The sequence below is a fragment of the Pistacia vera genome, unplaced genomic scaffold (assembly GCF_008641045.1).
Source record: "Pistacia vera cultivar Batoury unplaced genomic scaffold, PisVer_v2 Contig723, whole genome shotgun sequence".
Taxonomy (NCBI): domain Eukaryota; kingdom Viridiplantae; phylum Streptophyta; class Magnoliopsida; order Sapindales; family Anacardiaceae; genus Pistacia; species Pistacia vera.
The window spans coordinates 835,148-907,236 of record NW_022196583.1 but is presented as its reverse complement, the minus strand read 5'-3'; the positions used below and the strand labels follow the sequence as shown (position 1 = coordinate 907,236).

General features: G+C 32.8%; 6 protein-coding genes across 8 annotated transcripts; 1 reads left to right on the top strand and 5 right to left on the bottom strand.

The window, feature by feature from the left end:
* Positions 1-167: 167 nt before the first annotated feature.
* Positions 168-1,888, bottom strand: LOC116114805. Of its 2 annotated transcripts, XM_031400955.1 has the most exons (4): positions 1,710-1,888; positions 1,240-1,545; positions 863-956; positions 168-326 (listed from the first exon to the last, which is right to left on the bottom strand). In XM_031400955.1, the coding sequence occupies exons 2-4, from the start codon at positions 1,543-1,545 to the stop codon at positions 175-177; spliced, it is 552 nt and encodes a 183-aa protein (XP_031256815.1). In that variant the 5' UTR covers positions 1,710-1,888; the 3' UTR covers positions 168-174. The 2 variants fall into 2 exon arrangements, with proteins under 2 accessions (XP_031256815.1, XP_031256814.1); XM_031400954.1 differs by having other exon boundaries at positions 1,240-1,888.
* A 17,066-nt stretch (positions 1,889-18,954) lies between these two features.
* LOC116114799 lies at positions 18,955-21,535 on the bottom strand. 2 transcript variants are annotated; one of them, XM_031400946.1, is made up of 7 exons: positions 21,329-21,535; positions 20,859-21,164; positions 20,482-20,575; positions 19,827-19,945; positions 19,646-19,744; positions 19,240-19,335; positions 18,955-19,158 (listed from the first exon to the last, which is right to left on the bottom strand). In XM_031400946.1, exons 2-7 carry the CDS (start codon positions 21,162-21,164, stop codon positions 19,102-19,104), a joined length of 771 nt encoding a protein of 256 aa, XP_031256806.1. In that variant the 5' UTR covers positions 21,329-21,535; the 3' UTR covers positions 18,955-19,101. The 2 variants fall into 2 exon arrangements, with proteins under 2 accessions (XP_031256806.1, XP_031256805.1); XM_031400945.1 differs by having other exon boundaries at positions 20,859-21,534.
* A 21,086-nt stretch (positions 21,536-42,621) lies between these two features.
* Positions 42,622-46,859, top strand: LOC116114833 (triosephosphate isomerase, cytosolic-like). The gene is made up of 9 exons (XM_031400975.1): positions 42,622-42,660; positions 42,810-42,885; positions 43,170-43,293; positions 43,660-43,744; positions 43,885-44,017; positions 44,865-44,959; positions 45,720-45,798; positions 46,509-46,591; positions 46,686-46,859. Exons 1-9 carry the CDS (start codon positions 42,622-42,624, stop codon positions 46,734-46,736), a joined length of 765 nt encoding a protein of 254 aa, XP_031256835.1. The 3' UTR covers positions 46,737-46,859.
* Positions 46,860-53,280: 6,421 nt separating this feature from the next.
* Positions 53,281-53,984, bottom strand: LOC116114838 (60S ribosomal protein L39). Its single transcript, XM_031400981.1, has 3 exons — positions 53,864-53,984; positions 53,661-53,764; positions 53,281-53,562 (listed from the first exon to the last, which is right to left on the bottom strand). The coding sequence occupies exons 1-3, from the start codon at positions 53,864-53,866 to the stop codon at positions 53,514-53,516; spliced, it is 156 nt and encodes a 51-aa protein (XP_031256841.1). The 5' UTR covers positions 53,867-53,984; the 3' UTR covers positions 53,281-53,513.
* Positions 53,985-55,820: 1,836 nt separating this feature from the next.
* On the bottom strand, positions 55,821-58,983 carry LOC116114832 (homogentisate geranylgeranyltransferase, chloroplastic-like). The gene is made up of 11 exons (XM_031400974.1): positions 58,885-58,983; positions 58,722-58,805; positions 57,431-57,505; positions 57,254-57,337; positions 56,910-56,999; positions 56,715-56,816; positions 56,541-56,636; positions 56,378-56,449; positions 56,172-56,270; positions 55,976-56,080; positions 55,821-55,862 (listed from the first exon to the last, which is right to left on the bottom strand). The coding sequence occupies exons 1-11, from the start codon at positions 58,981-58,983 to the stop codon at positions 55,821-55,823; spliced, it is 948 nt and encodes a 315-aa protein (XP_031256834.1).
* Positions 58,984-65,164: 6,181 nt separating this feature from the next.
* On the bottom strand, positions 65,165-68,801 carry LOC116114802 (homogentisate phytyltransferase 1, chloroplastic-like). Its single transcript, XM_031400951.1, has 12 exons — positions 67,831-68,801; positions 67,219-67,523; positions 67,056-67,139; positions 66,864-66,938; positions 66,686-66,769; positions 66,343-66,432; positions 66,148-66,249; positions 65,974-66,069; positions 65,810-65,881; positions 65,604-65,702; positions 65,413-65,517; positions 65,165-65,298 (listed from the first exon to the last, which is right to left on the bottom strand). Exons 1-12 carry the CDS (start codon positions 67,889-67,891, stop codon positions 65,257-65,259), a joined length of 1,215 nt encoding a protein of 404 aa, XP_031256811.1. The 5' UTR covers positions 67,892-68,801; the 3' UTR covers positions 65,165-65,256.
* Between the last annotated feature and the right edge of the window lie 3,288 nt (positions 68,802-72,089).

Here is a 72,089-nt window from a genome sequence, read left to right as displayed (position 1 = left end):
AGTAGCAAAACAAGGTTTAAATTCACTTGTAAGGCACAAAAATGATTGATGAGTTGTGGCCACCAAATCCAAATGAGTTAGACAAAGCCACCTTGACCTCTAATCTCTCTTTATTGGGGCCAACTAGCACTCTCGTATCCTGGATTGGTGGGATTGCATCAAGNTTCTTCAAAATTACCAATAATAATTATGATGACAACAGAGTACCTTTCTGAAAGCACTTGGATTTGCTATGCCTTGGATTTGAACATCATCACTTGGAGGCCTTCTTACACCAACATTTTCTATTCTAAGAGAGTATACACCAAAAAAAGACTGCAAATAGCCTGATGGCAATACAAGTATTTTAAAGTTTACTGAAATCAGCTGATATAAAATAGAGATAAACTCTAAACTATTGGTAAGACAAAAATATTTCAACATCAATGAGGAAATATCTTTACTCAACAAGACTTTAAACAAGAGCAAAAACAGGTGGGAGAGAACATCTCTAGATGGCCCAAATGTACCCAGTCTTAGCTTTTCTTGGCTTTGGTGAGAGGCAAGACAATGTTTCAACAACATTTTAGCGAACTTTGCTACAAGGTTGTTGTTTTGGACAAACTGAAGTACAATAGTGAATACAAGTACGATTGTTGTTAGGGTACTCAATCTCTAAGTATACTGTATTACTGAACTCGATAATAGCATATAACTACAGCAACGTAACTTATGCAACCGATCCTTCAGAATGTTTGATCTATCCTTGATATCAAATGGTAAAATTAAACCCTGGTCGAGCCCTTTATAAACTCAAAGAATAGCATAGCAACAATCACGCCACAAATATCGTAGATTAAAAAAATCACACCAAAGCTTTTACCTTGTTCAATCACAATGTCCCTAACTGAAGGCAACAAAACATGCTTCTCTTTCTTTAATTCACCAAAACATGGAAATGGCACCGGCCTGGTAACCTGAGCTAAAGAAAAAAAGTATTATCCAACAGAAGACATACATACATAACTTGGCATGACATCAAAGGAATTAACATACAATTGAACAATATGTTTACAGCTTCAAACTATTTTATAAATTCCCGTCCAAATTGTTAATTTATAAGTAACATACAGTCGGCCTCAAATTATAAAATGATTAGCAAACTACACCTTTGAATCATAGAACTTTAAATGCAACCCAAAATATCAGTAAAAGCAACAAATGAAAACATAAAAAGTGAAAGAAGTGTAGTGAATTTACTTTATATACAATGGCATTTGGAGTGAGATAGAGCTTTCTGGAGCGGATATCTTTCCGTAGTATATATCTCCTTACAGGTAAATACAACAGCATGAACAAACCAATACCCCAAGCCAATATCAAAAGCAATGAATATAATACCCATCGAGCAGTTTGATATTTCACAAAATTGTCTTCTTTCTCCCGAAACGACGCCGTATACAAGACAGTATCACTATTATCGTCCTCAGCTTTTTCTATGTCTTTATCAGATAACAAACCCCTCTCCAGATTCTCAATTTCTACGACTTCATCTCCAGATCCCATCTGGGTAATCACAAAATCCCACACCTCAAATTTAACCCAAATCAAATTTCACCAACTAAAGTCGAAAACTATCTCTGTAAGCTCCTCTTTTTTTTCAGGCGTCGTTATGAAGAAAACCCAGAAACTAACTCGAATGGGTACAAGAATTAACAACAGAAGCTTACCGGCTCATCAACTGGTGGTCTTTGAGTTTCGATGTTGAATCCGAATCGAACTTTGAGTGTGTTATCAAATGGAGCGACCGGGAAACGAAAATTGTGTTCTCTGCAATCTTGACCGTTGGTATTAATTGGAGACGTGAATGATGTTGACTTGGGAGCGTTGGATGGTGATTAGGAAGTGAAAAGAACTTTCTTTGGAATTGAATAAATAAGACCAGTAGGTGCGGACCGTGCGGTGTGGCGCTGTGCTGTGCCTCTGGTTTCTATTACATTTTTTACTGCTTTGGGACAGTCAGTCAATGTCAATCACGATAATCGTACTTACGCATTGTAGTTGCAAAAATCAAAATCCATTTCATCGATTAAATATAATAAAACATAAATTATTTCCTTTAATTCTACCCACAAAACAGTTGACTTTATACCTTAATTTCTCTATTTTCTCAGTTTCATTACAAACTTTGTTTAGTTAGTGGATTGTATAGGAGTGATGATGAAAATGAGGGGTGCGTTTGGTGTAGTATTTTGGATAGGATTTTGAGGATAGTATTGGATTGTTGGATAGGGGAGTATTACGAGGTAAATTTGAAAAATTTATGAAAAAGCCCTTAGGTTTACTAATTTAATTAAAGACCCTACTATATAAAATGACAAAAACACCCCTACCACCTGCAGTGTCAGATTCCGGCCGCCACCGCCGGAATCTGGCTGGAAAATTTTGTTACAGCACAGACCGATCGGATCTGTGCCGCAACGCATCATTATGGCCTTTTCCGGCCAAATCCACCATGGATCTGGCCGAAAATGCCAGATCTACGGCCTGTTATGGCCGTCGACGGTCGTAAAGGCCAAAACGACGGCCATCTTTGGCCGTCAGCGACGGCCAAAGATGTGGCCGTCGTTTTTGGTCAACGACGGCCATTTCTTTGGCCGTCGCTGACGGCTAGATTTGGCCTTTTCCAGCCAGATCCGTGGTGGATCTGGCCGAAAAAGGCCAGATCGGTGTAATTCCGGCCATTTATGGTCGGAATTTAGGTCGTTGTACAGATTCCGGCTATCACCGGCGGTGGTTGCCAGAATCTGACAAGTTGGGTTGATGGGGGGGTTTTTGTTAATTTTTTTAAAAAAAATTCAGGGGGCATTTAGTGAAATTAATAACCTTATGGGATCTAAAAGTAATTAAAAAAAATAGGGTAATATTTCTGGAATAGTGTGCCAAACATTATTTGGAGAATAGGATTGGGAATATGGATAAAAATAGGGAGCCAAACGCACCCGAGAATGTTTCCTTGTAATGATAAATAGTAATGAAATATATATAATCATGTATATTTGTTATTATTTTGCAGCAAACGACCCAAAGATTAACAAAATAGCAATTTACCCCTAGTTTCATTATTCTAGATTTCTACCTTTAAAGTAACACCGTAGTTAACATAGAGTTTTGACAAAGATACAAATAATGTTTTACCAAACCCTTGAACCTTTGAGAGATTTTGTGCCGTATTTTGAAATCAGTCTAGCCACCGACTTTCACCACTTTTCCCACTTTTTTTCCCCTAAAGCCATCACCATCTACCCTTGAACCTCCCACACCAAAACCCCAACCTTTCCTTAGCCGAAACCAACCATCCCCACTGTAAAACGTCAGCCACAATTGGGTTTTTTTTATAGCAGGATTCTGACGGCCTCAACCCCAAACGACATTTCCCTGAAATCAGCTGTTCCCACTTGGAAAACACCAACACACTGGGTTTTTGTTACGTGGCGCGCGACTACCCTAGTGGATTCTTATGATTTTAGCATTCTAAACCCCAAACAACACACCCTTGCACTCACAGGTATCTCCCTTCAAAACCCCAACCTTCACGACCACGATTGTCTGTGTTCATCGCCGCGACTCACCTTATGGTTTTGCAAAACCAGTTGAAATTGGTGTTGATTAGAGGCTGTTTTTTTGAATTGTAAATTAAAATTTGATGGGTGTGGAATTGAATTGATTGGGTTATTTTTCTGTCTTTTCCCCTGCTGCCAACCACCCTTCTCTCGACCTCTCCCACGCAGCCACACTGCCACTTGTGTTAATTGCCCCAACCAAATTACCAATGACCACCATTTCAAATACAATAAAAGACCATTTTAGCCTTCAACTGTTAAAAAAAAAAAAAAAAAAAACCTAACGGTGTCACTTAAGGGTGGAAATCTAGATAAATGAAACTAAAGGTTGAAATGTCATTTTGCTAATCTTGGGTGGGAACATGCCGTTTGCTCTTTATTTTATTTTAAAGGGTTAGTCACCTGAAATATCCAAAATATGAGGCTCATCAACTTCCAAAATAGCTACTTAAACCTTTTATTGATAAAATACATGAAAAAAAAAAAGTAAAATCGACATTTCAAGTATTAGTAGTTGAATTGGCACTAAAAAAACTTGAACACGTCCTTATAGATTAATTATTACACTTCCAAGGGCAAAAAAAAAAGAGTAGGGGGTCTAAGTGGCTATTGGGATTCGTGGAGGCTACTGTTTTCCAAATTTTCAAGGGGTGGGGGGTGTTATAAAATGGAAGGTTTGTTTGATGCAGAGGAAAAGCCAAGTACATTAATAAAGTACCGACACCTGAACTGAATATAAATTAATATTAGAAACCCAGTAGCCGATTAATACTCACACGGCACGTGACTGCTGCTTATCCTCCATATGTTATAATTTACTTATTTAATATTTAATATATCAACCCATACATCCGTATTCCTTCAGTAACCACCAGTTTTCAACGCATGCATTTATTACTCTTTATATTTTTAACTTCAGTTTTTCATTTCAAATCTTGACGTAATTACCCTATTTCTACCAAAATATCTCGAGGGTGACTCCAGGGTGCGGTTATTTTAATATTTGGATATTATTTAACAAAAAAAAAAGGTAAGAGTTGGAAATAATATGACGTAGAATTTCAATAAAGTGTGACTACTTTCCCCGTTCCGCTTACCTTTAGCTCTTTCTCCAGACATCACTTTATACACTAGAGTCCTTCTTATCTGCTTATTTTATTCTTCCTTTCGGTCGAGAACCTTACCAAGTAACTTCCTAAGTCCCTGGAATTGCCCAAATTAATTGATTAGGGTTTTATTTGTGCAAGTAATAAAAGAGGAATATAGTCTATTGATGCTCTCCCAAAAATTGATTATATTGTTTTTAATTTGAAGAATATAATATTGGGGATTGAAGATGCCCAATTTAATTATATTTAATCTTTGCGTAGGAAATAGAAGAGGTATGACATTTTGGGAATAAAAGGTTAATATGATATGTAATAGTGGGTAAATGTTTATATTAAGTTATAAGGATTTAATATAATGTTTTATATTTAAGTTGATTGATGATGTGAAAGTAATATTTGGATTATATAGGGGCATATTGACCTTCCATATGTAGAAATTCAACCGAAAAGAATTCAGAAAATTTTCAAAATCTTATAAATACTTATGGTATTTATTAGAATTGAAGTGATTAAAAGATTACAACAATCTCGAACATTCATTAATTGTGGATTCTAAATATAAATAAGAATTGAAAAAAAAAAGTATTGTGCCTTGTATATGAACATTTTACAAGTCATATATAGTATTTGATTATTGTCTATGTAATGTGTGGTATAATAGGGTAGGATGTTCTTTGTATCATATGACTAATATTAAATTAATATAATGCGAAAACGATCGTGTATAGGAGGAGCCGGATTGTTTCAACAATGGTTATCCAGTAATTATAATGGATATTTATGAGATTTTTTTTTCTTCATAACTTAAGTAAGAAAAACGTTATAAATATATATTCCCATTATTAACATTATTAATATGATATAATAAAAACAATTTGATGTCCCGTTATCGATGCAATATATGCATAATTAATAATTACACCCATAATCTTTTGTACAAACTTTCTCTCAAAATTTATGTGGTAAAAGATAATTGAGTGATTTAAATTAATATAAACTTTCACTCAATCATTTTGTCACATAAGTTGTTATAAAAAATTATGAGTGTAGTATTGTGCATATTAATATATGATTAAAGTTGTAGAGATGTGAAAAATAAGCCACTTAATGAGATTGTAATATTTTAACTAGAATAAATTAATTGAATTATGTAGTTGGACTTGGCGATTGGAATTGCAGTATGTAGATAGTTTTTATTTAAATATACGTGCCTTAATCATTTTTATAAGCACAATTAGAGCATGTTTTAAAATACAAGCAGGATGGTGGGGGTTTTTAAGTTGCAGGAAGACATGAAACAGTCAAAACGAAAAGCGAAATCCAAAATCAAATCTTTAAATTGTAATCAACTCAACCAAAACATGTTAACATCTTCTGGTATGGATGCTTGGTATAGGATTTGTTCATCCTAGTTTTTCTTTGTTGTATTATACCTATATATCTGTGGTTTTTTTGGGCGCGAGTTATGGTGTTCGAGGCCTTTGACTTTTAAGTATTATTCTTATTCTTTATAAAATACTACTTAAAAATATAATAATAATAATAATATAATGTTAACATGTTCCCTCTAGAACGTGACATGAATCCCAATAATTTTGGGTAGAAATATTTTTGAGCAAAATCAAAATTCCATGATTGATTTTAATTTTTGTTGACAAAATGAAAAAAGTTTCCAGATTTGGAGTTCATCTACTCTCCCAACCAACTAAACCATTATTGGATGAAATTATATCTGTTCTGTGTTGTGATTATACACTGGATCCAGATCAAGTTGGCCAACCATGAAAGCTATAATACGTGAACATTAATTAATCATTTTTGGTTTATCTGACGAAGACAACAACGTTAATATTATACTAATTAAGTAGCTTATAAATTGACTTACTTTGAATAAGGTTTAGCACCTTTTAAATATTAGTTTACACGCAATAAACATTTTAATTCCATTACAACGCAAAAAATAAAGATACAAAAGTCACAACCATCTTAAATGATTTGATGGTAAAAACGTATAAATTAACTTAAATATCTCGAATGAAAAAAAAAAAAAAAAAGAAACCCATTGCACGCAAAAAAAATAAGAATACAAAAGTTACAACCATCATTGATCATTGTAGTAAAATGCGTGCAAATTGACTTAGACATCTCCGATTAAAAAAAGAAAAAAAGACAACACGCAAAACATACAAAGGTGTAGATGATAGGGAGGGAGATGTATATATTGGATGAATAGGGGTAGAATGTACTATATTGAAATTCCATTCCACAAAGCATAAAATTTAGAATATTCGATATGAAATGTGAAATTCATTATTTAACCAAACTTGTTTCAGAAACCATGAACATATTAACTTCATAATCATTGGTTATTTCCGCAATAAAATCACTGTCTACTTAGATGTTTTCGAAATGGTTATTACCATCAATTCCTTGCAAAAATTATGATTGGAAATTGAAAGTGGTAACGTGGTGTGCTTATAATAATATATATATAATATATATATTATTATATATATATAATATATATATATAATATATATATATTATATATATATATATATATATATATTGAGGAAAATAAGCAACCCAAGAAACACAAGGAAAGCATTTGAGAAAGTCAATATGGGTATGCCTAATCCCTCATTTTTCCTTTTCACATTAACTACCCTCTACTATAAAACCTATTCTAACAACTCTCACATTCTTTCTACTCAAACCCTTATCTCTTTAATATATTATATAGTTTAATATGATATATGCTAATTAATTACTTGAATTTGACATATAGATTGTGCGGAAATAGTGTCCCTCTTTGTTAATTATATTGTAACAACAAAAGAATGAGAGAGAGCAGTAGGCTTTTAAAACAAACCAACCAACACCTAGTAACAGCCATTGGATATCTAATGCTCCAATTTGGGTTTGCCCCACCTATTTACACTTAATATTTTATTGAAAATCAAATCCGACATAAATGCCAACTTTTACCATTTTCGTATCATATAGCTTTAATACTGAAGACGTGTTGCTTAATACCCACATTAATCAAACACACTTGCTTCCTTCAACTCTCCATCAATCGCAACAATAAGGGTAGATTATCAACTCAGTTGTTCTTTATTTACATCAATAAAGCACCACTCATTTTTAAAACATTAACAAACTCAAATCGTATATATACCACTTATTAAATATCATATGTTAACAAAGCTTCTTTTATTGTATTGTCTTGTTTGTAAAGAGAAGAACAATATGTTTGAATATAGAATAATATATTAAATAAAGTTGGATGTTAATTGTTTTAAACAAATCTTAAGAAACACCACTCATACTTCCTATCAACCACAATTTCCATCACACTCTTTGACTTTGACTTAATCGACCAAAGGGTATTCCTGCAATCTGTTAATAAACATTTTCTTCTATAGTAATGCTTTATTCTTTCTCTGATTCATATTTTGGATTTCTTTTCTTTTGCATATCTCTTGAGAAAATCTACTATAGTTGTCATTAAATTTTGTAAACTTATAATCAATTTGCATCTTTCTCTCACTAGGTCATTTCATCACATTAACCCATTATTATGTTTATATCTAAAGGTTTACATTGATTGATGGTAAAAAAAAAAAAAAAATGTACATACATGCATATATACACAACTTTACTGCATTGAAATTGGAATGAAAAGGGGTTGTTCAGTTTCAGGTAAGGAAACTTTCTACAAATTTATTAATACGGAGAAGCTTGAGCTCATTGAATTTTCTGATAAAAACATTCATATCTAGGACCTTTGTTCCCCTTTCATTAATAACTACATGATTTTGAAACTTGTTTGGCCCTTAAACGTAAGACAGTTTTTCTTATGTATGTTGCGCTTGATCATGTGCAGCAGCATTTCCTTAATTTCACTTCCAAAAAGGTAATGTAATGCCATAAGTTAAGGTTCACTGGTTTTGCGATCACTGTGCTGCCTAAATTACATTTATAAGAATCATCAATATAAAGCCAGACAGTGTACATAATAAAATGGACAATAAAACTTATGTAAATTATGTTACGGAGTGACAGATAATATCGGACACTTAGATGGTTAGGAGTTAAAAAGTTGTATGCAGTTTGATTTAAAATTTCTATTTGAGAAACCTACCTGTTGACGGAAGTCCAGAGTGAGCAATACAGGTAACGGAGAACATCGAAATGAAGAAAAGAAATAAGTACCCAGAATTGTCACATGATGAATGAATTTGAAAAATTTACTAGAAAATATTACCTACTATTGTGCTGATTACATGTCCAAATAAATTACCACTTGGCACCAAAAGAGATGTACAATAAAACACACAGAACAGCCAGGAAATTAATACAGTAAAGTACAACATCACCTTAACTAACAGATTGTGAGTTTGACACTTGTGTTCCTCCATTAAGGTTGAACTCTGTACCAATCGCGAGACATGATTATGATTAGAGCGCAAAAAATCCAGAAAAACAAGATAAAACGCTGTCCGGTTTACCTTTACAGAACTTTCAACCTCCTCAAGTTTTTGTAGTAGTGCTACATCTCCGAATAAGGACTTACATCATGCCTTACAGATTTTGAAGGGGACATCTGCAATGGCAAAAGTAAACAAATTATACGCATGACAAGTGAGTGTATAAAAAGAAGAAACTTGAAGAAAACAAAATTCCCTATTGCCCGCATATTAAGAAGGTAATATTGGTAATATACAAAATGATCCTAGTGGACTGGCTACATTTACCCTTGTCCTACTGTGTGAACATTTGAAGGTGAACCTAAACTTACAATTACCAACTCAATTAGCTCCACAATAGTTAGTGCAACACAAGCGATGTCAGGCACATGAAAAACAGAAAAGGAAAATGCATGGGAGAAATGATATTTTGGCATACCCCTAACGATGAATAACTTGTCTTTGGAATGTCTTCAATTGCAGAAGCTTGCCTAGAGAACACTCACTCCTCATATTTGAAAGACGCGTCAAAACAGCCTAAATAGGATGGAGGAATACATAAATATTATTTTTCTTCTTCAAAATTACCAATATAATTATGATGACAACAGAGTACCTTTCTGAAAGCACTTGGATTTGCTATGCCTTGGATTTGAACATCATCACTTGGAGGCTTCTTACACCAACATTTCTATTCTAAGAGAGTATACACAAACAAGACTGCAAATAGCCTGAGGGTAATACAAGTATTTAAAGTTTACTGAAATCAGCTGATATAAAATAGAGATAAACTCTAAACTATTGGTAAGACGAAAATATTTCAACATCAATGAGGAAATATCTTTACTCACAAGACTTTAACAAGAGCAAAACAGGTGGGAGAGAACATCTCCAGATGGCCCAAATGTACCCGTCTTAGCTTTCTTGGCTGATTCAGACACTCTGTCATTAAAAAAAAAAAAAAAAATTACAGATTATGACCCTAAATTTTTTTCCAACAAGTGTAGTAACATGTATGACGTCAAAGTGATTAGAGGATTAGAGTGTGTAGGAAAATTACATTATTTTTGTGATGAATTTTTCTGCAAAACAAAAACTTGGAATGTATCCGATTGAATTCATAGCTTTAAATAATTAAAATGTGGAAGATACTCAGATGGGTCAGGAATAAAGTTGTTTACTTTTTGTGCCGACGGTATATAAAACCTACATCAAATCGATGAGAGTAAACGACATTTTCCCACCCAAGGTTTAGGAAATCTCCCGTTCCCACCCCTGGTTTCATAAATTGCAATTCCCACCTAATTAACACCACTACTTTTCTCTCAAAATAACCCTCACATCTCAAATTTCTCTCAAATAACCCCCAAAGGTGATCCCGGCCAAGCCAAAAATCAGGCCTTATTTCGACACCATTGGACCTCCCCGACACCACCATCAGCATCCTCTTATCCTCCTCACCAAAACCCCTAACTTTTCCACCCAATTGCACCTCGGCGAAATGCTAGAATTTGGTTAGAAATGGGCGACAAAACGCGAAAACCTAAGGGAGAGGTGAAGACGATCAGTGGGCGATTGCCGTCGACGATGTTGGGGGTTTTGGTGGGAGGAAGCCGGCGATGCTATTGATGGTCTTAGAGGTGGTTTTCGGTGCCGGGACTTGCCAAAATTTGGATGAAAGGTCGATTGACACTAAAAGTGATGGCCAGCGATTGGGGGGTTCAATCAGACGGGGAGGTTAGGGGTTTTGATGTGGGGGTTGAGGGGATTGTAATGGTAGTGTTGGGAGGGGTCAATTATGCCGGAATGGTCTAAAATCACCGGTGGGGTAAATTTGAGAAGTGAAGGGTTATTTTGAAATTTTTTGATGGGGTGAATTTGAGAAATGAAGGGTTATTTTGAAATTTTCATCTTTAAAACGACCATTTTACCCTTTTAATTTTTAGATTAAATAATTTTCTATTAATTTAATGACGGAAATCTGTAATTTATGAAACCAGGGGTGGGAAATTGGAGATTTGCCAAACCTTGGGTGGGACAATGTCATTCACTCAATTGATGACCAATTGCGAAAGAATGACACATTAACAACTTTTTCTTTTTAAATTTTTTTTATTAATATTATTTTAAATCAATAATTTATTTTAACATTTAAATTATTTTTTTAAATTAAATGATATGATTAAGATTTAAGGCGAAGTAAATGATATAATACATCTCTTAACTTGTTTTATTATTTGATATCAAATGCTATAATATATATACATTAAATGCTTGTACATTGTATTAATTAGTAGAGTAAAAAGTTACTAAATATGGCCTTGTATTGTTTGCTTTTTCAAAATTTACACTTTGAATTGTACTGGCGTTACCACACACCAAACTTCTGCCTAATATCATTAATTTCTCTATTTAATTAGTACTATATCAAACTTGGCGTACTATAATTACTATATCTTATATTTTCAGTTGAATATAGCATATACTAGATAATCATCATAATATCAAATAAAAAAATAAAAACAAAAATAAAAAAAATTATCACATCATTTATATTATAAGTCAATATTTTCATGTTAGATGTGATTTTTTTTTTTCTCATAAAGAATTTAAGTGATTTTAATTTTCTTCAATCAAAAGTAATTATAAAAAATAATAATAATAAATAACAAGACCGGTATTAAAGCTAATAAATATGAAGTTATATCTGACTAAATATTTATGGTGATTAGGGTTTGAATTAAGATGGATGTAGAGAGTACTGTTATTTTATTTAATCATAGTACTTGTTGTGTTTTAGCAGGAAATTGAATAATAATTAATGAAATAATTTGAAGTTTGTGGGCATCTGGAGCATTAATATAAGTGCAAACATCCCCACACGTATTTTAATTAATCTACCTTATTAATCAGTTTTTTCTTCTCTTAATTATATATATACAGTATATATTAAAACAAAAGCCAGAAATCCGATATCAAATCCTCCTTTTACGTCGCTTGGAGGCTAGGCTGCCGTGCGCCACGAACTGATGCCGCCACCATTGATGCTGTTTTCTAGCTTTCAGAATTAGGGTTTAAGAACGAAAAGTAAAGAGGGAGGGATAGGAAGAAGATATTAAAATAAATAAATTCTTTTTTTATTAAGGTAAGACCTAAGAGTTTTTATAAAATATAAATAAAACCAGTTTATAAAAATAACCTTTAATTGAATGATAAAATGTCTCACCAGAAATATAAATTTGGGTGGTTGTGTTATATGTAACGAAAAAATAATAGTTGAAATTGAGTGGGACATGGTGCCAAAGCTTGACTAACATAACCACTTCACCAACAATTCGCATTTGTTTCATTCACTGAATTGTAAATATTATTTTGTTATAAAGTCGCTGTTCGCTTTTGGTTACACGCAACGCAACGCAAGCAAGATTCATGTATATTTGTTTATTTATTTTGCAGCAAACGACCCAAAGATTAACAAAATAGCAACTTTTCACCCCTAGTTTCATTTATTCTAGATTTCTACCTTTAAAGTAACACCGTTAGTAACATAGAGTTTTGACAAAGATACAAATAATGTTATTACCAAACTACCCTTGAACCTTTGAGAGAGTTTTTGTGCCGTATTTTGAAATCAGTCTAGCCACCGACCTTTTCACCACTTTTCCCACTTTTTTTCCCCTAAAGCCATCACCATCTACCTCCTTGAACCTCCCACACCAAAACCCCAACCTTTCCTTAGCCGAAACCAACCATCCCCACCTGTAAAACGTCAGCCACAATTGGGTTTTTTTTATAGCAGGATTCTGACGGCCTCAACCCCAAACGACATTTCCCTGAAATCAGCTGTTCCCACTTGGAAAACACCAACCACAACTGGGTTTTTTGTTACGTGTCGCGCGACTACCCCTAGTGGATTCTTATTGATTTTAGCATTCTAAACCCCAAACAACACCACCCTTGCACTCACAGGTATCTCCCCTTCAAAACCCCCAACCTTCACGACCACGATTGTCTGCTGTTCATCGCCGCGACTCACCTTATGGTTTTGCAAAACCAGTTGAAATTGGGTTTGATTAGAGGCTGTTTTTTTGAATTGTTAAATTAAAATTTGATTGGGTTGTGGAATTGAATTGATTGGGTTATTTTTCTGTCTTTTCCCCTGCTGCCAACCACCCTTTCTCTCGACCTCTTCCCACGCAGCCACACCTGCCACTTGCTTGATTAATTGCCCCAACCAAATTACCTAATGACCACCATTTCAAATTACAATAAAAGACCATTTTAGCCTTCAACTGTTAAAAAAAAAAAAAAAAAAAACCTAACGGTGTCACTTTAAGGGTGGAAATCTAGAATAAATGAAACTAAAGGTTGAAATGTCATTTTGCTAATCTTTGGGTGGGAACATGCCGTTTGCTCTTTTTTTTTTTATTTTAAAGGGCTAGAACCACTCGCACCTGAAATATCCAAAATTATGAGGCTCATCAACTTCCAAAATAGCTACTTAAACCTTTTATTGTTGATTAAAATACATGAAAAAAAAAAAGTAAAATCGACATTTCAAGTTATTAGTAGTTGAATTGGCACTAAAACAACTTGAACCACGTCCTTATAGATTAATTATTTACACTTCCAAGGTCAAAAAAAAAAGAGTAGGGGGTCTAAGTGGCTATCTTGGGATTTCGTGGGGGCCACTGGTTTTTCAACATTTTCAAGGGGTCTAGGGGTTATTATAAAACGGAAGTGTTTGTTNTGTCATTTTGCTAATCTTTGGGTGGGAACATGCCGTTTGCTCTTTTTTTTTTTATTTTAAAGGGCTAGAACCACTCGCACCTGAAAGATCCAAAATTATGAGGCTCATCAACTTCCAAAATAGCTACTTAAACCTTTTATTGTTGATTAAAATACATGAAAAAAAAAAAAGTAAAATCGACATTTCAAGTTATTAGTAGTTGAATTGGCACTAAAACAACCCGAACCACGTCCTTATAGATTAATTATTTACACTTCCAAGGTCAAAAAAAAAAGAGTAGGGGGTCTAAGTGGCTATCTTGGGATTTCGTGGGGGCCACTGGTTTTTCAACATTTTCAAGGGGTCTAGGGGTTATTATAAAACGGAAGTGTTTGTTTGATGCAGAGGAAAAGTAAAGTAACATTAACGAAGTACCGACACCTGAACAGAAATATAAATTTAAATATTAGAAACCCAGTAGCCGATTAATTACTCACACGGCACGTGACTGCTGCTTATTCCCTCCATATGTTATATATTTACTTATTTAATATTTTAATATATCAACCCTATACTCCGTATTCCTTCAGTAACCACCAGTTTTCAACGCATGCATTTATTACTCTTTTATATTTTTAACTTCAGTTTTTCATTTCAAATCTTGACACGTAATTACCCTATTTCTACCAAAATATCTCGAGGGTGACTCCAAGGGTGCGGTTATTTTAATATTTTGGATATTATTTAAAACAAAAAAAAAAAGGTAAGAGTTGGATAATAATAATGACGTAGAATTTCAATTAAAGTGTGACTACTTTCCCTCGTTCCGCTCTACCTTTAGCTCTTTCTCCAGACTCACTTTATACACTAGAGTCCTTCTTTATCTCGCTTATTTTTATTCTTCCTTTCGGTCGAGAACCTTACCAAGTAAACTTCCTAAGTCCCTTGAAATTGCCCCAAATTAATTGATTAGGGTATTTATTTGTGCAAGTAATAAAAGAGGAATATAGTCTATTGATGCTCTCCCAAAAATTGATTATATTTGTTTTTTAATTTGAAGAATATAATATTGGGGATTGAAGATGCCCAAATTTAATTATACTTTTAATCCTTTGCGTAGGAAATAGAAGAGGTATGACATTTTTGGGAATAAAAGGTTAATATGATATGTAATAGTGGGTAAATGTTTAATATTAAAGTTTATAAGGATTTAATTATAATGTTTATATATTTAAGTTGATTGATGATGTGAAAGTAATATTTGTATTCATATATAAGGGCATATTTGACATTCCATATGTAGAAATTCAACTCGAAAAGAATTCAGAAAATTTTCAAAATCTTTTTATAAATACTTATGGTATTTTATTAGAATTGAAGTGATTAAATAGATTACAACAATCTCGAACATTCACTTAATTGTGGATTCTAAATATAAATAAGAATTGAAAAAAAAAAGTATTGTGCCTTGTATATGAACATTTTAACATGTTCTATATATAAGATATTTGATTAATTGTCTATGTAATGTGTGGTATAATAGGGTAGGATGTATATCTTGTATCATATGACTTAATATTAAATTAAATATAATGCGAAAACAATTGTGTATAGGAGGAGCCGGATTGTTTCAACAATGGTTTATCCAGTAATTATAATGGATATTTATGAAGATTTTTTTTTCTTCCATAACTTTTAAGTAAGAAAAACGTTATATATATATATATTCCCATTATTAACATTATTAATATGATATAATAAAAAACAATTTGATGTCACGTTATCGATGCAATATATGCATAATTAATAATATTACACCCATAATCTTTTTGTACAAACTTTCTCTCATAAATTTATGTGGTAAAAGATAATTGAGTGATTTTAAATTTAATATAAACTTTCACTCAATCATCTTTTGTCACATAAGTTTGTATAAAAAAATTATGAGTGTAGTATTGATCATATATAATATATGATTAAAAGTTGTAGAGATGTGAAAAATAAGCCACTCTAATGAGATTGTAATATTTTAACTAGAATTAAATTAATTGAATTATGTAGTTGGACTTGGCGATTGGAATTGCAGTATGTAGATAGTTTTTATTTAAATATACGTGCCTTAATCATTTTTATTAAGCAACAATTAGATGCATGTTTTTAAAATACAAGCAGGATGGTGGGGGTTTTTTAAGTTGCAGGAAGATCATGAAACAGTCAAAACGAAAAGCGAAATCCAAAATCAAATCTTTAAATTGTAATCAACTCAACCAAAACATGTTAACATCTTCTGGTATGGATGCTTGGTATAGGATTTGTTCATCCTAGTTTTTCTTTGTTGTATTTATACCTATATATCTTGTGTGTTTTTGTGCGCGAGTTATGGTGTTCGAGGCCTTTGACTTTTAAGTATTATTCTTTATTCTTTATAAAATTACTACTTAAAAATAATAATAATAATAATAATAATAATGTTAACATGTTCCCTCTAGAACGTTGACATGAATCCCAATAATTTTGGAGTAGAAATATTTTTGAGCAAAATCAAAATTCCATGATTGATATTCATTTTTGTTGACAAAATGAAAAAGGTTTCCAGATTTGGAGTTCATCTACTCTCCCAACCAACTTAAACCATTATTGGATGAAATTATAATTTGTTCTTGTTTGTAATCATACACTGTGGATCCAGATCAAGTTGGCCAACCATGAAATGCATAATACGTGAACATTAATTTAATTATTTTTTGGTTTACTTGACAAAGACAACAACGTTAATACTTATAATATAATATTTATACTATATTAAGTAGCTTATAAATTGACTTACTTTGAATAAGGTTTAGCACCTTTTTAAGTATTAGTTTACATGGAAAAAAATAAAGAATACAAAAGTCACAACCATTATTGGATGATTTGATGATAAAATACGTACAAATTGACCTATATATCTCCGATTAAAAAAAAGAAAAAAAAGGCACACCCAAGCAAACATACAAAGGTGTAGATGATAGGGAGAGAGAGATGTATATATTGGATTGAATAGGGGTAGAATGTACTATATTGAAATTCCATTCCATAAAGCATAAACTTTGGAATATTCGATATGAAATGTTGAAATTCATTATTTTAACCAAACTTGTTTCAGAAACCATGAACATATTAACTTCATAATCATTGGTTATTTCAGCAATAAAATCACTGTCTACTTAGATGTTTTCGAAATGGTTATTACCATCAGATTCCTTGCAAAAATTATGATTGGAAATTGAAAGTGGTAACGTGGTGTGCTTCATATATATATATATATATTGAGGAAAATAAGCAACCAAAGAAACACAAGGAAAGCATTTGAGAAAGTCAATATGGGTATGCCTAATCCCTCATTTTTCCTTTTCACATTAACTACACCTCTCTACTATAAAACCTATTCTAACAACTCTCACATTTCTTTCTACTCAAACCCTTATTCTCTTTAATATATTATATAGTTTAATTATGATAATATGCTAATTAATTACTTGAATTTGACATATAGATTGTGCGGAAATAGTGTCCCTCTTTTGTTTAATTATATTGTAACAACAAAAGAATGACTGAGAGAGCAGTAGGCTTTTAAAACAACCCAACCAACACCTAGTAACAGCCATTGGATCATCTAATGCTCCAATTTGGGTTTGCCCCACCTATTTACACTTAATATTTTATTTGAAAATCAAATCCGCTAATTAAATGCCAACTTTTACCATTTTCGTATTCATATAAGCTTTAATACTGAAGACTTGGTGCTTTTAATACCCACATTAATCAAACACACTTGCTTCCTTCAACCTCTCCATCAATCGCAACAATAAGGTTAGATTATCAACTCAGTTGTTTCTTATCTTTATCCATCAATAAAGCACCACCTCATTTTTTAAACACATTAACAAAACTCAAATCGTATATATACCACTTAATTAAATATCATATGTTAACAAAGCTTCTTTTATTGTATTGTCTTGTCTTGTAAAAGAGAAGAACAATATGTTTGAATATAGAATAATTTATTAAATAAAGTTGGATGTTAATTGTTTTAAACAAATCTTAAGAACCACCACTCATACTTTTCCTATCAACCACAATTTCCATCACACTCTTTGACTTTGACTTAATCGACCAAAGGGTATTCCTGCAATCTGTTTAATAAACATTTTCTTCTATAGTTAATGCTTTATTTCTTTCTCTGATTCATATTTTGTATTTCTTTTTCTTTTTGCATATCTCTTGAGAAAATTCCTACTATAGTTTGTCATTAAATTTTGTAAACTTATAATCAATTTGCATCATTTCTCTCACTAGTTCATTTCATCACATCTAACACATTTATTATGTTTATATCTAAAGGTTTACATTTGATTGATGGTAAAAAAAAAAAAAAAAAATGTACATACATGCATATATACACAACTTTACTGCATTGAAATTGGAATGAAAAGGGGTTGTTCAGTCTCAGGTAAGGAAACTTTCTTTAACAAATTTATTAATACGGAGAAGCTTGAGCTCATTGAATTTTCTGATAAAACATTCATATTCTAGGACCTTTGTTCCCCCTTTCATTAATAACTACATGATTTTGAAACTTGTTTGGCTCTTAAACGTAAGACAGTTTTTCTCTTATGTATGTGCGCTTGATCATGTGCAGCAGCATTTCCTTAATTTCACTTCCAAAAAGGTAATGTTAAATGCCATAAGTTAAGGTTCACTGGTTTTGCAGATCACTGTGCTGCCTAAATTACATTTTATAAGAATCATCAATATAATAGCCAGACAGTGTACATAATAAAATGGACAATAAAACTTATGTAAATTATTTGTTACGGAGTGACAGATAATATCGGACACATTAGATGGTTAGGAGTTAAAAAGTTGTATGCAGTTTGATTTAAAATTTCTAATTTGAGAAACCTGCCTGTTGATCGGAAAGTCCAGAGTGAACAATACAGGTAACGGAGACATCGAAATGAAGAAAAGAAACAAGAACCCAGAATTGTTCACATGGTGAATGAATTTGAAAAATTATACTAGAAAAAATTAGTTAATATTTGTGCTGATTACATGTCCAGATAAATTACCACTTGGCACCAAAAGAGATGTACAATAAAACACACAGAACAAGCCAGGAAATTAATACAGTAAAGTACACACTCACCTTAACTAACAGATTGTGATGTTTGACATTGTTGTTCCTCCATTAAGGTTTGAACTCTCTGTACCAATCACCAGACATGAATATGATTAAGAGTGCAACAAATCCAGAAAAAAAAGATAAAACTGCTGTCCTGGTTTACCTTTACAGAACTTTCAACCTCCTCAAGTTTTTGTAGTAGTGCTACATCTCCTGAATAAGGACTTACATCATGCCTTACAGATTTTGATGGGGACTTCTGCAATGGCAAAAGTAAACAAATTATACGCATGACAAGTGAGTGTACAAAAAGAAAGAACTTGAAGAAAACAAAATTCCCTATTGCACCGCATATTAAGAAGGCTAAATATTGGTAATATACAAAATGATCCTAGTGGACTGGCTACATTTACCCTTGTCCTACTTGTGCAGAACATTTTGAAGTGAACCTAAACTTACAATATACAAACTCAAATTAGCTCCACTAATAGTTAGTGCCAACAAAGCGATGTCAGGCACATGAAAAACAGAAAAGGAAAATGCATGGGAGAAATGATATTTTGGCATACCCCTAACGATGAATAACTTGTCTTTGGAATGTCTTCAATTGCAGAAGCTTGCCTAGAGAACACCTCACTCCTCATATTTGAAAGACGCGTCAAAACAGCCTAAATAGGCATGGAGGAATACATAAATATTATTTTTTCTTCTTCAAAATTACCAATAATAATTATGATGACAACAGAGTACCTTTCTGAAAGCACTTGGATTTGCTATGCCTTGGATTTGAACATCATCACTTGGAGGCCTTCTTACACCAACATTTTCTATTCTAAGAGAGTATACACCAAACAAAGACTGCAAATAGCCTGAGGGTAATACAAGTATTTTAAAGTTTACTGAAATCAGCTGATATAAAATAGAGATAAACTCTAAACTATTGGTAAGACGAAAATATTTCAACATCAATGAGGAAATATCTTTACTCAACAAGACTTTAAACAAGAGCAAAAACAGGTGGGAGAGAACATCTCCAGATGGCCCAAATGTACCCAGTCTTAGCTTTTCTTGGCTTTGGTGAGAGGCAAGACAATGTTTCAACAACATTTTAGCGAACTTTGCTACAAGGTTGTTGTTTTGGACAAACTGAAGTACAATAGTGAATACAAGTACGATTGTTGTTAGGGTACTCAATCTCTAAGTATACTGTATTACTGAACTCGATAATAGCATATAACTACAGCAACGTAACTTATGCAACCGATCCTTCAGAATGTTTGATCTATCCTTGATATCAAATGGTAAAATTAAACCCTGGTCGAGCCCTTTATAAACTCAAAGAATAGCATAGCAACAATCACGCCACAAATATCGTAGATTAAAAAAATCACACCAAAGCTTTTACCTTGTTCAATCACAATGTCCCTAACTGAAGGCAACAAAACATGCTTCTCTTTCTTTAATTCACCAAAACATGGAAATGGCACCGGCCTGGTAACCTGAGCTAAAGAAAAAAAGTATTATCCAACAGAAGACATACATACATAACTTGGCATGACATCAAAGGAATTAACATACAATTGAACAATATGTTTACAGCTTCAAACTATTTTATAAATTCCCGTCCAAATTGTTAATTTATAAGTAACATACAGTCGGCCTCAAATTATAAAATGATTAGCAAACTACACCTTTGAATCATAGAACTTTAAATGCAACCCAAAATATCAGTAAAAGCAACAAATGAAAACATAAAAAGTGAAAGAAGTGTAGTGAATTTACTTTATATACAATGGCATTTGGAGTGAGATAGAGCTTTCTGGAGCGGATATCTTTCCGTAGTATATATCTCCTTACAGGTAAATACAACAGCATGAACAAACCAATACCCCAAGCCAATATCAAAAGCAATGAATATAATACCCATCGAGCAGTTTGATATTTCACAAAATTGTCTTCTTTCTCCCGAAACGACGCCGTATACAAGACAGTATCACTATTATCGTCCTCAGCTTTTTCTATGTCTTTATCAGATAACAAACCCCTCTCCAGATTCTCAATTTCTACGACTTCATCTCCAGATCCCATCTGGGTAATCACAAAATCCCACACCTCAAATTTAACCCAAATCAAATTTCACCAACTAAAGTCGAAAACTATCTCTGTAAGCTCCTCTTTTTTTTCAGGCGTCGTTATGAAGAAAACCCAGAAACTAACTCGAATGGGTACAAGAATTAACAACAGAAGCTTACCGGCTCATCAACTGGTGGTCTTTGAGTTTCGATGTTGAATCCGAATCGAACTTTGAGTGTGTTATCAAATGGAGCGACCGGGAAACGAAAATTGTGTTCTCTGCAATCTTGACCGTTGGTATTAATTGGAGACGTGAATGATGTTGACTTGGGAGCGTTGGATGGTGATTAGGAAGTGAAAAGAACTCTATTTGGAATTGAATAAATAAGACCAGTAGGTGCGGACCGTGCGGTGTGGCGCTGTGCTGTGCCTCTGGTTTCTATTACATTTTTTACTGCTTTGGGACAGTCAGTCAATGTCAATCACGATAATCGTACTTACGCATTGTAGTTGCAAAAATCAAAATCCATTTCATCGATTAAATATAATAAAACAGAAATTATTTCCTTTAATTCTACCCACAAAACAGTTGACCTTTATACCTTAATTTCTCATTTTCTCAGTTTCATTACAACTATTGTTTGTTTAGTGGATTTTAAGGAGTGATGTGAAAATGAGGGTGCGTTTGGTGTAGTATTTTGGATAGGATTTTGAGGATAGTATTGGATTGTTGGATAGGGGAGTATACGAGGTAAATTTGAAAAATTTATGAAAAAGCCCTTAGGTTTACTAATTTAATTAAAGACCTACTATATAAATGACAAAACCCCCTACCACCTCAGTGTCAGATTCCGGCCGCCACCGCCGGAATCTGGCTGAAAATTTTGTTACAGCACAGACCGATCGGATCGTGCCGCAACGCATCATTATGGCTTCCGGCCAAATCCACCATGGATCTGGCCGAAAATGCCAATCTACGGCCTGTTATGGCCGTCGACGGTCGTAAAGGCCAAACACGGCCATCTTTGGCCGTCAGCGACGGCCAAGATGTGGCCGTCGTTTTTGGTCAACGACGGCCATTTCTTTGGCCTCGCTGACGGCTAGATTTGCCTTTTCCAGCCAGATCCGTGGTGGATCTGGCCGAAAAAGGCCAGATCGGTGTAATTCCGCCATTTATGGTCGAATTTAGGTCGTTGTACAGATTCCGGCTATCACCGCGTGGTTGCCAGAATCTGACAAGTTGGGTTGATGGGGGGGTTTTTGTTAATTTTTTAAAAAAATTCAGGGGCATTTAGTGAAATTAATAACCTTATGGGATCTAAAAGTAATTAAAAAAAAATGGGTAATATTTCTGGAATAGTGTGCCAAACATTATTTGGAGAATAGGATTGGGAATATGGATAAAAATGGGAGCCAAACGCACCCAGAATGTTTCCTTGTAATGATAATAGTAATGAATATATATATATTTATATATATATATTTTTTTTTTTTTTGGCTTAATTTAACAAAAATATCCTCGAGTCTAAATTTTATATTACAGTAAAACCTTTCTATAGTCTAATAGTGAGACTAACTAATTTATTCTATAAGGAGGTTATAACTTAATGAATGAGTAGTTACGAAAATTGTAGTTTTGATTTCTTATTTTTTAATTCATGTTTTGTAGTACAGTATTAGTATTCAATTCATATTTAGTAGTTTAAGATTTCAATTCAGCACTTTAATTGCCTACTTTTGAAATAGATAGAAGACCGTGTCTTGGAATCAGCAAAGATAAGTGCCTTGATGGAACTATAATGCAGTTGATGTATGGTCAATTGATGTAAGCTAACAACAATTGTCAATGGTTTTAGCATTACAAAATTAGGACCCCTGATTTCGATGAATTGCAGTTACAAATGAAGAGACAAGAAAATAAGAGTCATTGCAAAATTGAGTGATCTATTCGACAAGAAATAAAAGAGTCATTGCAAATTGAGTGATCAGATTCGACAATTTCACTACACTAATCTATGGATTTAATGTCTTCCTCGATCATTCAAATGAGAAATAAATCGTGTATGCTTTAACTGTAGAAGAAATCATTACTACAATTAGACAAGAAGATAAATGAAATAATCCTAAAGATATAGTACGAAATAAAAAAAGTTTCGTACCATGAAGTTTTAACATGCTTGAGAAACTAAAAATATTTTAGCTTCACAAGAAGGTGTCTATGCTAGCAAGTTATTACATACTAGCAATGTAAAAGATGTGGTACAACTCTAAAATATAAATCACTGTCTCAAGACAACTTTAGATAAATATTTTATTTCATCTTAAACCTTTAATGTAACATAACATATATTTTTTGGTAATATACAAATAATTATTACTATGTGGAGACAACTTTCCTTAAGACGAGAATTAGAAAAATTATAACTTATTACAATATGAAGTTTATTCTTATTTATAACTATCCTAAATTGGGACTAGAATTTTTTATGACTATGTAGAGTTTATTCCTATACAGAGTATCACTATATAGATGTTTTACTGCATATATATAACACCTATCTTGGTTAATCAACACATGTCACATTTTGAAAGCTCTAAAATTGTTCTATTTTGACACATTGGATTGACAACTAAGAATTATGGTTTAATGAGTCCAATCAAATTGTTTCATCTTGACAAATTGGATTTGTATTTATTGCTCCACCTTGACATGTTGAATTTGTATTAATAATTAATAATTAATAATTTTTTTATTAATAATTAACAATAATATTAATCATCATATAGGTGCATTGCATTGACATTCCAAAGGTTTAACCATAATAACATTTTGGATTTATGATTGCCATGTGATTGAATTTTATTAGTGATGATGTAGACAATATTAATTGCTGCATTGGTATTCCAAAGTTGGATGTGTGGTTTAATGAAAAATTAATGCACTGTATTGATATTCCAATAATAATAATATAGGTGCATTGCATTGGCATTCCAAAGCTGTAACTATTTTGACACGTTGGATGTGCATTAATAACAAGTATACAGATGCATTGGATTGCTATTAATAATTGTGGTTTAATGATATCATTCTAGGATTGCTATTAATAATTATATAGGTACATTGTATTGATATTGCAAACCTTTATTCGTATTCAATTCGTATTTAATTGTGTTGGCATTTGAAAGGTCTAAATAAGGGGTTATAAAAGGGGCGTATATTTAGTTGTGTATTATTGCAATATGTTAGTTAGTGTCAACAATACATATGGTCTTTTATTAATTGTTTATATGTTATGTTAGTTTGTGTCAATAATACGTTTGTTCTTCGTGATTTTGTTAATTGATGATTTTTTATTTATTTATGTTTTTGTTGTTGTTTACCGATAAAAGATTCATGAATTGGCATGGAATAAAGGTAGGATGTCCGATTGACATTGTCAAATGAGTTGTTATTTTAATTCGTTCTTCTGAACTATAAGTATATCTTTTAACTATTTTAATACGAAATCGTAAGTATATCTCCTAATTATTTTAACGGTTATTATTTAATTGAATGATTGTTTTTGTTCGGTCAATCTATTTGAATGATAATTGTGTTAGTCCTGCTGAACGGTAAGTGTATTCCTTAACAATTTTTATATGAAGATTAATGAATAATTGTTCCTTAACAATCTTAACATGAAGATCCATTAAATTTTGTTATGTTTGTTTTCAAGGAAATATTCATGTACATTACTAAGATCAAATCGAGGATGATCTTATTGTCAGCCAAACTGTGAGTATGTATCATATCTATATTAGTAGAAACAGTTCATTTGTGTTGAATATGTTTTCTGTAAAAACATTCATGTATTTTAATTTGTTATATGAATAATTAATTGTTTATATCCTATTGATGTACGAGTATATATGTTAAATGAATTAATTTTGGCTGATTCCGTTTTTTAATTAATAGGTGTTATTTAAAATATTTCTTATCAGTCCTAATATGATAATCTCTTAAATTTGGGTTAAGTAAACCATTCATTTTATCATCACACGTATTTCAGTTTCCATTGAATAATTAATAGTAAATTAACCATAACTTGCTCAATAAAAATCCAATTGATGAGAGGATTAAATATTTAGAAACTAGACAGACAGAGCTTTAATTTGATATATTACACACTTAATTTGGATAATTGTAGCCCCACTGCTGAACCATTCCTTTTATCATCACACACATTTTGATTTCCCCTGTTTCTCGATTTCCACTAAACAGTAAATAGTAAATTAGCCATAACTTTCTTAATAAAACTCCAATTGATAATTGATTTGAATCTTTGAAAACTAGAAAGACATGGCTTTAATTTGATATATTATATGCTTAATTTGGATAACTGTAGCCTCACTTCCGAACCATTCTTTTTATCATTACACATATTTTGGTTTCTACTGAACAGTTAGTAGTAAATTGACCATAACTTGCTCAATAAAACTCCAATTGATGAGAGGTTTGAATCTTTAAGAGACAGACAGAGATTTAATTTGGTATATTATACGCTTAATTTGGATAACTTTAGACCCACTTCCAAACCATTCCTTTTATCATCACACATTTCAGTTTCCACTGAACAATCAGTAGTAAATTGACCATAACTTGCTGAATAAAACTTCAATTGATTAGAGTTTTAAATCTTTAAAAACTAGACAGATAGGGCTTTAATTTGATATATTATATGCTTAATTTGGATAGATTTAGCCCCACTTCCGACCATTCCTTTTATCATCACACACATTTCGGTTTCTCTTGTTTCTCGATTTCCACTGAACAATCAATAGTAAATTGGTCATAATGTACTCAATACAAATCCAATTGATGAGCGGTTTGAATCTTTGAAAACTAGAAAGATAGAGCTTTAATTTGATATATTATATGATGAATTTTGATAACTATATACTTGCAGCCGAACCATTCATTTTATCATCACACATATAAAACCAATTCAATTTTAGTGATGACAAAAGAAAACAAATTTTGATATGTAGTTTTAATTGTATTTGTTCTATTTTTTTTTGTTGATATTTTTTTATGTTACATATATATATCGAAAACAGGTTGTTGTTGAATATAACAAATTTTATTTGTATCACAAATATCATCTGATGTTTGTTGTTGAACCATGTAGCTTTAGTAAACTATTTGTAATATGTAATATTCTTTCTAGCTAGTAGTTCTTAGAAAAAATATAAGTAAAACTCACTAAACATATTATATATATATATAGAGTATGAAATAGAGGGTCCATAACTAATTTTTCTTTATATACAAATCTCTACATCAAGTAATAAGTCACAAAAATAACTTAAAAATACAGTCAGACAGTGTTGCCTTTCTCCTCCACTGTTTGACGTTCCATCCGACCGCATCTCATCTACTACTTGCAAAAACAATGAAATCAACAGAGTGAGCACTAATTGCTCAGTAAGTAAACACACAATACTTCTATTCTTTCTCTGTTACTCAGATCTTGGATTTTTCTTTCCTTACACCAAACTTCTCAATTCTTCTATGCTCATTCTAAGATTCTAGTTTCTCACTTACCGATATGTAAGCACAAACAGGGAAACTAACTCGGGATAGTAGAAATGGCCTGATGCATATGCACAAATGCATAAACTTTTTCTATGCAATACATTTTCTTTTCTGTTTTCTATTTCTCATTTGTTTTATGTTTTCTTTCTTTTTCTGCATTTCTTTCTTTTTCTGTTTTTTCTTCTTCTATTTCAATTCTCTCTTTTCTGTTTCTCTTCTTTCTTTTATGTTTCTCTTATTTCTTTTCTTTCTTGCTTTTCTATTCTTTCTTTTTCTTTTCTAATCTTTCTTTGCCGATCGGACTCGGTTGAGGCATGGATTTGGAACCTCGGTCGTGTGAGTGTATTCTCAAATTCTTTCTTGGGTACAGTCCTCATCCACATGCACTTCTTACGGATTGTACAAATTCTTCTTTCTTATTCTTAGGCCACTCACTAAAGGCGGCGTGCATGCGAGGCTCTTCTTCTTCTCTGTCACTCATGGGCTCCCTATCGCAACAACCTTCTCTTCTCTTCTCTTTTTATATTTCTTTAAGTAAAATTTCAGTTTTGAAGTATTCTTTAATTATATTCTTAAGATAATGATTCTACAATTAATTTCTTTTCTTTCTTTCTCTTTATTCTTTAATGTTCTCATACATGTATATGTGCATGTAAATATGCTCATTCTTTGCTATTCTTTCTAAATGCAAATGTAAGAATGTAAGAATGCATTATGACATATAAAGATATCATTATGGAACTAGTATTCTCTACCAACAACATTTCCATAACAAAGTAATAATCTAACATACTCATATATATGCACTATCTTTGACATTTCATCAAACACCTTACATGCACATACAAACCCTAAATTGGTTATACTTCCACATATTTCTCAAGCCACCAAAATTGGAGTAAAAACTCCCTAAGGCCAACAACCACCCTAGCCGAATTTCATCCTCCACCATGCCATATCCATTCTTTCATATTTCACCCAAAATTTCATCAACTCAACACATACTAATACATCCCTTCTCATGGCCATGAGATTCACATATCAAACAATCTCAATTTCAATCTATAATTCTCATCATCCAAACACATACAACATATAAGAAATTTCTCTACACAAGTATTTATCCAATCAAAGTTAAAGTTGGATTTACTTACCTTAAATTTGAGCAATTCCAACACCATAATCTCTCTTTGGTAGAATTCTCCTTACTTCTTAAACCTTAAGCATATGAAACCATAAGAATTCAAACTTTAAAATTAAATCTCACATCTTGGTGCAAGAATCTTACCTTTGGATGCTTAGGATTGAAAATCTATCAAAATCTAGCTAAAATTCTATGAATTTCCTTGGAATTAGTGGAAGAAAAATTGAGAGAATTTGGGATGAAGGTGGCGTGAATAATGGGTAGAGTGGCTAGGGTTTCAATCCTTGAACTCTTATTACTACATAATAATATATATAGTTTCCCATTTTACCCTTGCACTTTCTAAAAATTTCATCTATGTCCCTTAGTCAATTACAAGAATGCCCTCATTTTTATTATCTTCTCCATGTTATTCTATTTCTTTTCACTTCCCACTTTTTCAACTAATTATGAGTGAAAATACCATTTTAGCCCTAATGAAGTTTTAAGGAATTTTCTTCACACTTGTTCAAGATAACTTCAATAAAATTCAACTAAGGGTATTATGACATGAATAAAGCTACGTACCTTGATGTGGGCGTTACATATTATGCCAAACCATTATTATTATCCTTAAAGAAAAACAAATATTGATATGTAATTTTAGTTGTAATTGTTATATCTCTTTTTGTTGATATCTTTTTATTTTACATACATATATCATGAAACGAGGCTGTTGCTGAATATAACTAATTTCATTTACTTAACAAATATCAACTGATGTTTGATGCTGAACCATGTAGCTTTAGTAAACCATTCATTTTACAATAATACTAGCCTTACAAATATCTCTCACCAACACCTCTTACTAACCCCATGTGGCAATTTGCAATTGGCTGGTCATGCAGGACCCATTGTTGGACAGGCAGGACCCATGCAAACTGATTAATTGTGAGCCAACACGTGGCATTTGTGAGAGAAAGTTAGTGAGAAGTGTTTGTGAGTGTAGTATTATTCTTCATTTAATCATCATGCACATTTAGGTTTCCACTAAACAATCAATAGTTAATTGACCATAACTTGCTAAATAAAACTCTAATTGATGAGAGGATTAAATCTTTATAAACTAGACATATAGAGCTTTAATTTGATATATTATATGCTTAATTTAGATAACTATAGCCCCACTATCGAACCATGTGTTTTATCATCATACACATTTCGGTTTCCACTGAACAATCAGTAGTAAATTGACCATAACTTTCTCAATAAAAATTCAATTGATGGGAAGTTTGAATCTTTAGAAACTAGATAGATAGGAATTTAATTTGATATATTATATGCTTGATTTGGATAATTGTAGCCCCACTACCAAACCATTCCTTTTATAATCACACACATTTCGGTTTCCACTAAACAGTTAGTAGTAAATTAGTCATAACTTGCTCAATAAAAATCCAATTAATGAGAGATTTAAATCTTTAGAAACTAGACAGACAGAGCTTTAATTTGATATATTATATGCATAATTTAAATAATTGTAGCCCTACTATCGAACCATTCATTTTATCATCCCACACATTTTGGTTTCCCTCTTTCTCGATTTCCACTGAACAGTCAGTAGTAAATTAGTCATAACTTTCTCAATAAAAATATAATTGATGAGCGGGTTGAATCTTTGGAAACTAGAAAGATAGAGCTTTAATTTGATATAATATACGATGAATTTGGATAATTATATACCTGCTTCCAAACCATTCATTTTATCATCACACACATAAAACAAATTCAATTTTAGTGATGACAAAGGAAAACAAATATTGATATGTAGTTTTAATTGTATTTGTTCTATCTCTTTTTGTTGATTTTGGATTGATTTTGTTGTTTGATTTGTGGGTTTTACAATTATTGTCTTTCTTAAGGATGCTATCATCAAATGTTTTTTTTGCTATAGGTGGTGGTCAATTCTATTTGCAGCAAATGGATTTGTGTCACATGATTTTTATCTTTATGGCTTCTTCAATACTTCAATTAAGTTGCCTTCAAATTATATTGTTGGAGTTGTTGTTGCTTTCTATGCGAGTTTTCTTCTCAACATTCTTAATTTTTTTTTTTATTTCTAAAATAATAATAATAAAAATAATTCATTTTTTCTTCTCACCAATCAAAATCATTTTTTTCCTTTGGCTCTGCAAGTCTCTTGCTTAAAAGTTCACATTTTTCAACAAGGTTTCTCTTTCTATGATTGATTAATAGACTTATCAATAATACCCAGTGGGTTATCCTGTAAATTTTTTTGCTTTTCTTGACAAAGTTTTAAACTTTGGTTGCAGATGTCAAATGGCGACATATTTGAGAAGAACCATGATGATATAGACTTTGAGTTCAATTTGTGGATATTTTATTTATTGATTTTTTAATTATCAATTCAATATAAAATGAACTTCAATATAGAAAATATATATTTAAAACACAAAAAAACCAATAATAATGTAAAAAATATATAATAAACATACCCGCGCAACGCAACTGGAAAATGAATATAAGTTACAAAAATTGCCGAAGGTTAATATAAATTTTAAGTTTAAATAGTTGATCTTGATAATATTTAGGTGATATTAAATATCATACACAATTCACTACAAAATACTGATATCGAATATCAATGACATGTCTGTAAAAATAATATCAATTGTACAAGGTGATGATCTTGAAAATATAATTAGACCATATAATATTTAGTTGATCTTCTCAAGTTGGATGAATGATTTAAGGACATCTACCTATAATTGATATTAATAATTATACAGGCACAATTATTAATTTTATCTTAACACAACTTTGTATATATATACAATTTATATTTACTTTAAAATTTGTATAATTTAACATTAATTATTATGTCTTAATCAAATTAGTTTCGTTTGTTAGAATAAATTTGATTACAATCTATTTCAAAAACATTGAATAAACATACTTGCGTAACGGCGGGCCCCATGTCTAGTTATATGTATTATAGAATTATTTATATAGATCTTTTACTAAGGTTTTAACATTTAATAGTCGCATAAAAAAGATAATTAGGTTAACACAAACGTTGCACTCCTTTAACTTTCATTAAAGTTATTTCTATTACATCCTCTTTAACACAAACAAATTGACAACTTGCCCTGATAAGTTGCATAATTTGTGTGTTTTTAGGATTGTTTTAATGTTAATTTAGTTAATTTTTCACTTGTTTTCTTTGTTTTTATGTTAGTTTTTCAATAAGTTTCAGATGTGAATGATGAGCTATTGATTTGGATAGTTTTTGTGTTTTTAAGGCTTTGAATTGAGCAGATTGGAGTATTGGAATGAAATTAGGATTTAAAGTTTGAAGAAGTTGAGATTACCGAACATTTTTTTAGGTCATGGCCATGCCTTGGTGGTTCACCACAACAATGGTGGTGGAATTGGAATGCAGATACAACTAAGAGGATAGAGAAAACCACAACCTAAGTCGTGGTGACTTAAATTTGGCCACAACCAGGGTCATGGCAGAAACTATTAGGGCATTTTTGTCAGTTTTTCTTTCATTTTTCACTTAGGATTCCTTTGGGTATTTAAGTATGATTGAGATTAACTGAAAATGTTGAATTTTGCATATTTTGGAGAGAAGAAGACGCATTCTTGGGGCTTGAAGACTAAAGATTAGATTTAAAAGTTTGATTTTTGTTTCTTTTCAAGTCTGAATATGTTTTCTTTCTTCTCTATCTATTTCTTTGTCCCTAGGATGGAGTAAATCTCTTTTGTTAGGGGAGGATGAAACCCTAATTATGTTTTGAACAATTTTTATTTTTAATACCAGATTTATGTTTACGAATTTGTGCAAGAGTTTAGGTTTGATACTTTATGAATTTTGGATTGATTTAATTACCTTGATGATGTTTCGAATAGAGAAGTTAAGGTTTATTGCTTAATTCATATTCATAATTGCTTTATTGGAATATCATTGCACAACATATTAAAACTAGAAGTAATCATATAGAGATTCTATGATTAATTTGTGGTCTACCTAATTCTTAACCGAATAGGGTGAATTAGTCGTAAGGGATTAATGAATTTATGCTTCTTAATTTCAAAGTAACCGAAGTTGAGTATTATGCCTGAATAAGGATAAATGACCTTTGAAAAATCCTACTAATTCATAGCACAAACGGGTATTAAGAGTAGTTGTCAAACATAGTTAGGGGGAAATCTGTACCTTAATTTGTTTATTAATATTGCAAAGTTTTTCACATTGTTTATTTGTTTAATTTAGTTATTTTTAATCCGTTAGTTTTACATTCTAAAATTTTGTTTTCTCAAATAATGTGTTGGTAATTTTATGTAATTACGAATGATTGCTTTGATCTCTGTGGGACGATATTCAAACTCATCACTTTATTACTTGAACATAACTAGTGCAGTTGCTAGGGTTAATTTAGTCGCATCATGCCTTATATAATTAGCCATTTACATCTCTTACTATTAATTTTTTATGTTAAATTAACTGGAAGGAGGACAAAATAGACCTTTATATTAAAATACTCAATTATAAATTGAATATCTCAAAATAATAAAAAATTTAGATTTTTTTTAATACGATATATTCTAGATTCATTAAAACAATTACTTGTATTTCTTTTAATATTTTATATGTAAACTATTTTTTTTTTTAAATTGAAACATGACTTTAATACTCTTTTTTTTTTTTTTTTTTGTAAATCAATAAATAAAAAATAAAAATTTTTAATATTTTGCTAAGTAAGATTATTAAAACTGAAAAAAGAAATACACTTTTTAATTTTTTAAAATAAAAAATTCAATAATTAAACTTTTTTTAAAAAGATTGTCTGTTTCGGCACTAAGAACATATTTGGCCGAGCTTATGAAAATTAGCTTATAAGCAGTTAATGCTTATAAGGTAATTTCAGCTTATAAGCATTTGAAATTCAAACAGTTACGTGTTTAGCTAAAATACTTATAAGTAACTGATAAGTAGTTGACGTGTTTGATAAAAAGTGGCATATAAGTACATTTTATTATTAAAATGACTAAAAAATATATTATATTATTTTATCAAATAATAAATTATGTTAACTCAATTTTTTACTATAATATTATTAAAATATATTTTGATCATATTACAATATAATTTAATTTTTGAATTAAATAAACAAATACTTTATAGACAAATATTTTATTAAAAATTTATATGAATAATTTTTAGATTCTTTTATACAAAATAAACTAATGAACAAATATAATGAATTAAATAAGGGTAATGTGAAAATATATTTGGTCAAAATAGTTTATAAGGAGAGTGTTTATAAGCTAAACAAAAAAAATAGGTTTCCCCAACTTTTTTTTTTCTTTGGCTTATATATTCAAAAAAGTTATAAAAAAATATGTCAACTTGATTTTAAAGCTTACAAGACAACCGCCTAAGAATAGTGATTTTGATAATCTGTAATCATTACCTTTTTAATTTAATAATATTAAATTTAATTTTAATTTTAAAAAAATCGAAATTTTTTTTTTATCTTGAAGTATTTAATATATAATTCGGTATTTTAACATAAAACATCCATTTTTACCCTTCCATCAATTAACTTTATCATAAAAAATTGATGGCGAGGGTGTAACTTGAAATTGACTAATTATGGGGCAACTTGTCATTTTTTTTTTTTAAATGTTGGAGAGGGTATAAGGGAAATAATCGTAACAGTAGGGGTGGGAAAAAACCCAGAAACTGGACCGAGAAATCAGACCGAAACCAAACTAAAAAACCGATTTTTTAAACCAATTCGGTTTCAATTTTTAATAATTGGAAAACCGGTTCTCAGTTAGATTATTGGTTCACAATTTTCTGGAAACCGGTTTTAGAAGCAGGTTTTAGTTAATTATGTTTTGGTAGCTTTAATTAAAATCTTCATGATAATTGCATTTCAACAATTAAATGTAGATAATATCATGATTTTGACAAGAGGTTGTAAATGCACTTTCGGTGGCATTTTCATAATATAACTACTTTCAGAACAATTTACTTGATTGAAAATTGATGGAATGTAGTAATCACATGAGTGATTCTTGTGATGAAATCATGCCTTGATTGATCACGCTGATATTATGCCTTGACTCTAGTTATCAGTTAGCTGAATTTGTGTAATTGTACATTCATTACAATGATTCTTTCCATTCTTACACTTAAATATTTTTGTATGAATTGGACAGAATACATGTAAGAAATATAATACATAATACATAAATTATTTTTCTCTTGTTTTTTCTCTCTCGACATACTCAGGCTTAAAGGTGGGCATTTGGGACTGGGTTAAAAAACCCGATCCTAGGACCGGTCCTCTCAAGGAGGAGGGCCTAGTCCCTCCATTGGGCCTTCCTCCAAGGCCCGGGCCTGGGCCCAATTTTTTAAACAATTTCGTTTTAGTCCCTTGTACAATTATGTAAAACCATTTATAAATTTTGAAATAAACATAAATTATAGGGGTTAAAAATAAATTTTACAAAATTTATAAAAAAATATATATATATTTTTTTTTTACTTTTCTTTATAACCCTTGGCTGCCAGCCAACGGGCCCCCCCCCCACCCCCCACAATTACACTATAAATAACCCTAAAATCTTTCATTTTTTCTACACTACTCAATCTCTCTACTCCAAATCTCCAATCAAATTCTCATTCAATTTATATTTATATTTATAATTTATTCATATAGTTTATTTATTTATATTATTCAATTTTTTCTATTTTTCAATATCATCTCTTATTCATATTATTATTTAATTTCTTTTCATTTTAATTATTCATTATTTTATCATAAATTCATAATGGATTCTCGAAATGATGCATTCGGAGGATCATCCCCAAATGAGTTTTATGTTCCATCCACCGAAGAAATGGAAGGGTTCAATCCATTTTCACCATTTCCTCCAAAGGCAGCAACTGCAATTCCACAACTACATTCGATCGGGACGAGGTGTAGCTAAACACATGCGAGCTGCGAGTTAACGGGCACAGGCATAGCTCGACCCCCCCGACCGTCAAAGAGGGTCGTGTCTGATGTATGGCGACACTTCACCAAATCAAAATGGCCAAAGACAAATGGGGAGGGGGAAGAATCGTGTGGGGTATGTAATTTCTGTGGAACCATTATTGGTGCTGAGAAGGGGACTTCGACGATGTGACGACATGTGGAGAAAAAACACCCCCAAATAATGCAGTTGCCAAGTACATCTTCAACCGAATCAGGTAGACAAATTCAAACTCAACTTAATTTTAATCCACAATTCTCAACTCTCTCAACATGGCAATATAATGCAGATGTTGCACGAGAGGAAATAACAAGATTCATAGTTGCTACAAACTCTCCCATTTGTTTTTCTGAAAATCCTTATTTTATTCATATGATTAAAACTGTCTTTTGTCCAATATATACCCCTGTTAGTAGAAGTACAATTAGAAGAGATATACGAAAACTTATAACAAAATAAATAATAAACTTAAAAACGAATTTCAAAATTTTAGGAATATATCTATTGCACTTCATTAGACATATGGGCTTGTAGATCAAAAACCAATTTTTTAACTGTCACAGTACATTTCTTAGATCATAATTGGGGTTTACAACAAAAATTGATAGGTTTTAAACCATTATATAAAAAACATAGTGCTGAAACTATTTATTTTACAATTCTTGAAGTTTTGCAAGAATATTTATTAACTGATAGAGTTGTAGCGCTAACGCTTGATAATGCAACTGCTAACACCGCGGCAATCTCTTTATTTGAAAAGAGATTGAATTCATGTGGTGAAGGAAATTTTTTTCTCCAGAGATGTGCTTGCCACATCATCAATTTGATAGCTAAAGCAGGTTTAGATACTATACATTCGAAGATGGAGAGGGTGCGTACGGCTATCAGATTTATCGTCGGTGGTAGCAATAAAAGGTGGCAAGAGTACGTCAAATATTGTAAGCAAAAGGACCCACCGGTTCGACCTTTGAAGTTATGTACGGACATGCCTATCCATTGGAATTCCACCTACTTGATGTTGGAAAAAGCTTTGCCAACCGCAAAACAAATTACAGATTTCGTCAATTGAAAGCACTATCCAGAAGAAATTGTCAGCTATGATGATTGGGCGGTTTGTGAACTTTTTTATTCATTTCTTAAATTTTTTTATGATTCTACTAATACATTAAGTGGTATTTATTATCCGATTACTAATTTAGTGTTAGATATTTTACTTCAAATTGCTAAAACTTTTGCTAAATATAGATATAATAACGTTTTAAGGGAAATTGTTTTAAAGATGGAAGAAAAATATGAGAAATAATGGTTAGATATTCCATTCTTATATGAATTAGGCCTTGTTATAGATCCTAGGTTTAAATTACACGTAGTTAACTGTATAATTACTGAGTTAGGCCAACATTTAGGACATGATTATACATCTTATTTGACTGACTTTAAACAAAAATTGGATAGCCTTTTTTCTTTATATGAAAATAGGTACAATGGAAGCGGAAGTGGAACGTTCAGGAGAGACGATCAGGACCCTGATGCAGACCTCTGTCAAGGATCGAGTAAGTGGACGTATATGAAACATGGTGGAAGTAGCAGCTCCAGCTCGTACATACATGGATCAAATGAGCTGAATCGCTATCTACAAGTGAACCTGTCCTTTATGACGATGAAGGAGAAACGTGACATGGATATTCTTCAATGGTATAACCAACATGAAAGTCGATTCCCTATTGTAGCCCAAATGGCATGTGACATTTTATCTGTGCCGGTTTCTACAATTGCATCCGAGTCAACATTTTCAACGAGTGACCGGATTGTTGAAGACATAAGATGTTCTTTAACCGATGAGATGATTGAAGTGATAACGTGTTTACGAGATTGGATTCATGCAAAAAGAATACTACAACAGCACCCTGAAGATCCCGAACTACTCGAACTCTTTAGGAATACAGATTTGAATGATGTAAATATTGTTGACGATGAAGATGAATAATTTAATAAAAAAAAAATTATTTAATTGTTTATTTGTGAAGCGTGAATGTGTGAAATGTGAATATTACATTTATGTTAAAATTAACTATTAATTTATTTATTATTTTTTAAAATTAATTAAACTTTTAGAAACTTCCTAATCTACCCCTGAAAAATACTAAAAACCCCCTACAAAATTTCGTTTCGCCCCTAAAATATAAAAAAAAAATCAGGGGGAAAATAAATTTTCCAGGCCCATAGGACTGGTCCGGGCCCTAAAATTGCTCATGGGCCTGGGATTGCTTTACTCAGGCTTTTCCTTTTGTCTCTGCCACTCTTGCCACTTTATCACACTCTGACATGATATTGGAGCCTCTTTAGCTTCCACTCTTCTAATTATTTTCTGTCCCTACAAAGTCAAACAGATACTTAATTAGAATTTTTTTTTTCTCCTTTCGATTATGTCCTTGCAAAACCAAATAGATACACATTAGAAATAAAATTCTTTTTTGATCATATTATCTCTGTAGATCAATCATACACAATAAAATCAAACCATCCAGATGGCAAACCTAAGCACTATTGACCGAGCTTAGCGTTACAACCCCATAATGAGCCCCCACCTAGTGGCCCAAACCCACCTACTAGAAATACAAGCCCAACTCCCACAATGGATCAAATTCACACAATAGCAATACCGGCCCAAACCCAACCATTAACAGTACAGACCCAAATCCACACAATGACCCAAACCCAAATCTTGGCCTACACACATCAAACACAACAACAGGCCCAAACACACACAATGGCCCATACCCACATCCCATTCCCATACCTCAATATGCCCGGTTATAACCCAGATCCATCACAACAAACGAGTATGAATCCCTACTTGTTTACTTTTCAAATGATTCCAACCACCGACCATAGCCTTGAACCAGGCAACGTTTTGTTTTTACCGGCGTCAATGGGCTAGAAATCACCCTCATCAAGCAACCATTAATCGGGTCTGACAATTATTCCACATGGGCTCGTGATTTCCTTTGAGCAATCACCAAGGTCAAGGAAGGATTCATAGACGAGACTACCAACCACCACCCCTCGATTCACCTTTTCACCATTGCTGGAAGAGGTGTAACATGCTGGTAAGATCGTGGCTAAGCAACTACCTGTTTACGGAGATGGAGGCCGGACTACATCTGCCTGAAATCGCCATTGAAATGTGGAACACAATCAAGGATATGTATGACAAACTAGATCTCGCAAAAAATTACACTCTCTGGTAGCAATTTGCCGAAATAACACAATGTAACTCAACAGTCACCGTATATTTCAATAAACTTCTACCATACAACATGAGCTTGATGTCACCGAAGAGAAGCTTGAGGGACCACTGGCAACCCTTTAACAGTTTCACTGAATTCAGGAACAAGAACGGCAAAGTCGTTTCCTTCTCGGCCTCAATGAGGCGTTTCTTTCCTTCAGAACACAAATCTTTGTCGCATTTTTCAGTTGGTCGTACAAGACAATAGCCAATGATACATACTGATTCCTTGATCTAGGGATGTCGTAGCCTTCGTCGGCACATGAATGGAGCAATCACCTTCTCTGAATTTAGAGATTTTTTAGGGAAATTTTGGAACTGAGCAGCTAGGGTTTGCTAACCCTAAAAATGTTCCCTTTTTATATGAGGGAACAAAGGGCTCAGATGGAATGTAGCAATCCAACGACTAACAGCTACTATCTCTCTTGCAAGGATCCAACGGCTCTTGTGCTACCATGTCATTGATGGCATCAACTGGGTCAAACAGGCCAAATGGGCCAAATTTTGCAAATGGACCAAATTGGACAAATGGATCAAATGGGGCAACTTGGTCAAATGGGCCTGGATCCAATAAAACCGGGAAAAACATGGCATACTGTGATTACTACAAGAGGATTAATCACACTCGAAAAAATTGCTGGAAACTACATGAGCATCCGAATACGACCAAAAAATATGGTAATTCTGTAGCACATCAGGTTACCACTATCTCTACTAGAAATTAGATATTTGCACCAATGATTAGCACAAACCAGTACAATCAATTGCTTCAAATGATGAACCAAATTCCACAAACGCCTACGACATCATATGCATGCACATCTTTTTGCCTGAATTTTATTAAAGATAATACCTGGATTATTGATTCAAGGGCTAGTGATCATATTATTTGTGACCCAAAATATTTCATGCACGAATCCACCACATCATCTATTTCCGTTCGTATGCTAAATTGAAATGTTGCCCCAACCACCCATATAAGAATCGTTTGTCTCAGTGACAAATTAGTACAGTCAACAATGTCCTTTTTGTCCCTGCTTTCCATATAATGAAATGGTACAGCCTGAAATGTACCTTCATTTTCTCGTTCTCCCTTAAGTACCTTCGTAAAATTACAACGCAGCATAGCAACGACAACTAAAAAATAAATGTGATAAGATTCATGAGAATTAGAAACATTATAAACTAAAGCTCATTTTTAATTTCTTATATAGTCTATCCCTCCTATTGTAAATCCTTATACAACCTTTCTAAGTCCTCTTCTTCCTTGTCTAAAACCTTTAAAGCTCTTGTTAGACCTTCCAGGAAGCCAGTAAAAGAGTATGTCTAGACTAGTACTTTTGTTAAATGTCAAATTCCAGCCACAACTCGAGAACAATATGTTACTCTGGAAATCCCTCAAGAATCCATTGCCCAATGGATCCATGAATGATACTCTCATGTGCACTTTAGTGCTATCAGACTTGATTTATCTTACCATGGCAGAAAAAGACTCCTAGTCTCTGTCCGAATTGCTCTGTCAGACACTAATTTGTTCATTATCAGCATGCTTGCATAGGAATAGCACAGACAACTTTGAATGCTGGGACTGTCATCATGACACTATTTCCTAATTTCAATATGTCTCTCTCCGACGTTCATTGCTCCAAAGCTCTCAAAGTTCAACTATAGATTGTTGGTGCAGATTTGAATCCAGGAAGTATTGCAGCTCCTTTGCATTACCAGGTGATTTGGCGAATTCAAGACCATGCTCTTGATCTTGCTATTCCTACGACTACTGATGCGCTGCTTCTTACTGTTGACTCTCAGAATACTCCTCACTATATCAACATCCCCAGGCATATCTCTAGAGATGACTTGATTAAAATGTTATTAGACTCTTGGGTGACAAGTTATTAGTCTCTTAATAAAAAAGAAACTCTAGTAGTTTCTACAGACTCTGCTATGCATGATAACAATGACGGTACAATAACCATCAGATTTAGATCTTTCGTCTCCAAAGCCTCATCGTCCTTTATCTATAGATAAGTCTCCAATGCAAATGATGATAATGAAAGATTGCCAAATTTCTACTAATCTTGTCTTTCCAAAAAGTCTTGTTTCTTCCAATTATATGAGTTCTTTTCTGAAAGACGTGGCAGAAAGACAACGTCTTACAGCCTCTGGTATTACTCATGCTTCATCTTTCTTCCAAACAGAATCAGAAGCTGATATGCTTTCTAATAACAAATCGTTTGATAGTAGCTTTGATTCTACCACTGATACTTCTGATTAACATTTTAATGTTTATCCACAATTAATGACCCATCAACCCAAACCCCTTAAGACAACCTGTTGTCTTTGAAGTTGATGATGAAATGCCTAAAGGTTGTAATTCCATTTTGGATTCTCCGCCTATGTATCGACAATCTCGTCATACTACAATTGAGCATGACTCTCATACAGCTTCAGCCAAGCTTCACACTTTTACTGTTGATGATTTGCCTCCACGTAAATGGAGAAATCGCATGTATGAATTTCAAGCCTGGTTACAAGCTGAGATGCTTAAACCTAATGCCCAAGTCTCTACTGTTCTTACACAATTTTCAGCTAGATTTGGTGGAATTCTTCGTGATTTGTGGATTAGTGTTGGGGAATACAGACAAGCTTTGTTTATCCAAATGCTAGATATTAATCAAGCTCTGTATCTCCTTTATGATTAATTTTGCAAATTACCTCACCTATATCAAGACCAGGTCAGAGAAGCATATTTTAAGATGCGATGTTTTTCTCTCAAAAAGAAAGATCTTGACAGACATTATCAAGAAATGTTGAAACGATATCATGTACTTAGAAGGATGAATGATCCTAATATGAAGCAACTCTTTTTAGCCTCCATTCCAAAATCTTTAAGTCATGAAGCAACCAAGCTCACGCAGCCTCAAAACAAACAACTTGGTTCCACTTCTCTTGAAGAAATTTATCAGTTTGTCATTCTTGCTCTCAAAAAAGTTTTGTTCTCAGAAACAATTTTTTGATGATTATCTGAAGCACTCTAAACAGTTGACAAAGGTTTGTCATAGACCAGACTTGCAGATCAAGTGCAAATCAGATTGTCAGTATTTCCATCATTAGCCTTCTCATGTCATATATCTACAACGAAAATCCAGATCTTCCCCACTAAGTATTCCACTCCCATTTTTGTTATAGTATTTTTTTGATACGGGTACTACTCGTACTATTATCAATCCTAAGATCCTCCCAGTGGAAACCTCATCAAGAAGTTTTGTACACTGCTAATAGTGACACTTTCATTACTCATTTGATCAGCAAACCCATTGAAATCCAATTTTTTTCTAGAATGTTTCACTTTTCACAAAGTTCTTGGTTCCGATTTACCTGGCAAAGATATGGTTCTAGGTTTTGATGTTTATTCCAAACTCAATAAACTTATAATCATCCCTGATGGTATTCGGTACAAGATGTTTTGAACCATTTGAGAAAAGTCATTAAAGAGTGTAGTTCAGAGGTTGAGGATGACTGATACTGGAAAATTATTTTCAACATATAATGGACCGGGAATTGGACTACAATGTGGTGTTGGTGTAACATATACCAAAAAAACCATAATAATTCTTCTAGAAATATGATATATGGACTAGGAGGTAAACAGAAGATTTTTGAAAATGGGTAATCTGGATGAACACCTAACATATCGTATATGGATTGTCCACATTTAGCTCTTCTTTTTGAACAGTATCTGACTGAGAATCTGGATACTACAATTCTGGATAGTCTTTTATATTTGAAGTGGCATTTAATTGAGCAGTGATGGAACTTACGTATGTTTGTTTAGTCTAGAATAATTTATCAGTGTAAGTTGAAGGAAAGAGTTCTTATAAAGAATCATCACAAAAAGATGATTATATCTCATTTGGAATCGTGTGATTTTTCTCTAATCATATGGATTCAGGATCAATTCGGGTGAATCGAGTCCAGTTGGGTCTTGGTTACTATGGATGCACGACTCACGGTTGGCGCTAGCGCACATAGAAATAAGATGACGTGGCTTTAACTAATTATGAAGGTCCTCACGTTATCTGTCACCAGTCACCAGTCACCATTCACCATCTACTCATTCTGCGATTCATGAATCCGCGGACCATAACTCAGTGAGCCACAAAACCGTTTGCCAACTCACAAACACCGAACACTCTTTACTTGACAAAATTACCCTTAATTCGTCTTCCCTGTCTCCAAAAGCATACGCTCAGATTATAGGCTATAACAGTAAATTCAACTAAACTTTCTAGCACAGAATAACAGCCTTGAAAATACACATCAATATAGTCGCTCAACAGAACAAAAGCCAAAACAAAACCAAACAAAATAAAACATCCTTGTGTTATTTTGTTATCATCGCCAAACAACAATGGGCAGGAAGTTCTTCGTCGGCGGTAACTGGAAATGCGTGAGTTTCTGATTCAGCTTATTCAAGCGTTGATTAAGTTTCGCTCAGTTTGATTGATCAAATCACGAGATCTTCTCATTTTGGTTTAAATGCTTAATACTAGTACGATGAATTAGTTATTTATGAGTTTGTTTTGAATTTGAGTGTAGAATGGAACCACTGAAGAAGTGAAGAAGATAGTGAATGTACTCAATGAAGGTCAAGTTCCATCTCAAGATGTCGTTGGTAAGTACATGTCGTTTTCCATTTATTTGATTATTATCTCAGATCAATACTCATTAATCTGTCTTGAAATGTAGATGAGTTTACTTACTACAATTTTTGGTTAAGCTTAAATATCAATTAAATTTATTCGAATTTGACTGAGAGTTTGGTTAATTCTACTTAAGAGTTTTATGTTACAATTTAAATATAATCTATCGAGTTAACTGCCGAAAAAGAAACTGCTATTGTTGTTTTGTGTGGGTGATCAGAAGTGTTGACGTGGTGGAATTTTGATTATATTACAGAGGTTGTGATTAGCCCACCGTTTGTGTTTCTTCCGGTGGTGAAGGATTTGTTGCGGCCTGATTTTCATGTTGCGGCCCAAAACTGTTGGGTCAAAAAGGGGGGTGCTTTCACCGGTGAGGTTAGGTATGTGCAAATTCGCTATCAATACATGCTATTCTACCACTTCTATTAATTTGACTTGCGTGCTTGTCTAATTGAAACTAGAGTTTATAGACAAAAAAGTTTTATTGGATCACCAAACAGTAAGGAGCAACTGAACCGACTAGTTCTGACGGGATATGGTTTATTCCCGTCTAAGTTATGGCTTAGGCATGAATGATCTATGTTTGACTCAACTCTTATGGCAATTAGCCATTTTGTTGAGTCTTTTGATTACATAATTTCATTGGAACGTCTTTTGCATTGATGAACTGAGTATCGAGAAATTATTTGCATACAGAGACTTTTTATTTATTGAAAATTTGAAGTCGATGTCTCATGTTTGTGCAGTGCGGAGATGCTTCTCAATTTGGGTATTCCTTGGGTTATCCTTGGGCATTCTGAGAGGAGACTTATCTTAAATGAATCAAATGAGGTAAGTAGTGTTTTATGGCACAATGTCAGACTTTTCATTTGGTTTTGATATGTCTACAATCCTGGCTTCACATTTGTATATCTTTTTCTTCTTATCGTGCACAAAAATAACATTGAGGCTCCCCTGTATATTTTGTTCAGTTTGTTGGGGATAAGGTTAAATATGCACTTTCTCAAGGATTAAAGGTGATAGCTTGTGTTGGTGAGACTCTTGAACAACGTGAAGCAGGATCTACTATGGATGTTGTTGCTTCACAAACTAAAGCAATTGCAGGTACATAATTTGCTGCCATGTACAAAACTTCTGCAGTTTTAAGGGTGTTCTGTATTAATGCTATTAAATTTCTATGTTTTATTTAGAAACTATGACCTTCATCAGGGTCTGGTAATTGATGATTAATTAAACTTAGATTTATGTTGAATACATGTTGTAGCTGGTATGTGGTAAAACTATATTGCTTGATATTTTAATTAAATTTGCATGCTATTCAAATTTTATTGTAGTGGTGGATTCCCCTTATGCACTAATGAAAATTATGTTTGCATTTTCTTGGAACTCAGAAGATCATTGATTCTTTCTACTGTTCCCATAATTCATCACCTAGCATTACTCAGATTTTAAAGATGAAGGTTGACATATTCTTGAGGGACAGTTATCACAATGAGTAATTGTGAATTCTTGTGTTACATTAATACTTTGACATTGCATTTTATTTATTGTATATTCACACAGTTCTAACATATCGAGGTGCTTTTAGTTTGTGTTTATCTTACATCAATGGTTTAATGTTCTTGCTTTAAGTATATAATCTTGTTATAACTTAATGAAAAATCATGAATTTATATTGGCTATGACAGTGCTGTTTTTGAATTTTATTACATTCTAACTATCTTCTGCTTCAGCTTCTTTTTTTGGCTGTAACAAATTTCAAGAGTTGTACTTGCTATATTTAATTAATTGTTTTTTCATTTTTTTTTAAATATATGTGAAGGATGTTGAATAGTTGTATTATGCTTCAATTTATGTGCTAACTGTAAATTCAAAGGTTGTGTTGATAGTTGGTAATGATTGGTTTATTCCTGGGTCATCCTTTGATCGTCGTTTCTTTTTCTGATGGCAGAGCGAGTCTCAGACTGGTCAAATATTGTTTTGGCCTATGAACCTGTGTGGGCTATTGGAAGTGGGAAAGTTGCTACTCCAGCTCAAGCTCAGGAAGTGAGTCAGACCTTCACCTTATTTGTTGAAGTTATCATCTTTTTTAAATTGAATACACTCTCACTTCCTTTGCTTTACTTTGGATGAAGCATTGTTTCTGTTGCCTTTTTACTCTGTGTTTGGGTAACCTAGAGAACTCCTGGGAGATTGTTCAGGGAAACAATTTTGAGCTTTTGTGTTTTAGGAAACTGAGGTTGCAGAATGGAACGGAGCAACTTATTATGAAATTAACATTGCAGAATATTGTTACACTAGGAGCATGAGGGGGGGTGGGTTCAGTGACGGATCCAGGAATTTCATTCGATGGGGGCAAAAAATAAATAAAAAAATTTGTGGGGGCAAAATGTCAAAGTCTTATAGGGGGTAAAATGCAACTAAATATAAATATGTATACAATCTAAAGTTTTTTAAAGTTTGAGTGGGGACCGTGGTCCCCACTCGTCATTAAGTAAATCCGCCACTGGGTGGGTTAAGGGTAAAAAAAATGTTTGAAAAAATAAAACTACGTAAAGAAAAGACAAGGTATATCTACAACATTTATGCAATTTGGGATATATTCTTTTAATGTCTCATTTATTATGAGTGTTAGGACAGTGATCATTTTGATTGTGTCCTTTTTGGTGCATCTGATTGATAGGATAAGAGTACGTGAGTCATACTCTGTGTGCCAAATTTTAGCAATAATGTGAATTTTTGTATAAAGTTCTGGATTTCTCATGATTAATGGTTTTCATTTCTGCTTTATTCTTTTTTGTAATAGGTACATTCGGAACTCAGGAAATGGCTTCATGCAAACACCAGTCCTGAGGTTGCTGCAACAACCCGGATAATCTATGGAGGTATCTCTTCTTATTTGTCCCTTATGCGAAATTTTCTTTATACTGCCTTTCAGTTGTTTTGCAATGTACAACGTAATTAATATTTTGGCTTTTAGTTCTTCAATTATCTTTCTTAATGAATTTTCAATCTTTTATTTCTTGAAGAAAAATAAGGATTTTATACATTGAAACCTAGAGCAGAAAAAAAGGAAGAATTTGTAGAAAATGCTGAGATGTTTATAGAATTTTATGTTGACATCCCCACCTATTGAATGATCTGTTAAATGATCAAGTTGAAGCTAAACTTCAAAAGGGAACTTTATTTTGGTGCGTCATTAATATAAGGAACTCTCTAAGGATCCAGTTATGCTAAGTTTAACAGTTTCATCATTGAGATCTCTGTCCTTGGATGAGGGGCCAGTAATGGCTGGTTGTATAAAAATCAACATAATGATAGTATGTGTACATTGCTAAAGCGCTGAAGGTAATAGTTAAGGCTAACATTCGAAAGACAAGATTACCTATAATTGATTGATTCAAACTTTATGTGGGACATCAAAATCTTAAAAATGAGCCTTCCGCATTGTGTTAACGAAGGCATTCTTTCTCTAAGTTCTAAAGGGTGGTGATAATGCAAACTAAGATTACTAGTTTCAAAAAGTGTTTAATGACTCTCACATGTATTTTTATATGTATATATTTGTAATTACTTAGTTGAATGCCTGTTTCAGGATCTGTAAACAGTGCAAACTGCAAGGAATTGGCAGCTCAGCCTGATGTTGATGGATTTTTGGTCGGTGGAGCTTCTCTGAAGGTAAAGATGATGTTCCCTTCTCTCTTTTTGCTCCCTATATACTCAAGTTTCTCTTACTTTATATTTGGTGCTTCTTTTGCTAACTTCATTCCAGCCGGAGTTCATTGACATTATCAAGTCTGCTGAGGTGAAGAAAAATGCCTGAGTTTGTTTCATGCCTAGCATGCTGAGTCGAGGAAGCTTTTTTTTTTCAGGAAGGTATATGGAATCCATTGGGTACAAATTTTAGACATTTTTGAGGAATAAGTTATGCTTTTTGTATTTTGATAAGCACTTCTAACTGTAGTTCGTTTATGAATAAATCTTACTATTTTTATCACCATGTCTAATTCATGCTCAGGTGCATGTGCTCTCTCTTTCTTTTTTGTTTAATAGTTTATGGATTCATCAATATTATGACTGTTGGAAAGAAAATTATATGAATCTCTTGTCACCATTTCAGAGATGTTAGATTGTGTTGACTGTTGACTGCCTCTTCTTCAGGTAAAATTATGGACTCGGGTTCAAATGGCACAAATTATACACTAGAACAACTGCTGATAAGGTTGATTTTGGTCTAAGATTTGAGTGTATAATTTAATTTGGGAAAATTCTTATGGGTTGATGGCATTGATCAGGTTTGGAGACTTAAATATTAGATTTGTGATTATTTTATAATGTATAACCATTTCCAAGCATGGTTGTCAAATCTCGTATCGTATCGTGTATCGAAAACCTGTATCGCGTATTGTATTGTATCATAGGATACGCTATTTTCAAAAAAATTACTATTATTCCAAAGATTAATTAAAGAATTTTGTGGTATTATTGGCTTCAAGTTATGGTATTACGTAATCAAAATTAATCACAAAATTAAAAATATATATCATTTTCTCTCAATTATTCATATCATTTTCAAAATCAATGTCAATATCTATATCTTCACTTGTATTATTATTATCATGCAAAATGGGCAACACATGTTCATTTTCACTTTCTCTATGCAAAATAGGTAAATTTAGACAGATTTCAGTGAACCAGGTTGGGTGACCTATATCCGACCGGAAATTTTTTTGGGCTTTTGGTCCAAATTAATGAAATCATATTGATATTTTTAAAGATACGAATAGGTACGTATCGTATCGTAGGATATATATCAACGTATCGAAAGGTTTATGATACGCTTTCTTATACGTATTATTAACGATTCGTATCGAATTGTATCGTAAGATATGTATCATGTATCGTAAGATGCTAAAAACCATGTTTCCAAGTACAGTTTGAAAATTAAATTTTATTTCTTAAAGTTGGAAATGAAGTCAAATGCTTACCTCGAAAAAAAAGTCAGTACCCATGGATAAGCGTATAAAGTCTTTTTAATTAACAGTATTCAAATGAATTTTTTAGCTAATAATTAAGCAAATTAATTAAATTAATTTGAGCAAAATCATTTTATAAAGCACTAAATATGCCAACCCAATGGATGTGTAGATTCTTAATCCCAACCATAGAAAAAAAAATGCAGTAAAAGTAAAGGTCTTAGTCTTACATGCCTTTTGTCCTTTATGCTTCCATATGCGTTATTGGTTGTTGAGCACAATTACAGAAAATGCAATGAATTTGTTTGAAGATGGGATTCTCGTGTGTTTATTTATTCATTTCATCTAAAAAATTTCACTCGAGCACTCGGTGTTAGAAGGATCAAATTAAATCACAATGATCAATTCCTGATACACTTTTTACCTCTACAAGTAAATTCCATTCATCATCATTATAGAGTCTATTATTCACCTTTGTCTGTTCACCTCACATTGCCCAAAAACTTTATTTAAATTTAGGTTCAAAACTTTCACTTTGATTTTCCAATGAAAACACCAAATTTCCTGCTTCCCAAACCTCCTTATTCTAGATTCGACAATTTCTTACTATAATTGTCACCGGTTATCAGTAAAGTCAATAGAAACAACCACTACCATCGCTTACAGTTCTAAGCAAATTATAGGAGTGACAAATGTCACTTTACATATGTGTGAGTGGTTCCAAATGAATGCATTTGATACTACAAATTGTATTTAACTTGTCATTTCTAAGATGAATTAACTGTGCAAATCATATTAAATGTTTTGCAAAGGCTGAAATATGGTATCATAGTTTTAATTATATGTATATTAAGGTGAGAAAAACAAATATATATATATTTTTTTTTGTAGAAATTAAAATAATTGGCCTAAAGGTTGGTTAGATGAGTGGTCCAGGATGGTTTGCGGGGAGGCTTTCAGCTGTAGAATTATTGAATTAATAAGAACAAAAATGCCTAACAATAAAGAAGGAAGGTATGCATCCAAGAAAAGAAAGCAACATCCCCTTACTCACTCATTTAATTTTTGTTATCATTGATTGTGGCTGTGCAATGTTAATTTAATATTTTAATTATGTTGAGAAATCAAGTCTCTTATCTTTAGTAGCTGTATAAGATAGACTATTGTTCTGTATTTTGTATCTAGATAATTATAGTTATTATTCTGGATCATAAACTTTAAGATCTAAGGCTTGTATATTGGCTATTTATGTCTACTGATTGTGAAAATAATATTGTAGCTTTTTCCTTAACATCTCTTGTTTCCTACTATTCCTTTGTTTTCTACTAATTATTCAAGGTTTAACCTTGATTTTAATGGTGAAAATTAATTTTGAAAGTTATGGTCATAATCTATAATCATACACAACCTTACCCTAATATACATTTATTTTGTGTATACTAATTTGAGAATGTGCTAATTATATGTTTATGGTGCATTCAATTTATTGATATCATAATGATAATCTTAGAAGATTCATCTAAATTGTGTAAGTATCACTTAAAAATGAAATGGGATGTAGTGATAAAAGAGAGTAGACATTTGGTAAAATATCGCTTTCTTATTTGGAAAAACCTGTATAGTTGGATAGATTGTTTTATGACAAGAATTTAAGCTCTCTAAGTATTGGTGTGGACAAGTTTGATAGAAATTGTTGAGAAGGAGCAAACCACTACTATGAGTCGGCCCTTTTTTTTTAAATAATCCGAGTAAAGTGTTTAATGAAGATAAAGTATATTCTTGTATAGTTTGGGTAGTTATAAATTTTTAATTTAAGATAAAGACTTTTTAATATAGGTGTATTTATGTGAAAACAAACGGTAAACAAACAATAATAAACGTCTTATATCTTAAATCTTGAAGAGATATAAACCTAAAATAAATAAATCAGCCTTTAAATTGCTATTTGACTGACCCTCTTTTTTTTTTTTTTTTTTTTTTTTTTTTTTTTTNCAACGGACAAGAGATTGATGTGATTCACGTCAGCAACATTTTTCATCAGGAACTAAACAGAAAAGTGAAACAGAGTCATATAAATTAGCAGTACCTTGAGAGTATCGTGCATCGAAAGCGAAGCCGAGGGAGATGCTGAAGCTACAGAAAGCATTGTTGAAGCCATCTGGTTTCAACTGTTACGAATCAACGAGAGGAACAATAAGATTTTATGAAGATATAACCAAATCAATTCTAATGTATGCGTGATCTACAAAGCGAAATATGTAAACAAATATATCGAGAAGGTATCAGATTGCGATATCAAATGAAATTTCACCTAGCAAAAGATGGATGTGTCGATGAGTACGAAGGAGAAGACTGGTGTGATCTTTAGAGTGACAAAGTAGCGTTTGAATCGACGCTGATACAGTGAGGAGAAGTAGTTGTCATTGCTATATCCGTGTGCTGAAGATCAAGGGTGAAATAGTCTTTTTAAGTCATAAAAGGTTTGGTTTGAGTAGTAAGTAGTAAGCGATGGGCGATGTTGGGTGTTAACGGAGTAAAAGGTAACTTTGGACTGCCATTTGTCAGCAAATGAGTGGCGCCACGTTCGGCCCAACTAAATTCTAGTGTTAAGAGCGGACTTTTTCGGGTCGGATGGATCCCATGCGACTAATTTCAATGAGTTGGTTATGTGGTTGTAACTGCAAAAATATGGATGGTCTTAATCCAGAGTAATCCAGATTAATCTGGATTATTAAGATCTGTCACTTGCACTAAGGAGACGCTTGGTTGGAGAAAACGTGAGATTATTAAAGTTATATCATCTTATATTATTTGATTACTATATTTGATTGTCAAATAATATAAGATTTCGATAATCTTCAAATATCAATAGTATTTATTGGTAGTAATTAGAGGTGTTTAAAAAAATACAAAAACTGAACCGAACTGAAAAATCGGTCAACCAAAAAAAGGGTTCAGTTATGGTTCGAAAAATTTAAAAAACTGAATTTTCGGTTCGGGAGAAATTAGAAACGGTTAATCGAAAACCGGTTTTCTAAACCGGTTTTTCAAATATATATATTATATTAAATAAATAAATAATAACCTAAACTAAAATAAATCTCTAATTCACTCAATCTAAAATCCCAACCTAAATTTTTTTCCTTAGTTTCCAATGTATTGTCTATATTTACAATTTAATTTAAGACAAAATTAAAAAAAAAAAGTTTCATAAAAAAAAAAGGGAAAACCGGTTCAAAACCGGTTATTCCTAAAATCGGTTTGGTTTCGGTTCGGGAAAATTCCCAAACCGAAAATTCGATTCAGTTTAGAAAAGATGGTTAACCGCTTTTGAACACCCCTAGTAGTAATATTGGAAGTAATTTGCTTACCTCAATTTTCTTAGGTATTCTAAGATTACCAGGGTAGTTTTTTTTTTTTTTTTACAATTCTATTCCTTATTAATAAAATTTTAAAACAATAATACCCTTATTTTTAAATTTATATATATGAATTACTATTACATCCAAATTAATTAACTTTTTAAACAAAATTACCTTTGAATTCAAAACAAATTGCAACCCACCCAAGCCATCACCCCCACCCACCTGCTGTCGGCAACTATCGCCATGACCAATAGCCGCCGAAATGACACACGAAAGGCCGAAAATGACCGCCGTACGCTGATATGACCATTTGACTAGATATCTAACCGAAAATGGCCAGATCGTGTCAGATCTAGCCATTGACGGCCAGATCTCTAGCCGGAAATAACCATACGATGCACGAAGGCCATTTCCTGCCTTCCATGAGCCGTTAGGTTGTCAACTGTCGATGACCTGCGGTGGTTTTCAACGACTGGCAATGGTTAGATTGGTGAGAGTGCTTTGTTGATTTTTAAAACTTTTATTATGAAATTGTTTTTGTTAAGATTTTAAATGCAGGTGGTTATAATAATTTGAATAATAATCAATATTAAAAAATAATATAATAATAATAATAATAATAATATTTAATTAAAAGACAATTTAATAATTTAAATAACATACTCACCAATTTATTTCTCCTAACCATACATATTTTCCTAAACATTCCCAATAATCTTCAATGTAATCTAACTTTCCAATAATTCAATATTCCTAATAATCTAACATTCTCTTAACCAAATGTGTTCAGTTAGAGAAGAATTTTATTGATGAAGATCAATGATAGAAAATGTTCTCTACAATTAGTCGAAGTTATTATTATTATTATTATTTGGGAAGTTTGTAATACAAGCTACTGTGCACTTGACATATCGAAACAAGATGTGAAGAGCCCGCGACTGCGCACACCGCCAACTGGTCAATGGTGAAGACATGCCCATATAACATTTGGCCTTCCATTGAGCAGCTATATATTTCTATCCATAGTAAGAGGAGTTATTTGACTGAAAATAAGGAAATTAAATAGAAAAGTGAAGGTATAACTACTGTGTCCTATTCCAGATTTGCGAAGACGACGACTCTTCGCTGTGCAATATCAATGTGCATATACATCTACCAACTTTTATCACTCCAACTAAAAATCATAAGTAACAACCTTAACGCGCACAATCAGCTTTCCCCTGTCCACTGAATCATACCAAGCAGTTAACTATTTTGTTCCTTCCCTCTGTCTCTTTGAAAATTCAGTTACACGAGTCAAGAATGGAAAAGTATGACCATGAGCATTTTAACTGCTGAGCTACTTCATCTCCGACTAAAGGTTTTTAACTTCCTCTGAAGCAATCGAAATCACTAAGCCATAAATTTTAGCATTACTTAGAAAGGCAAACCTAAAAGTTTAACATTAACATATCGGTCAGAGCCCGTAAAACATGCAAGCAACTCATCCACAGATGTCAACCTAAGAACAATTTTTTTACCCGAGTGACAAACCAGGAGAAACAACCCATCCAGGTGCATTCGATTCCGGCAGATTACTTCTTGAAATACAAGCATAAAAAAAACAGAAAAAGAAAGATAAACATGCCTAGTATAAACCTATTTTATACTTGACAACAAATCTAATTCTTCCCCTCTATATTCTTATCTCATACAAAAACATGCCTAGTATATTCGTATTTCATAATCAAATGACAGTTCAAATGTAATATCCTAGTAATTTCAGTTGCACAATAGAAAGAGGCCTGATAGCTAAAAAGAAACAGACTATGATTAACCCGTGGTATCACTAAACTACAGAGAATTATCAATCTTCAGTTAAAGAGTTGAATAACCAAAAACCATTATTACAAACATGAACTGCAACACAGGCCAAACCAGCTTTGGGAGATACAATCAAAAAATCAACCTATATGAACCCATCAGTAATAACAAACATATAAACTTCGATAATTTCCACAGGCATTAATACTTGAACAAAACTGAATTAACTAAAAGGAAAAAGGAACTTAAGTATAAATTGAAGGAACAAATTCCGAACAATAATAAAAGCCCAAAACATTAAGGAGTCTTATGAGTTCCGTATACAAATGCGTTTTTTCTCAACTGAATACAAAGCATAAAGCTTGTATCACCATGGTCTTTAAGACAACTAAACACTCTAAATTACTTTAAAATAAGCTTAAACAGATCAACAAAAGATCCATCCGAACAAACACCTTAGAATCCAAGCTTGGTACGACGCCAGTGCCTGCGCTTTGCGTTATACCTGAAAAATAAAATCAACAGAAAGAACAACAGTTAGATATCTCTCATCGTTCTTAATACAGTTTCAACATAAAGATAAATAAGAGAATGAAAAAATGCCTGATAGTGTTATCGGTACGCATGCGGATCCAGTGAGGGATAGGCCTGTTTTGCCTCATCTTCTTGGCCAGTTTCTTCTTGATTATAAAAGTCTTGTGTGACGGCTGTTGATATATTCATGTAATATATCAATTACAGATCAAAAACCCAAACCAACAATCACTTAATTCTACCGAGAAAAAGAAAGATGAAGAGAGTATTACCATTTTCGCTTCTCTTCGATCGGCTGCCGAGTGGGAGACAAACTCTCAGTAGCGAAAACCCTAATCGTAAAAACCCGAACGGGAAGGAAATGTGCTTTTTATATTATAGGGCACTCGGATAATTGGACTAGTCTGGACCGACTCGCAAGTTGGGCTTCTTGGGTCCCAACATAAACAGCCCATTTAACCGTTCTTAGGTCCCAAATTATTGCCAACAACAAATCAGCCATACATTTCCTCTCGTATCCAACTGTGAACCAACATTCCTAACGGCATATGTTTGTTGTATTTATATTTTGAAATAAAAAATGAAATTATGGAACCAGCGAACTTTCTCCAAGTTATTGCAATTAGGGGTGTTCAAAATCGGTTAACCAATTTCTTGAACCGAATCAGTTTTTTGGTTCAGAAATTTTCCTGAACCAAAACCTAACCGCTTAGAAAAAACCAATTAACCGGTTTTCCTCTTAAACTTATTATTATTATTATTATTTTTTAATTTTCCCTGATTTAAACCGTTTAAGTGCAGAGTTGTAATATCATCTACTACACATTTGTAAAATCTTAGTTTTCCTTACACTAAAATCTTAATAATCAATTCTCTGATTCTAAAAATCACAATCAAATAATATTCTTTTGTTTTTGGTGTTACACCTAACATCAACCATGCCTGAAGATTTTAGAGAAGATTCAAACTCCAATTCCAAGATTAATATGAAGAAAAGCTTTAAAGTCCAAGATTCATAATCCACTTAAATTCCACTCATAACTTCCACTTAAGTTCCAAGATTTCGTTACTTACGAAGAAAACCTTTAAAGTCAAATACAGTAATGTTAAGAAAGAGCAATCCATATGATTATTGTATTGTTGACAACTCAAAATGATAACCAAATAAAATATTGATAATCCAATAAACCGTTTTAATTCAAAAATTTTAGAGAAGATTTCAACTCTAATTGGAGGTTTAGAATGTGGAGAGGAAAAGAATATCTGATTGTTTGTGTCTCTATGACGAATCTGAAGAGGGACGAAGCTGAAGAAGATGAGTGACTGAGCTGAAGAAAGACAAAGCTGCTGCTGGAGGTGAGAGTGACTGAGCTAAAGAAAGACAAAGCTGTTGCTGGAGGTGAGAATGAAGAACTACGAAGCTGCTCCTGCTGCCGGAGGTGAGAATGAAGCTGTTTTGAAGGAAAATCAAAGCTAGAGAGAATCGACGAAGCTGCTGCGGCAATGCTCTGTGACTGTAAATCTGTAATAGTGTAATGTGGGGTGTGGGTGGACGGTGGAGACTGGAGAGTGGAGACCAGAGAGAACAAAGACTGAAAACTGAAAATAAAAATGAAAAGGGGATTTAGGTTTGATTAATGCTACAGTTATACTATTTTTTTACACTATTCTATAAATATCATGATGTGATATATGTTACAATCACATAAATTTTATTATAATATTAAAAATTTAAAATAATTAAAAATATAAATTCTATTATAATATTAAAAATTTAAAATAATTAAAATTTTGTGTGGCTGTAACATATGTCAATCATGATGTAATGAAAATTGTGTAAAAAAAAGATGTAAATATAGCATTACTCTTTAGGTTTAAAGATTTATTTTATTTTAATTTAATTTAATATATTTAATTATTTGTAGAGAATACATAATATAAATTTGAGAAACTTATGACGCTTTATAACAATACATAACTAGCTTTGTAGCTTGCGGGATCCAATTGATCATTTTAAAGCTTGCGGGATCCAATTGATCATTTTAAGTTTTAGAGAGTTTAAACTCATTCTCAAAAGTTAACCCAAAAGAAAAGAGAATTCAACCATATATATATATATATACACATCATAACATTCTATCAAATTGGTAATATAAGACAAATATAACTTCTAATATTATAGGAATAAAGGAAAATGGAGCTTTAAAGCACTCAAAAATCCAATTCTTCTTAGCGTACAAATGGAATAAGGAAATACTCAGCATAGAATAACTGCAGATCAAGTAAACAGAAGTAGTCAGTCTGGGGCTATGCAAAAACGAGGGAGATATATATGCTAGTGTGTGATGGGACATATGCTGATCAGAAAAAGAGAAATCATTTGCCTTCCAAATGAACATGTAAAAAGAAGTTATCAATACTTTACTTGAGAGATCAATAGATCGAGCTCGAAGCCACAGAAAGGAGGCGAGTGTGCAGTGGCCCAGTATCTGCATTAGAAAGAGAATCCTTATTAATTATATATGAGAGATTAATTAAGTACTACATGAAGTACTTAAAGAACAAAGCACAATTCCTTACAGTGACAAGCTTGCTAATTGATAGGGAAGATGAAGAAGCTCCCACCATTACAGCAGCTCCATAAGCCATCAACAGCATTTGAACACAAAGCCAAAATACCTTGTGAGAAAACCAGGCAACTAATATTTGTAAGTCAACAAATACGGTCTGTTTCCATTTGGTTAGAAAAGAAAGGAAAATCTGAAAACAGAGTCACATATACTCACTCTTTCTTGACCTAGGCTGACACTAAAGGATTGGATGCCAAAATATCTGTCGCCATCTATATCAGGTATATCCTGTGTTAAGGGTCCAAAACAAGTAAATATGTAAAAAAGTGCTTAGGAAATTAAGCACTAAGATGTCAAGGAAGGAAGTATTCTGAATTACCTTAAATAGTGCTATAACAGTAGAGAAGAAGCACATGAAAGCGGTAGCAAATAACAATGATTTTGTGATTACTATAGGTCTACCAAGCACATATTTCTGGATGTATGAACAGCTTCATCATCAGTTACGAATAAATTAATTTAATATATAGAAGAAGGGATTGATGAATTAAACCTGAGTGTGTATAAAGAAAGCAAGTTGAATAACAAGTGCCCTCACAAACAGGATGCAACTTGCAGCCAGAAATGGGTGTCTCTTCCATCTAAGAAAGGGATGCTACAAGAAGAACCACAACGCATTAAGCAGTCTCATCAGAACGGAATAATATAATTGATTTGATGATTTCATTTGGCTTTGTAAAGCAGTTACCTCGACGGAATAAACAGTTCCAAGCAGACCGCCTATGAGGAGAGCAAAAACCAGTGGTGGAGATTTAGAAATAATCCCCATACCCAGACTCTGAAAATTGAGATCAGGTAAGAAAATTTTAAGAGGAACATTGCTAACAGAAAAATGGTTTTACAGTTAGACAGATTAATTAATAACTAAAGAAACATAAATAATTATAGTGCATATTGTACTATTCAATCTAACAACCCTCTAACGTGGCCACAAAGTAGTACGGGGAAAACGATTTAATATTAATTTATAAAACACAGTCATGGATTTTTAAAAAAGCAGTGGCATTTGAAGATTGCTGCCAATCTGCTTACCATCAATAAAGCCGCGGAAACAATTGCAGTTCCTGTTCCCATCGAGAAATCACCAGAAGCGAGGGGAAGATAAGGCTTATTAACCTGTGAACATTAACAATAAACTGAGATAAATAATCCTAAAGTGTTACTGCTGTTGCATCATGCATGAATACAATAATGAACTACCAGTTATACCTTGTCTATTTCAACATCAAACAACTGATTTAAACCCACAATGTAAATATTCATCAATATTGAGGGCACCAAAGCCTGGAATATCAACAAGCAGGGGCGGATTCAGCCCCTTTAAGGGTAGGCTTGGGCCTACCCTCAGATTTGGAAAAAAAATTATTATTATACAGGCCATAAAGAATTGTTAATTAACATATATATCCAGATCCACTTTCAGATTTTTAAAACATAAGAACTATTATACATACTGTATATCTAGGTCTACAAAAACACTTATTATATATATATATTTATTTATTTAAAGCCCACGTCATATTAAAAGTTTAAAACTCTCTTCAGTGTTTTTCTACACAGTTTTACCTTTTTTTTTTTTTATGATTTTATCCCCAAATTCTTTATTCTCTCTTTCTCTTTCTTATGTTATTCGCTCTTAAAATTTTTGAAGACTGAAATTGTTAAATTTTCACTACTCAAGGTGTCATAATTAGCTCCATTTTTTGTTTTATCGATTTTAGGATGCGTATTGTTCATTTCAATTTAGTTTATTTAAGGATTGAATCATTTTTTTTCTTTTTGAGGTTTTTTATTCTAATTTGAGAGAAAAAAATATTAATCTTGTGAGTTTATTTTGTATTTTCTGTCTAAGAATGAATCTGCTTTCTCAAATTAAAACCTTAACTATATTTTAAAGGACGTTATTCTTCACCCTTCACCCACTACTTTCCCACATTTTAAACGTCACCATTCAGTTGTTCAAAATTATTAAAGAAATTTGAGTTACTATCTGTGTTTATACCAAAAAAATTTCCCCTCTTTTATTAATTCATATTAAAAGTCAACGTAACATTGACTTGATTTAAGTTTTGGTTGACTTTAGCTTAATTAGGCTAAGTTTGATCAACGCTATGAAAATTTATATTGTAATCTTTGAAAGCCAAAAATAAAAATATTAAAAGAAGGTTTTGTTCAAGGTTTACTCAACACTTTTACTCAAAATTTTGCTTCTCATAGATTTATTCAAGTAAAAAAATATTGTGTTATTGTATATGTTTTTTTCTTAGGTTCTTACTATTGTATTATTTTTTTAATTAAGGTTTAGTGATTTTTTAATGTTTTCACTAGTTATTTGGCAAATAATGACAGAGCCGCAGAGGCCCCCCCTCGACAAAAATTCTGGATCCGCCACTGTCAACAAGGATCGATCAATGTTATTATTCAAATTTGAAATAATCATCATAAGCAGTTTTGTTTTGTTTTCTCTCTTAGAGACTGTTACCTAAAATAATCATGTTACCTTCAATAATCCCATGAAAAATGTGGGAGTCAAATCAGCAACATTTACTACCGGAAGAAGGGAAACCGATAGTATCCCTATAATCTGACCAAACAAAAATAAATATATAAATGAATCGATCTTTAACCACACTTAATAAGGGTAGTACTTTCAAGGAACTCACAGTGCCAATAACGGTATGAGGACGACTAAAACGATAAAATGCGTTAAGTTTCTGGGAAAAAACCTCCAGAAAGCTGGTTGCGTTATCACCATCATCCATAATCATTTTGTAACGTGACACGATTAATAAAGTATCTCTTGAGTGGTTTAAAATTGACGTCGTTTATTATTATTTTCTTTCTGTTTCTATTAATATTATTGGCTTCTATGAATGAAACTGCGTTTGAACTTCTGATAGGCTTCCAGCAGCTTAGCTGAGCGCAACGTTCTTGTCTCACTGCCGATTCAAGTGCTACAACACAACCTGGATAAAGCAAATATTTAATTACAAATTTAAACTGTTAAACGTTAACCACTAATTACAGCTTTGGTATTATCAAAAAATCAAAAATAAAATCTCCACCAAGATGAAGATAGAAATAGTCAAGAACATAATCAAAGGTTGAGACTGAGAGTGATGGAGAAAGGAGAAACATACATACCCTGCCCTGAAATATGGTGATACCTTAGAGGGAAGCTTGATAATGAATAAGATTGAGGCATGGCTGCTCTCTCTTTCCTTCTGTATACAATACAAAACTTATAGGAGGAAGCGATTGTACTTTTTACCAGCGATCGTTTATTCCTTTGCTTAATTTTTATCACTGTTTAATATCAAAGTCGATAACTGTAAATTACTAGTTTAACAACTCAACAAATTTTCCAACTTTTTGAAATTCGAAACTAAAGCCATCGATTTGCACACAGAATTTTGTATGATATTATTTACTAGTAAATATTCAATGTACTAATATCACTTATAAATTTATTTATTATTTATGTTCTTCGCTATATATAATTACCCTATTTGGCTGACTTTCTCACATTCACACCTAGAGATACTCGAACAAGAAAAAATACCTAATCACATTCTCACTTCTTTCTCTGGATTTTTCAAACTTATGATGCATAATTAAAAGCATGAATTCGTGAATACCTGCAATCACTTAAACCATGCTCTAATCTATAAAAATGTTTTAAATCATCAATAAATTGAAAAAAAATGTAAAAAATTCATAAACCTATTTTCTTAAATTATAATGTGACAGTGAGTCAATGACAGAAACAAAAAAGTCATCCAAATTTAATATGAAAGCTGGATTTTTGCAACTTTGTATTCATACTGATGACACAGACAATGCAGTCTTTTACATCCCCAATCAGCAGCACCAATGTACAGAAGTAAGTAAAGGATTCCATAATTGTGAAATTCAACCTCCTCCATGCGCTATTTAAGTCTAATTAGCCAAAAGGGGTGCTAGGCCCCACATAGATGCCATCAGAAAGTTAAGCTTGTGGGACACCATGATACCGACCCATGCACGCCCATCTCCTCAGCTTTAATATTCAAGGCCTTCCTCATGTCCCACGCACACGATCTTCTAAAAACATCTAAGAATAACTAATGAAAATATTTGCAAAATCTCGAAAAGTTTAATAATTGCAAGGATCCACACCATTGCAATGAAAGAGCAGTTTTATTGGAAGGATATGATAATAGATAAAGATAAGCCCATAAACACTCCTCATTAACTTTTGTTCACAAATATAAGAACTCGTAATTGATCAGTTTATATTAGGTCAGATAGGATTTATTGTAAACTGATCAATTACGAGCTGAAACATCACATTGGTGAGAGGAAGTTAGGAAGAATGGTTTGAGGAAATTTAGCTGATAGGACTTCCCAAGTTTCAAATTGAGAATATAACCTTGAAAAGGTTTTTGATTTTTTTTTTTTAAAAAAAAATCTAACCTGGTACACTTAAGTGTACTTAAAGCAGCAAAAAGGGTTAGGGTGAAAAGATTTAAATGTTTGTGGGTTAAAGTATAATAAATAGAAGTTGGTTTAAAATTTGAAAGACAAAACACATTCCTCCACCATTAACACATTCTTCTTCCTCTGCCATTAACACCTTCTTCTTCCTCCGTCATTAACATCTTCTTCGCCAAAGATCCGCCTCTTCCTACTCCTGACATTTCGTCCAGAGATGTGTATCTCCTCTTTGCATTTTATATTTCTATTTACAAAGATTTAATGATGGATTGAGTTTGGGTTATGATTTTGATTATGTGGTTTAGGTTCTTGGGTAGTGTTTGATGTAATACAAGTTGAAAGGAGTAAGATTTGTTAATGATTTTCTTGCATTGTACGTAGGTGGGGGTGGTAGCAGCGATTATAGGTGAAAATGTATTCTGGAGCTAATGGATCACTTAAGCGATCTAGTATAAGTCTGGTATATGGCAGCAGATCGCTTAAGCGATCGGGTATGGCAACAGATCGCTTAAGCGATCGGGTATATGGCAGCAGATCGCTTAAGCTATTAGACTTATTTATACCAGATCGCTTAAGCGATCTAGTAAGCGATACACCAGATCGCTTAAGCGACTCATCAAATGTTTTTTAAAATCTATCTAACCCTTAATATATCGGTTAATAAATTNTGCTAGGCCCCACATAGATGCCATCGGAATGTTAAGCTTGTGGGACACCATGATACCGACCCATGCACGCCCATCTCCTCAGCTTTAATATTCAAGGCCTTCCTCATGTCCCACGCACACGATCTTCTAAAAACATCTAAGAATAACTAATGAAAATATTTGCAAAATCTCGAAAAGTTTAATAATTACAAGGATCCACACCATTGCAATGAAAGAGCAGTTTTATTGGAAGGATATGATAATAGATAAAGATAAGCCCATAAACACTCCTCATTAACTTTTGTTCACAAATATAAGAACTCGTAATTGATCAGTTTATATTAGGTCAGATAGGATTTATTGTAAACTGATCAATTACGAGCTGAAACATCACATTGGTGAGAGGAAGTTAGGAAGAATGGTTTGAGGAAATTTAGCTGATAGGACTTCCCAAGTTTCAAATTGAGAATATAACCTTGAAAAGGTTTTTGATTTTTTTTTTTTAAAAAAAAATCTAACCTGGTACACTTAAGTGTACTTAAAGCAGCAAAAAGGGTTAGGGTGAAAAGATTTAAATGTTTGTGGGTTAAAGTATAATAAATAGAAGTTGGTTTAAAATTTGAAAGACAAAACACATTCCTCCACCATTAACACATTCTTCTTCCTCTGCCATTAACACCTTCTTCTTCCTCCGTCATTAACATCTTCTTCGCCAAAGATCCGCCTCTTCCTACTCCTGACATTTCGTCCAGAGATGTGTATCTCCTCTTTGCATTTTATATTTCTATTTACAAAGATTTAATGATGGATTGAGTTTGGGTTATGATTTTGATTATGTGGTTTAGGTTCTTGGGTAGTGTTTGATGTAATACAAGTTGAAAGGAGTAAGATTTGTTAATGATTTTCTTGCATTGTACGTAGGTGGGGGTGGTAGCAGCGATTATAGGTGAAAATGTATTCTGGAGCTAATGGATCACTTAAGCGATCTAGTATAAGTCTGGTATATGGCAGCAGATCGCTTAAGCGATCGGGTATGGCAACAGATCGCTTAAGCGATCGGGTATATGGCAGCAGATCGCTTAAGCTATTAGACTTATTTATACCAGATCGCTTAAGCGATCTAGTAAGCGATACACCAGATCGCTTAAGCGACTCATCAAATGTTTTTTAAAATCTATCTAACCCTTAATATATCGGTTAATAAATTTTGTTTTTTTATGATTGCTTAAGCAACCAAGGTTAAAAGCAAAGGATCGCTTAAGCGATAAAATAAATCGCTTAAGCGATCGTGCGTCTGGGCACTTATTGATTATGTCTTGTTCATGATTGCTTAAGCGACCAAGTGTAAAAGTGTAGAATCGCTTAAGCGATAACATAAATACAACCAAATCTCTTAAAAGACTAAGTCTAAATACACATGATCGCTTAAGTGAGAAATGAAATCTCTTAAGCGATCCAGTGTATTCGGATTATTTTTATTGTATTTCACTAGATTGGTTAAGCGATTAACGCTATCTTAAACATATAAGGTGTACGATTCGGTCAGTGGACCATGACCGTTATTATATTTTAATTAAATTAGTTCTTTTACGGCTATATTAAACATATACGGTGTAGAATGTTTACGTCTATATTAAATATATCAGGTGTACGATTTGTTCAGTGGACTATGACCGTTATTATATTTTAATTAAATTAGTTCTTTTATGGCTATATTAAACATATATGGTTAGAATGTTTACGTCTATATTAAACATATCAGGTGTACGATTCGTTCAGTAAACCATGACCGTTATTATATTTTAATTAAATAAGTTCTTTTATGGCTATATTAAACATATATGGTGTAGAATGTTTACGTCTATAGTAAACATATCAGGTGTATGATTCGTTCAATGGACCATAACCGTTATTATATTTTAATTAAATTAGTTCTTTTACGGCTATATTAAACATATATGGTGTAGAATGTTTACGTCTATATTAAACATATCAGGTGTACGATTCGTTCAGTGGACCATGACCGTTATTATATTTTAATTAAATTAGTTCTTTTACGTCTATATTAAACATATGTCCATAAACATGGAAAAGAAATATTGAAGTAAATTACCCTTAATCGCTTAAGCGATCACATCAATTTAGACTTAGTCTACAGAGTGCAAAACAGATGGTTGCAGAGTTCAATTTTATATCAATATTATATTTTTTATATATTACTTTCTTGCCAAGAACTAACAAAAATAATAGAATAACAATAGACATTTCAGCTTTATGTACGATGTTGATCAATAAAGACCGAAGTGTTCTTTTCACATTCTATTGAAACGAAAAAGATAATTAATAATAATAAATAATTAATAAAAAAGAACTAAATATTAAATAAACATTACGGAATACAATTTCTCACTCAAACCTTCACAATATCAAAAGATTCGCTAATAAGTCTTCAACGGTTGGCCTTGGCAACTCTCTCGATTTCATCATTCTTCTTGATGGCATAGCTGGAAATACAATGATATAAAATTAGTTTAATACATCACAAAAGATTGACATACAACCAAGAGAAACTAGTGAACAAGTAAATGGAACAACATCTAGCCACTCACAAAACTATTCAACACCCAAAACAACTTGTCTCATGTCTAATAATAGCCAAGTGCCTATAATGTAGGAAAAAAAAAAGTTATTAACCGATATATTAAGGGTTAGATAGATTTTAAAAAATATTTTCAGAATCGCTTAAGCGATCTGGTATAAACAAGTCTGATCACTTAAGCGATTTACTGCCATATACCCGATCGCTTAAGCAATCTGCTGCCATATACCAGACTTCTAGTATCGCTTAAGCGATCTGCTGTTATATACCAGACTTATACTAGATCGCTTAAGCGATCCATTAGCTCCATAATACATTTTCAGTGATCTTCACCTATAATCGGTGCTACCACCCCCAGCTATGCACAATGCAAGAAAATCATCAACAAATCTCACTCATTTCAACTTGCATTACATCAAACACAACCCAAGAACCTAAACCACTAAATCAAAATCATAACTCAAACCCAATCCATCATTAAATTTTTGTAAATAGAAATATAAAATGCAAAGAGGAGATATACATTCCTAGATGAAATGTTAGGAGTAGGAAGAGGCAGATCTTTGGCAGAGAAGATGTTAATGGTGGAGGAAGAAGAAGGTGTTAATGGTGGAGGAAGAAGAAAGTGTTAATGGCAGAGGAAGAAGAAGAAGATGTAGAAGAAGAAGAAGAAGATGTAGACAAAGCTTAGAAGAAACAACAACCAGGGGAGGGATGCGTTAATGGTGGGAGGAAGAAGAAGAAAGTGTTTAGGTTTGTTTGCAAGAATTTTGGCTCTTTAAGGACATATTATAATTTTAAAAAGGTTACACCATACTTCGTTAATCCTAATTAACCACTAATCATGTTTAATTAACTTTAATCAATAATAAGACAATTTACTTAACACTTTCAAACTACATGACCTTTTAATTAAATTTGAACTTGATTTGACCTTTTAATAAAATGCCCCGAATGACCTATGATAATATATGTTTATTAATAAATAAATGTAATCAAAATATGTATAATGTTTATGGGCTTTAAATCCGCAATCCTTTGTAGGCGAAGGAGTCCAATATCAGTACACACTCAGCCCATAGATTAGCCCTGTATGGGCCGCCCATTGAGAAAGAAAAGCCCTTTATTTATGCGGCAAAAGAATAAGCTTTAATTTACACTAAAGTCAAGATTTGAATGGAGTTAACTCATTTTAACTATATGATAAATTAATTTAATACTCTTACACATGTAATATGATAATAATAATAACATTACAACTTATAGGAATAAAGGAAAAGGGGGCTTTAAAGCACTTGAAAATCCAATTCTTCTTAGCGTACAAATGGAATAAGGAAGTACTCAGCATAGAATAACTGCATATCAAGTAAACAAAAATAGTCAGTCTGGGGCTATACAGAAACGAGGGAGATATATATGCTTGTGTGTGATGAGACATATGATAGATCAGAAAAAGAGAAATCACTTGCCTTCCAAATGAACATGTAAAAAGAAGTTATCGATGCTTTACTTGAGAGATCAATAGATCGAGTTCGAAGCCACAGAAAGGAGGCGAGTGTGCAGTGGCCCAGTGTCTGCATTAGAAAGAGAATCCTTATTAATTATGAGAGATTAATTAATACTACATGAAGTACTTAATGAACAAAGCACAATTCCTTACAGTGACAAGCTTGCTAATTGGTAGGGAAGATGAAGAAGCTCCCACCATTACAGCAGCTCCATAAGCCATCAACAGCATTTGAACACAGAGCCAAAATACCTAGTGAGAAAACCAGGCAACTAATATTTGTAAGTGAACAAATACGGTCTGTTTCCATTTGGTTAGAAAAGAAAGGAAAATCTGAAAACAGAGTCACATATACTCACTCTTTCTTGACCTAGGCTGACACTAAAGGATTGGATGCCAAAATATCTGTCGCCATCTATATCAGGTATATCCTGTGTTAAGGGTCCAAAACAAGTAAATATGTAAACAAACTGCTTAGGAAATTAAGCACTAAGATGTCAAGGAAGGAAGTATTCTGAATTACCTTAAATAGTGCTATAACAGTAGAGAAGAAGCACATGAAAGCGGTAGCAAATAACAATGATTTTGTGATTACTATAGGTCTACCAAGCACATATTTCTGGATGTATGAACAGCTTCATCATCAGTTACGAATAAATTAATTTAATATATAGAAGAAGGGATTGATGAATTAAACCTGAGTGTGTATAAAGAAAGCAAGTTGAATTACAAGTGCCCTCACAAACAGGATGCAACTTGCAGCCAGAAATGGGTGTCTCTTCCATCTAAGAAAGGGATGCTACAAGAAGAACCACAACGCATTAAGCAGTCTCATCAGAACGGAATAATATAATTGATTTGATGATTTCATTTGGCTTTGTAAAGCAGTTACCTCGACGGAATAAACAGTTCCAAGCAGACCGCCTATGAGGAGAGCAAAAACCAGTGGTGGAGATTTAGAAATAATCCCCATACCCAGACTCTGAAAATTGAGATCAGGTAAGAAAATTTTAAGAGGAACATTGCTAACAGAAAATGGTTTTACAGTTAGACAGATTAATTAATAACTAAAGAAACATAAATAATTATAGTGCATATTGTATTATTCAATCTAACCACCCCCTAACATGGCCACAAAGTTGTACGAGGAAAACAATTTAATATTAATTTATAAAACACAGTTATGGATTGTTAAAAAAGCAGTGGAATTTGAAGATTGCTGCCAATCTGCTTACCATCAATAAAGCCGCGGAAACAATTGCAGTTCCTGTTCCCATCGAGAAATCACCAGAGGCGAGGGGAAGATAAGGCTTATTAACCTGTGAACATTAACAATAAACTGAGATAAATAATCCTATAAGTGTTACTGCTGTTGCATCATGCATGAATACAATAATGAATTACCAGTTATACCTTGTCTATTTCAACATCAAACAACTGATTTAAACCCACAATGTAAATATTCATCAATATTGATGGCACCAAAGCCTGGAATATCAACAAGGATCGATCAATGTTATTATTCAAATTTGAAATAATCATCATAAGCAGTTTTGTTTTGTTTTCTCTCTTAGACTTGACTGTTACCTAAAATAATCATGTTACCTTCAATAATCCCATGAAAAATATGGGAGTCAAATCAGCAACATTTACTACCGGAAGAAGGGAAACCGATAGTATCCCTATAATCTGACCAAACAAAAATAAATATATAAATGAATCGATCTTTAACCACACTTAATAAGGGTAGTACTTTCAAGGAACTCACAGTGCCAATAACGGTATGAGGCCGACTAAAACGATAAAATGCGTTAAGTTTCTGGGAAAAAACCTCCAGAAAGCTGGTTGCGTTATCACCATCATCCTCAGATTTTGAGGCATAACCATCTTGTAACGTGACACGATTAATAAAGTATCTCTTGAGTGGTTTAAAATTGACGTTGTTTATTATTATTTTCTTTCTGTTTCTATTAATATTACTGGCTTCTATGAACGAAGCTGTGTTTGAACTTCTGATCGCCTTCCAACAGCTCAGCTGAGTGCAACGTTCCTGTCTCACTGCCGATTCAAGTGCTACAACACAACCCGGAAAAAGCAAACATGAATACGAAATAAGAATCTTTCTTTAAGATAAACGTACGTGTCGGTGTGCATGCAATTTATTTAATTACAAATTTACAATGTTAAACGTTAACCACTAATTACAGCTTTGGTATTATCGAAAAATCAAACATAAAATCTCCACCAAGATGAAGATAAGCATATTTATTCTTATCTTCCTCGTATATTCGATAACTTCAAATGTAAAGAAGAGAAATAGTCAAGAACATAATCAAAAGGTTGAGACTGAGAGTGATGGAGAAAGGAGAAACATACATACCCTGCCCTGAAATATTATGATACCTTGGAGGGAAGCTTGATAATGAATAAGATTGAGGCATGGCTGCTCTCTCTTTCCTTCTGTATACAATACAACACTTACAGGAGGAAGCGATTGTCTGGATGATCCTTCACTACTTGTTACCAGCGATCGTTTATTCCTTCGCTTAATTTTTATCGCCCTGAAATATTATGATACCTTGGAGGGAAGCTTGATAATGAATAAGATTGAGGCATGGCTGCTCTCTCTTTCCTTCTGTATACAATACAACACTTACAGGAGGAAGCGATTGTCTGGATGATCCTTCACTACTTGTTACCAGCGATCGTTTATTCCTTCGCTTAATTTTTATCGCCCTGAAATATTATGATACCTTGGAGGGAAGCTTGATAATGAATAAGATTGAGGCATGGCTGCTCTCTCTTTCCTTCTGTATACAATACAACACTTACAGGAGGAAGCGATTGTCTGGATGATCCTTCACTACTTGTTACCAGCGATCGTTTATTCCTTCGCTTAATTTTTATCGCCCTGAAATATTATGATACCTTGGAGGGAAGCTTGATAATGAATAAGATTGAGGCATGGCTGCTCTCTCTTTCCTTCTGTATACAATACAACACTTACAGGAGGAAGCGATTGTCTGGATGATCCTTCACTACTTGTTACCAGCGATCGTTTATTCCTTCGCTTAATTTTTATCGCCCTGAAATATTATGATACCTTGGAGGGAAGCTTGATAATGAATAAGATTGAGGCATGGCTGCTCTCTCTTTCCTTCTGTATACAATACAACACTTACAGGAGGAAGCGATTGTCTGGATGAACCTCCACTACTTTTTACCAGCGATCGTTTATTCCTTTGCTTATTTTTTATCGCTGTTTAATATCATAGTCGATATCTGTAAATTACTAGTTTAACAACTCAACAAATTTTCCAACTTTTTGAAATTCAAAACTAAAGCCATCGATTTGGGCACAGAATTTTGTATGATATTATTTACTAGTAAATATATATTCAATGTACTAATATGTTTGTACCAATGTTTATGAATCACTTAAAAATTTATTTATTATTTATGTTCTTTGCTATATATAATTAACCTATTTGGCTGACTTTCTCACATTCACACCTAGAGCTAGAGGTACCACGAACAAGACAAAATAAATATAAACCTAATCACATTCTCACTTCTTTTACTGGATTTTTCAAACTTATGAAGCATAATTAAAAGCATGAAATCATGAATACCTGCAATCACTTAAACCATGCTCTAATCTATAAAAATGTTTTAAATCATCAATAAATTGAAAAAAATGGAAAAAATTCATAAACCTATTATCTAAAATTATAATGTAACAGTGAGTCAATGACACAAATAAAAAAAGTCATCCAAATTTAATATGAAAGCTGGATTTTTGCAACTTTGTATTCATACTGATGACAAAGACAATGCAGTCTTTTACATCCCCAATCAGCATTACCAACGGACAGAAGTAGAGGATTTCATAATTGTGAAATTCAACCTCTTCAATGCGCTATCTAACTCTAATTAGCCAAAAGGGGTGCTAGGCCCCCACATAGATGCAATCAGAATGTTAAGCTTGTGGGAAACTATGATAGCCGACCCACAGACGCCCATCTCCTACCTTTTAATGCTCAAGCCTTTCCTCTTATCCCACACATACCACCTTATAAAAATTTCTAAAAACTGACTAATGAAAATAATTGCAAAATTTCGAAAAGTTTTCTAATTTCAAGGATCCACACCGTTGCAATGAAACAACAGTTTTATTGAAAGGATATGATAATGAATAAAGATAAACTGACAAACATTTCTCATTAACTTTCTCTCACAAACTTGAAGTAACAACTCGCAATTAATCAGATTGTATTTGGTCAGATAAGATCTATTATGAACTAATCAATCACAAACTAAAACTTCACGTTGGTGAGAGAAAGTTATGAAGAATGGTTTGTTAGTGTAGCATTAACTATAATAATATATGTTTATTAATAAATAGGTGTAACTAAAATATGTATAATGTTTATGGGCTTTAAATCTGCAATCCTCTGCAGGCGAAGGAGTCCAATACCTGTACACACTCAGCCCATAGATTAGCCCTGTATGGGCCGCCCATTGAGAAATAAAAGCCCTTTAATTTATGCGGTAAAAGAATGAGCTTTAATTTATACTAAAGTCAAAATTTGAATGGAGTTAACTCATTCTAACCATATGATAAATTAATTTAATACTCTTACACATGTAATATGATAATAATAATAAAAAGCTTAATAAATGTAACATTACGAAGAATATGATATGGCATAGAATTATAGCAAATAACGCGGAGTTGAAAATAAGATTGCCATTAAATTAATTAGTGTTTTCAAGTCGTAATTTTCCCCAACTAGCACATGGCCTGAAAATGACATTGTTGTTTTTATAAATCGTTACATTTTTGCCACTAATTTAACAAAAAAATGTCAAGGTCACAACACTATTCTTCTCATTTGTTAATTAATGTTTAAGGTATTCAACCACATGCTTTCCCCTTAATTACCCATTAAATCAGGACCTATCAACATGTGCTTCAACTTGACCATTCCCATTGCAACTTGTAGCCGTCTTCTTCTTCTTCTTCTTCTTTATCATATCAATCCAACGATTATCAAGAATCTCAATGGTATTATTGACTTGATCAAGTTAATTATTATTTATTTTTTTAGTATCTGAGGTATCCAAGCACCAGTCCGCCTAATCCTTACGGCCACGAAATAACTTACAAGGTCGATGGATTAAGGTAATTGCACAAATGTGATAAGTACCTCTCCTTCAATTTGAACACAAAACCTCTCATGTATAATTAACCCTAATGGCTAAAAGGTTTACCTTCCGAGGTTTACTAAAAAGGATCCTAACTTTGGAGAGTTAACAACTTTTTCCAACCCAAATAACGGTTTGATGACGCTTTCCTACTCACAAACTTTTAAAATACCATTTTACTACCAACATTTACATTTTTACGACAAGAAGAGAGCAAACTCGTTCCAAGTTGCTAGAGCTTTTGAAAGAATGAGTTTTTTGGTGATGAAAGGTTGGATTTTGGTGGTTGGGATTGATCGGAATTTGACTTGGGAGGGGTGACTGTGCAAACCCTAATCGCTTGATTGTCAACAATTGACAGGATCAACGAGAATAAGGTTTGAGGGGTTTTAGTGAGTGATGATCGGAGAAGAGAATAGTGATGATGTAGGATCACAACGATGCCAGAGTCAGAAACGGAAAATAAATTTAAGTACTAAAATAGTATTTTAAAAGTCTGTAGGCAGGAAAGTGTCATTAAACCATTATTTGGGTAGGAAAAAGTCGTTTACTCTAATTTAGATCCTAATTTCTTGATAATCGTATGAGATTTAGTTAATTTGTTGAATAAGCAAATAGTGGGGGAGGTGAGAAGAAATGAACAGTGAAAATGCACATGGAGTTTGGAGGCATCCTTTTTCATGGAAACTTAATGATAATATGATATGGGGAGCTTAAAATTTTTTCAAAGAACAGACTGGGCAAATCCCATAGACTGCGGAGGGTACTTGGAACGACACAACATTTCAATCACATCGCCTTCAATATTTCATAATCACACTCACACCCTTTCTTGTTTATTAAAGAAACCGCGTCTTCTTAACTGTTAATTAATCCCTTTCTTGACTCTTATTCAGCGCAAGACTAGCCAAAATCTTCTCAAATTTCCCCATATTATAACTATTTAATCATATACTTATTGTTTATGTATGTTGGATCCAGACATACGATGGATGAGTTTTCAGAGGTATTGTCCATTTTAGGTTATGGGATCGGCACAATTTTATTTTGAAAAAACGTCTTTTGGTGGTGAGGATGGCAGACAATACCTCTGTGAATCCATCTATGTGTCTATAGATACGACATAAATCAAACACTTTTAATATTATAATTCAATTATGATAAATAAATAAATATGTAAATAAATAAACTTTCAATTAGATGACGCAAACAATTTGTGTGATTGATAGAGATATTCCATGTTCTAACCCGAACATGATGTTATTTTAATTTCTCAAACTTTTCTTATTTGTTCAATGGATGACTGATCTAGTCTGTGAACCTGTATGTGTGTGCATGTGATCTTATGGGATTAGGAAGAAGCCGAGAGAAATTAATTGCCGTGAAATGAAGGGTGGGAGATCAGATTAGATGAGATCGGAAGGTGATCAT

Excerpts from the sequence above, each read along its gene's own strand:
- LOC116114805 (XM_031400954.1), bottom strand. The coding sequence starts at position 1,545 with ATGGGATCTGGAGATGAAGTCGTAGAAATTGAGAATCTGGAGAGGGGT. Across the intron at positions 957-1,239 it reads CAAATGCCATTGTATATAAA|GTTACCAGGCCGGTGCCATT; the intron begins GTAAATTCACTA and ends TCTTTAGCTCAG. Across the intron at positions 327-862 it reads GGACATTGTGATTGAACAAG|GCTATTTGCAGTCTTTTTTT; the intron begins GTAAAAGCTTTG and ends TATTGCCATCAG.
- LOC116114799 (XM_031400946.1), bottom strand. The coding sequence starts at position 21,164 with ATGGGATCTGGAGATGAAGTCGTAGAAATTGAGAATCTGGAGAGGGGT. Across the intron at positions 20,576-20,858 it reads CAAATGCCATTGTATATAAA|GTTACCAGGCCGGTGCCATT; the intron begins GTAAATTCACTA and ends TCTTTAGCTCAG. Across the intron at positions 19,745-19,826 it reads ATCCAAGTGCTTTCAGAAAG|GCTGTTTTGACGCGTCTTTC; the intron begins GTACTCTGTTGT and ends ATGCCTATTTAG.
- LOC116114833 (XM_031400975.1), top strand. The coding sequence starts at position 42,622 with ATGGGCAGGAAGTTCTTCGTCGGCGGTAACTGGAAATGC. Across the intron at positions 42,661-42,809 it reads TCGGCGGTAACTGGAAATGC|AATGGAACCACTGAAGAAGT; the intron begins GTGAGTTTCTGA and ends ATTTGAGTGTAG. Across the intron at positions 44,018-44,864 it reads ACAAACTAAAGCAATTGCAG|AGCGAGTCTCAGACTGGTCA; the intron begins GTACATAATTTG and ends TTCTGATGGCAG.
- LOC116114838 (XM_031400981.1), bottom strand. Across the intron at positions 53,563-53,660 it reads CGTACCGATAACACTATCAG|GTATAACGCAAAGCGCAGGC; the intron begins GCATTTTTTCAT and ends TTTATTTTTCAG.
- LOC116114832 (XM_031400974.1), bottom strand. The coding sequence starts at position 58,983 with ATGGATGATGGTGATAACGCAACCAGCTTTCTGGAGGTTTTTTCCCAG. Across the intron at positions 57,506-58,721 it reads TTTTCATGGGATTATTGAAG|GCTTTGGTGCCCTCAATATT; the intron begins GTAACATGATTA and ends TTGATATTCCAG. Across the intron at positions 56,817-56,909 it reads GAACTGTTTATTCCGTCGAG|CATCCCTTTCTTAGATGGAA; the intron begins GTAACTGCTTTA and ends TTCTTCTTGTAG.
- LOC116114802 (XM_031400951.1), bottom strand. The coding sequence starts at position 67,891 with ATGCCTCAATCTTATTCATTATCAAGCTTCCCTCCAAGGTATCATAAT. Across the intron at positions 67,140-67,218 it reads CTCATACCGTTATTGGCACT|ATTATAGGGATACTATCGGT; the intron begins GTGAGTTCCTTG and ends TTGTTTGGTCAG. Across the intron at positions 65,703-65,809 it reads TCAGCCTAGGTCAAGAAAGA|GTATTTTGGCTCTGTGTTCA; the intron begins GTGAGTATATGT and ends TTTTCTCACTAG.